The following is a 70,409-nucleotide window of genomic DNA, read 5'->3' as shown; positions in this document are numbered from 1 at the left end:
TCTTTTATGGTGTATTAGATACTTTTGCACATTGATGACAGTTCTATTATTACATGATTCTAACCATTGAATGAACTTAAACCGGATGAAGTTTTCTTATAATTTTATATTTTAGGAAACAAAAATTTCTACACTTAATATTAGATTTTGATTCTCTAGTTCTTGTTTTAAGGGTCAATTACATGCTATATTGATGTGGCCATGTTGGATGGGAAGGAGAAAGTCCTACTGAGATGAACATAGTGGGAAGAAGAGGGAGAAATTAAGGATTTTAAATATAGGAGAATGATATTCAGATCTGAAATAGAGAAGAAAGATTGCATCTTTTTAAGAATAGATGGATAGATAGATAGATAAAGAGATAGAGATAGGGATAGAGATAGATAGATAGAGAAAAGACAATAAAACACTCTTAACTTCAAACAAAATTTTCATTCAATTAATTGCACTCTTAAATTCCAATTATATAAACTAAATATGATAGCTCAAATCTCCATTTATAGATTCTAGTATTAACCATGAAACTGACCCAAAACAAATTCTAATTACTTCAAAACAAGACAAACCCATAAGTAACCCATATGGACCCTCATACACAATATTTTCAAAGGCGTTTGAGGCATATGCCTGGAGGTGTGGCACACTCAAAATGCCCTGAGGCATATATGCTGGAAGTGTGGATGCCTCTGAGACATGTGCCTCAAATTCCTTTTGAAAGGCATACACCTTTGGTATGCCTCATGTGCCTCATGTGTTTCATTCATGCCTCAAGAAAGAAAGAAGAAAAAAGAAGCAGAAGAGAAGAAAAAAAACACAGAAGAGGGGAACCCCTCCTCTTCTTCTTCCTCCTCCTTTTGAGAAGGCTTACACTTCCTTGTGCTCAGGATACTTATGCTTCTTGCATTCTGAGTTACACCTCATACTGTAGTGGAATGCCTCAATCATGCTCATTTTAAAGCTTTTCTCACTTAAGGACTCTAACTTCTAAAATAACACTAATGACACTTTCTAATCCAATACACCAGAAATTACTGAAGTACCAAAGCACCATTTTACTATATGTATTAATTACAGGAATTACTGTAAATGGTAAGTCTGGAATTGTGATAAATATTGTTTTTTCTTCTTTTTTACTTAGAATAGTAAATTTCTAGAAAACTAATACTTAACTATATTCCTAAGGCAGTAACAAACTAAAAATATCAAAATTCAAATAGCCCAAAATAATGAAATTGCGATTGGGTGAGAAATTAGGAGAACTCTGATTTCTTTCTCCATGGATTCTTTCCTTGCTTCAGTGTAATTATCACCTAAGCTTTATGCCCTTGTCCCAACTATATGGGATCAGCTACATGAATCCTGTTCCGTCATTCCATTCTATTTAGTGCTTTCCTTCCTTGCTTCCATGTCTGCATCATAAATGCTAATGATGGGTTTAGATTAGACTTGATTTTCACTTTGTGATCTTCTGAATTTTGTGTATTCAAGGACCAAAACCCTTATATCTTTTGGGAATTCTTTTCTTTCAGTTTGTAAGATGCAGTTTAGGGAGAATGTCTGTTGAAATATTATCTTTCTTATGGTTTTATTGAATTCTTGGAGAATATTTGAGGTTTTCTTATATGAATGTAGTGGAAATATTAATTATTTCACCATATGGTTCAGTATTATATTTGATAAGAGTTCTGATACTTGCACCTTCCATTCTATTTTTGATACTGAAACTGAAAGAAACAGGCCAAGTGGAAGGGGCTAGAAGAGCTAGGGGCAGACCAAAAAAGACATGGGTAGAAGTAGTAAGAAATGATTTAACAGTGGATATAGCTTTAAATAGAATGGACTGGTCAAACAGGATTCATTTAGCCAATCCCATATAATTGGGATAAGGCATAAATGATGATGACGATGATGAAACTGAAAGAAACAGGTCAGCAAAAGAAGGAATCAGAACATTTCTTGGAAGTTCCTATCCAAAACAAATGGGCCAACCCTGTCCACATCCATGGAATCAATGTCTTCTGTTACCAAGAACTTTTCTTGAAAGCCTTACACATTTTATCAGAACATTTAGGTCTGCTCCACACTTCCACTACGATAGGAGCAGTCCAAACTTCTATGGACTTTCCTTGTCAGATCCATGCTGGTTACATGGCACCGCATAATATCAAAGAAGATCTTTTCTTTTTTTACTTTTTTAGTCTTGTGTGGCTGGGGGTATTATTTTTCTTTTTTCATTTTGGTGGACTTGATTACAGGACTCTATGTCCCACTAGGTTCATCAATGTGGATTCTGGAGTTCTTCAGTGGATCATCTGTTGGAAGTTCTATGGACCAAGTTCATTGTCATTGAGTAATAGTTACTATCCAATCAATGGCTATTTCTCAAGTAAAATAAAAGAAGTTTGATGTTTGGGTATAACATCAATTCATGGGGAAGTTTCATGTATATTATTAGTCCTTTTTTTTGCTTTATCTCATCAAAGAAGTGGTTTAAGATTGTAGATGTCGGTGGTTCGTTGAGGGGTTTGAGTCCATGTGCACTATTCTTTCTGAAACCCGTCAGCCTCGTGAGCTCAAAGTTCAAAATATATTTTTCTATTGATATGCCAATCCTTGTACGTCTAATTCTTATCTGGAAGGTGATCTTTTCTATTATTATGCTTTTATTCTATGAACTTGTTCTTTGTTTACATGATACATATTACAGGGGGATTAGGGGATGGGGATAGAACCAGGTGCACGTGAGGCACACTGACCTTCAGAGAGCCTACAGTTACATGGGTTTGATCCTGTGTCTCCATTTTTAGAGGAACGCCGAGTGACCATCTCAGCTACTGGGTCATCAGTGTTCTTCGGTTGAGTACTTGTAGTCTTTTGACTAGGATTCAGTTTCAGTGTCTTTAAAGTTAACTACCTTCATTCAGTGTCTGGTATTGGGGGTATATGATGTGTATATGTTTGTATGTCTATCTAGTTTGGCCTCTAATATCGTTCCATTGTTAGTTTATTACTCATGCTTGAAAGTTGGGAAGTGTAAAATAGTGATTCCCTGAAATTCCTTTGGTGCACCTCATCATTATCATCCTAGCCTTATTCCAACTATATGGGGTGGACTACATGAATCCTGTTTCACCATTCTGCTCTGTTTAATGTCATATCCATTGTTAAATTATTAGCACTTAAATAATTTCTTAATACTTTGAGCCATGTCCTTTTTACCCCTACCCCTTTGACTTGCAACAGATCACTTCTTATGGGTGTTGTCAAGGGTATTCTATATACATAAGTAAACCATCTTAGTCTACTTTCTCTCAGCTTATTACCTACTAGTAAATGTGTACATGCATTGCACATGAAAATTTCAGATAAAAATAATAATTTTAGTATCTTTATTATATATATAATTTGAGATGTGTAAAATTTTCTCTTTTTTTGTATTTTCTATATTTTTTTTATTTCCATCTTTTTTTTTTGAGTTTTTATTATTGTAATTATGGCATCATTTGTTAACCATTTTCCTTAAAAGAAAAAAAAAACTTAATTTTTGGGTGGCTTTAAATTTTCATTTCATTTACATAATTTAATATAAAAATAATTCTTGTTATCATAATGATCTTTGTTTAATACGATAAATGTATAGTATTTCAGATATGTTAGAGCTTTCTATAAATTCTGTATATATTTATAACTTGTTTGTATTTCTATCTATTTTTTAATTTGTTGTTTTAATTGTGATATCATTGGTTGACCCATTTATCCAATTGGTTGGATCGTTGACCCACCACCTAGATGGAAAAATAGTTTTGTATTTGAGTTAGTTTTAATTTTCTATTACATTTCCATCATCAATAAAAATAGTTCTCATTTATCACACTTATTTTTGTTTAATATGATGAATACATAATATTGAAGATGTATCCAAATGCCTTCTACAAAGTCTATATTTTTTTTAATAATTTATATGTTTTTCTATCTTTTTAAAATTTTTATTATTTAATTATCACATCATGAATTGACCCATTTGACCTAAAAGACTGAACCATTGACACACCACCCGAATAGAAAAATCTTTCATTTCTAAGTTGGTTTTAAATTTTTTATTTCATTTCCATCATTACTAAAGTCACTTCTTATTTATCATACTAATTTTTGTTTAGTATGATGGATATTTAATATTAGATATGTGCCCAAAAATTTTCACAAAAATTTGTTTTTTTTTTTGTAAATTTTGTATTATACTTTTTTAAATTATTATTACTTAATTAATGACATCATGGGTTGACCTATTTGACCTAGATGGTTCCATTACTTACCTGCCACCTAGACGGAAGAACAATTTTGTTAAGTCAGTTTTGAACACAGGCTTTGTATTGTTAAAATTATTGGATAAATTTAATTAGTAGAATTTATTGCTAAGAAATAAAGAAAAAACTCAAATATAGGATTTAATGAGAAAGAATGGGAGATAACACTTTAAATATAGGACTTAATGAGAGGGAATTGAAGGAAGTGAAAAGTAGTAGTTTGAATTGTGTTTTCTTCCCTCACAATCAAAGGGACCAAATTCAAAAGTATGGACATTTTAGCAAAGAAAAAAGTTCAAAAAGATCATTTATTTAATATACCTTAAATATAGGATTTAATGAGAAAATAGCAGTTAATACCTAAAATATAAGGCTTAATAGGAGAGAATAGAATGAACTTAACAGTAGTGGTTTAAATTATGTGTTTTGCCCTCACAATAAATACAGATCAAATTAGAAAAAAGGGAGCATTTTAGTCACCTTAGATATAGGACTTAATGAGAGGGAATAGAACAAACTTAATAATAGTGGTTTAAATTACATTTTTTGCCCTCACAATAAATAGGGACCAAAAAACAGACCTCATTCCCACTTTTAATAGTAGTATAGATATAGATATAGATATATATTGGAGCTACTAGGTTCCTTCAAATGACTTCATTTTTTACCCTATTCCTTCTAGTTTTTCCACTCATCCATCTCTGTATACGCATTTCTGCTAGTCATTTTTTGGACATGTTGTTTCTTGACTGCACAATACTACTCCATACAGCATAACTAGCCTTACAACAGTTTCATAGAATTTTCCTTTTAATCTAGGTGGTATTCACCTATCAAATAAGATTGATACATCCCTCCATTTTGCCCATCCTGCTCTAATTCTATGGGGGATATCCTCCTCAATCTCTCCCTTGTTATGAATTATTGAACTGAGGTACCAGAAAAGGTCATATTGAACCATCTCAATCCTTTTGTGCACCTTTGCTTGTTAATGCTCAGATGGAATTTTCGACACAATACTCACCCAATTGAGCGTATTGTATCATATTGGTGGTTGTCCAATACTCAAAATACAAGAGCTTTGGTCTTTTGACCCATTTCAGGGGGTAGGCAGCCTAAGACCTACCCCTTGACCTATTTTTGAAAAAAAAAAAAAAGACTGGGTTAGGTACAAAGTATTGTTACACCCATTCCAGCATATTAGGGTATTGATACTTTGAATCTTGATTTGATTTAGATGCTTATGTCCTCATACTTGGCTGCCTATGCATTAAGAGACTTCAGCTTATTGACTTCAGCTTCTTTATGTCAACAGTTGGTTCAGTTTCTCTAGAGATTTCCTGGTTGCTTATGCTTAATTGTGTATTTTCCTTGCCTTCGGTTTTTCTTGATTCCAAATGTCAGTGGGAGGGGTGCAACATGACATTTTATCCAACTCACTCAGCAAAGCTCTATTCCAATTATTTGGGGTCTGCCTTATACATAAATAATGTTTACATCATCTCATTCTCGTCGAGGCTCATATCCTCAATTAAAGAATCATATTTTTGCACTTTCAATCTATGTCCTTTGTAGTCTTCGTGAAGTTCTTTTAGAACCCTTAACTTGCATCATACCACACCCTAGAAGGTTTGCCTTCCATGAACACTACCAATCTATTTTAACTATTTTCCCTCCATTAGGGGTGGGGGAGGGTTGCCATTCGTATATCTCAACATTTTTTTTTAGAAGTATCAATTAATTAAAAAGAAAGTACAACCAGAAGCTGTACAATTGAAGTACAAAGGTAGCGCTCAAACTACATAACCAATGGGAGATACAAACAGGCTTTTAAAGTCAAAAGAGAACCGTAAAAAGAACTGTCAACTTTTAGCTGAATCGAAGACCAGGAGAACAGCTTCCCCACAATCTTCTGCCACACTTCCTCTTCTTGACAGATTTTGTTTTGGAATAACACAGCACCTGGAATCAAATCCCATAGAACTTTCCCTTTCTTGCTCAGGCCTTGTACCCTCCAACTGTTGACCAAAACAGCCATTGATTCTAGGCAGCAACTTCTGATTGCAAAAATTCTGAGGATCCTCACCCATGTCTTGTAAGTGAAGCTGCAATGCAATAACAGATGGTCAACAGTCTCATCATCACTGTTGCACAAGGCACATCTTTTAGAATTAATCACCACACCACTCCTAACCAGATTGTCTCTAGTAGGAATCTTATTCAGGTAAGCAGCCCAAATAAAAAAAGAGATCTTCGATGGAATGTGCTTGCACCATATTATATACACAGGAAAATCCAGATCTACTTCCTCTTGGGCCAGTCTACCATAGAAAGATTTCACCAAAAACTGGCCTTTGCTATCTGCAACCCAAAACCTTTTATCTGCTGCGTTAGGGTCAATTTGAGTGCTGTACAACCTTTGAAGAAGCCTACTAAAAGGTTCGATCTCCCAATCATTCAAAGCCCTTCTAAACAGGAGATTCTAGACAACCTTTTATCTCAACATCCTCATATCTGCTACGCTCATTTCACTACAAATTTATTTAGTCATAAAATGGTTAACCGAGCTCCACTTTTCAGAGCTAGGTTTTCACCTCCAATGACTATATTACAGTAGCATACTACCAGTTAAATATGCACGAAAACCAAGCTGTCCCCAACCAAGCCCTTTTAAAAAAGCATAAAAAGTTAGTTTCTTGAATTAAAAATCTCCTCTTTTATGAGGAAGTACTAGCCCTTTTGGTGCTGATGGAAGGTCAGTGGTTCTTATGCTTATTACTTCAATGTATTCTGAAAGACCTGATCTAAATATAGTGAGACAACACCAGAAGATAGCATAGCCATCGATCTCTTCTCTCTTTGATGAATTATAAGTGATATAAACCAGGAATTTCCTCATAATCTCTGATTGAAATAGTTGCTCTACTTTCGATTGCAGGAAAAACCGAGAGAACCTGTGCTAACAGCATTCCTCAGATTGACCCAAAAACGTAAGATTTCAATGATATTTCCTCTCCTTCCGAAGTTGTTATTAGCTTGAAGAGAAGTGTTAAAACTTAAACTGAACTATATTTATTTCCAATATTTATTACCATTCTTGCTATAATATTCACCATCCCCTTATATGCAAACTAAGTATTTTTAACTCTCATTTATCAACATGTATCTGCTAGTGGCATGCAAATCACAGAAGCATTGAGACTACAACTTGAAGTCCAGAGGCGTCTTCATGAGCAGCTAGAGGTATAACTGTACTTTTATGTCTTTTTTCTAGAACTTATATCATCAAATAATACCTTCCTCCTTTTTCCTTCTTGAACCAGATTCAGCGAAACCTACAAATGCGGATTGAGGAACAGGGGAGACAACTGAAGAAGATGTTTGAGCAGCAACAGAAAGCAAAGAAGAACTGGTTAGATACCCAAAACTTGGACACCTTGTTCTCAGATGACCAATCGAACAGTGTTGAAGATGTTCAGGTTTCTAGTGTAGGAGAAGGATCGGAAGATACCAACTTCCCATCCAATGATTACCCAAGATACTTCCCATCAAAGATAAGTTGATTAGCTTTTGAAATCACATTATTTGATCTTTAATTGGAAGCAGGGTGTGCATTTGTGCAGTTAATGTATCATGGGTTGTTAGTTCTTACAAATTTTGTTCAACACAACAAATCAACATAGTCGCGTGTTCTTTTGGTGATTTTGCTACTTTACTTCTACTACGAGCAAATATTTTTGAGCAATGCCTTCATCCCCATAATGAGACAAAGGAAGATCAAGTGGCAAGAATCAACAAGCATTCTTTAAAAATAATGTAAAGAAAGCGCATATATCCCCTTCCCCTTACGCATAGTTTGAAAATCGTGCAAATACATGATATAAGAATATCATATACAAGGCTTTGCACTGAACATATTTGTATTTTCATTCTTCCAACTGAGCCTATAGTGTCTTAGAAATTTATTGCACTCATTGCATGCCATTTGGTCCAAATGTATTCTTTCACACTTTTGACATGCAAAAGAAGTGAAGTATCAGTGAAGGCTTTGAAAAGTATAGGACTGAAAATGAGTTGAAAGCAAATTTTGGTTTACTTTTATTTTAAGTTTTACTTTGTTACGCTTGGATGCATTGCAAATGAAGTAAAGAAAAGTCTGTAGCAAAGTAAACCTAAAGAAAAAACGAACCAAAGTTTTCACTCCCATGCATTTATACTAGTGCAAAATACAAACAAACAAATCCAAAAGGTTTTAAATACAAATGACCATTTCATGGAGAAACTCCGTTACCTTGTTTGGGTTTGAGGGTGTGAGTGTAGGTCGTGTCGCAACTCATTGTCACCTTGTACCTTCATTCTCTGACATTTATTAGTATAATATGGGCCTGGGCCTAACTTTTTTGTGTGTTAGCAGGGGCATTTTAGTTTCACATGGTTTGGTTACTCTTCCTCCGAGGTGAATGATTAACCCAATGGGGAGAAGGGTGAAACTTATCAAAAAAATAATAATAATACCAAAATTTTATCAGAGGAAAAGTTCATTATGTGTCGACTCTACACTTAGGCCCCGTTTGCTTTTTGGTAAGTTACTTATTTAGGTAAATACAATTACCTGGATAAGTTTTTCTTGAGAAACACTTGTCCATATAAGTGTATTTATCCATGTTCTTTTATTTCCCAAGTAAAAAAGGAAATGAGCATTTTAACTATAACAATTCATTATTAAAAGGGTCATTTTTGTCCCATTCAAGTATTAGAAACTTTCCCCTAAGTGATAAGGTTATTTACCCACATAGGATATAGGTATCATACCCAAGAAAATAAACTTTCCTTAGTCCCCACATTAAGAATGTGGGGTTCTTGGTCAATGGGAACCAAAATCCCATTGACCAACTTTTTCGCTCTCAAAATCTAAAAAGAGTGCCTCCTTATTGGTAAAATACACCTATACTACACATCACTTTTTTCTTCCTTGTATGATTCAAGCATTTGCTATTCTCCTATCAAGAAAAACTGTTTGAGCACGATTTCATGGCATTACCGAGGGAGGTGGGGTGCAATGGATAAGACTCAAGTCAGCGCCCAGGGTCTAGGATTTATGTATAATGTGGATCTCTTGTTGTATTTGATTATTCCAGACTTTTTATAGTTTTTGGATTATTCTTTAGTTCACCACTTCTCTTATTGTTATTATTATTTTTTTACGCTAAAGGGCAATTCTTCATTGATAATACTCAGATTACAAGAAAACAGACATAACAAAGAAACCGAAACTCAGACCTATAAATGCAACCAAAACAAACCAATTCTCATTAGACACCACCACAAAGATAGAAATAACAACCTAGAACAGCCAAGATTAGGGGCTGACCCAGCCCTATCACCAACAAAGTTAATTATGAGAATTATGAAATTTAGTTTTTGTGGGCCCATTATTGAACAAGATGCATGTCCACTTTATTAATGGAAACCATATCAACTGAAAGAGGAGTGCAAAAACAAATTGTACTGTACAAATACATATAAAATAATATAAAATACAAAGTTTTGCGCTCTATATATTTATATTAAAACATCCCATTGGAAATTCATTTGCAAACCACACAATGAAGTGTCTTCAATGATCAACCCTAGTCTACAGAGAAGAAGATCATAACAAACATCGGTAGATGCAATAGGGAATAAATTAGAGAATGTCTTTGATAAACGGGAAAGGTCTTTTCTCTTCCATATCTCCATTGTACTGGAAAAAAAGAATGTAAGGTTATACACATCCATTCCAACCAGGCAGATATAATACTATGAAAACTGAAAAGGAAGAAGAAAAAACTCATAGGCCAAGCTGTGAGGGAGAGACCTGCATATGAGAACATGGTTTTTAAAACCGACCCGGTGATTGAACCGGTCAGGGGTTTGGTTACTGGGTCGAACAGTCCGATCGTTCGAATCAAACGCCCGGCTCATTCTGAGAAAAAAATAAAAAAAAATGGTCAAAACCGTATGAACGGTTTGAACGATTAATGGCCCGGTTCAGCAGTTCCCTGACCAAAATCAATGGCTTTGGGGGAAAATTCGGTTTTTTGGGAAAACGAAACCGATCACCTAACTGGTTCCTGGTTTTCCAGTTTGACCATTCGGTCCAATCCGGTTTTGAAAACCATGTGTGAGAATGCAAGAGGGAAAACCATCCTGTGAAAGGACAGAGGAAAACGCATCTGATATATTGCAATTGAGAAGGTTACCACTTCCCTTATTTTGTTGTTTGTTTCATTTTTCACTGAAATATAGAATCCAATATGGACACTACTTTTCGCTTCAATCTTCAGTTCCACCCCATAATTAGGGTGTATGCTTACAGTGGCCTTTCTTTTTAATCGAACTGGTACCATTAGTTTTTAGAAAACCGGTAACTGAAACCGAACCAAAGTCAATCGGGTTAACTAGTTGACCGGTTCGGTTAATCATCGGTTTAGTTCGTCGATTTTTTGGTTTTTAATTTTTATACAAATATATATAATGCATATTTATTAATTTATAATATATAATTTATATAATATACATAAATATATATAAAATATATATAAATATATGTATACCGATTGATCCAGTTAACCGTTGGTTCTCCATATTGATTAACTGAACTGAACGATACCTTTGATTTTTTAAAAACGCCAAACTGAAACCAAACCGGTTGATTCGGTTTTTCAATTTTTTTGCTCACCCCTACCCATAATCCAAACACAACATAATATTTTGAATGAACTTTTTCTAGCCACTAAGTTTACTCTAAGTCGTGGGGTGGCCACCTAAAATTTTATTAATCAACCATTATCAAAAGTTAAGAAAAAGATAACAAGGGAAGACATAACTCGCCTTGCCCCAAAACCAAGATACAAAATCCACTTTCTCACCATCTCAACCTTGCCCAAGCAAAAAGTAAAACCAAAAATGCATCCAATTAATGAGAACAAAGAACAAAGTAGAATCATTATCCAGTACAAAGAAACATGGGGTCTTTGGTAGTCTTCTTGAAGAATCTCTTGCAAAAGTCAAGGAGACTCATGCAAAAAGCTAAATCAAGTGAATCCTCAATTGTTAATCCCTTTGCTAAAAAAAATCAGCATATTTGTTACCTTTAAGCGTATGGGGGTACTTGACATGCATGGTGGAGGCCATGGACTTTATATCTTGCAATATATAAATTAAAATACTTTCTGGTAGGTTGCATCTATTTCAAGCATAATGTCTACCAAATATTTGCTATCACTCTCTGATGTAAATGTTTCTGGTCATGTATCATTTTCTTTTATGTATCAATTTTTTTTGGCTAAGTGCCTTGTCATTTGACCTGCTCCTAGGAGAGGATGGTGGAGTTCCCTGGTGGTGAACTGCCTGGTGGTGAGCTACTTGGTGACGAACTCCCTGGTGGTGAGCTACCTGGTGACAAGCTCCCTGGTGGTGAGTTACCTGGTGACGAGCTACTTGGTGACGAGCTCCCTGGTGGTGAGCTGCCTAGTGATGAGCTCCCTGATGGCTAACTGCCTGGGGGAGAGCTTTGTCGAGCTGGGGAGAGCTATGTCGAGCTAGGGAGAGCTATGTCGAGCTAGGGAGAGCTATGTCGAGCTGCCCAAGCTATGCCGAGATGGGGAGAGCTATGTCGAGCTCCCTGATGGCGAACTGCCTGGGAGAGAGCTATGCTGAGCTCCCTGGTGGTGAGCTACCTTGGTGGACTTGTCATTTGACCTGCTCCTAGGTGGCCTATAACTCAGAGGATGGTGGAGCTCCTTGGTGTAGCGCAACCCAACTGCTCTCTACATGAGGTGATCTCCTCTCCTTTGTAGGCGGCGTGAGTTGAGGGACCTGCGAGAACTCCATCTTTTCCTCCTCTTTGTAGGCGGCGGGAGCTGAGGAACCTACGAGAACTGAACCAGGGGGCCCGAGGGTATTTACCCTGCAGGGACTCTCCGATGCCTAAGTTAGCACTTTGATTGTCGAGAACTTGAAGATGATATTAGAGGAATGAGAGAGCTACAGAGCAGGGATTACCTCCATTTTTTCCTTCTCTCCCCTTGCCTTTGGGGGTTGGAGTCCTTATATAGTGGTGTCCTGTCAAATCAGGCATGACCACCTCTGTCAAGTCAGGCATAACCGCCTTTGTCTCTCTGCCACAGTTATCGCTGTTAGAGCTGAGGCAGCATGTGTAGGCGACTGTTGTAGAGTACGGCTCTGCCAGGAAGGCGCTGCCTGGCGAGAGACGTGGGCGCAGGTTTTCAGATCTGTCAAGTAGGTTGTCAGGCAGGAGATCTTCCTACGATATGCCAAACTGCTCTTCTGTACCGAGCTACCCTACAAGTGGCGAGCTGCCCGGGGGAGCTATGCCAAGCTCCTTGGGCTATGCCGAGCTGCTTGTGGCGAGCTCTGCCAAGCTGCCTGGCTCCTTGGTGGTGAACTCCTTGGCGAGCTCCTTGGAGAGCTGCCTAGCTCCTTGGCGAGCTCTTTGGTGAGCTACCGAGCTCCTTGGCGAGCTACCGAGCTCGTGGGGTATGCATGCCGAGTTTATCGATGGGCGACTCATGGGTTTTCGGGTCGGCTAGGTCGACCAGGTCGGATCATGTGCCGGGCTGATCCAGGTCGATTAGGTCGGCCAGGTCGGATCATGTCGATCTAGGTCGGCCAGATCAAGTAGGTCGCGCGCAGGCCACACGCCAAGCAGTGCTCAGGTCGCGTGCCAGGCAGTGCGCAGGCCACGTGTAGGCCGGCCGTAGGCCGTGCCAAGCCGCACCAGGCCGATGCCCGGGTGGAACACCAACTTGGTAAGTTGTTGCTTGGGTGTCGCCTAATTGTCATGAGGTACCACGTGTCACAATTTCACTGGAGGGCCAAATCTGCCCTCATCACTTTCCACCTCAATTTCACAAATACCATTATCAAAATAAATTTTAAAGCCATCATATATACAAAGTATGGAATTCAACAAGGATTGAAGAAGAAATTATGAAAAGCCAAACAAAAAAATGCCAAGATGATCTCTCATCACAACACCTCCTCCACATCTATTGGGATATCCACAACAAGCTCCATCTACATTCAATTTGTAAGGGAAAATAGTAGGGAATTGCCAATAGATCCATCTTTTGCTCTCTTTATAGATTTCATAGGAATATTGGAAATACAAAAAAAAAAAAAAAGAGAGAGAGAGAATTAACATGTATAAATGGTTTTCCATGGTGCATACTAATCTTCCTTACCCACTTATTAATTTGTTTTATAAGGCTTAAGGTCAGTTGGCACTCCTTTTCCTTTATATATACGAGAGTTTCTTTCTTTTCTTTCTTTCCATATCACCCATCTTCGAATTCAATAATGGGAACTTTCAATTTCTTTGTCATGGCACCATTAGAGAAAAGGTGATTAAAACTTTCAATGCAATGATCCCCACAACGTCTCGATCGAGGCTGACCAACTAAACTCCCTTCTTCCCAATAACAATGTATAAAGGAAGTGCACCACTAATAAATTGCCACATAAACATCGAGATTTTAGTGGGTAACACCGACTTCCGATCAAACTTATACCAGCCAACCTTATTAACGTGGTTTGAAGAAAGTTCTCAAGCTGTAGAAATAGAGAATTCACTATAGTACTTCCTTTCCAAATTAATTTATCTTCCTCCTCACTCACGTAAAACCTCAAGTCACCAACCACCTCAAGAATCGTTTTAGGAATATTCCCAACAAGGTTAAAGTGCCAACTCCATCAACATGCAAACTTTGACATAAGGGAAATCATGAACACTCATGATGTAGGCGCATGAGGCAGAGGCAGGGCTTAAGATGATGCCATGTGGCATCGGCCGGATGCAATCTTGGCCGATCACTACTAACCAATTCTAGGCGAGCTCAAATATAAATATGTGCGTCACCATGAGGTAATCATTTTGGCTTCTACTGCTCTTAAGGTATTTACCTCGTAGGCCTCATCTAAATACTCTCTCCTTAGACCTCATCTTACTAATTTGATCATGGGAGTGTCTGCCCCTAGGATAATACCCAGGGTTTCTGACGTACTTCCTCCTTTACAGGTCGGATTTATAGGCCCTTGGCTCTATCAGCCTATGAACGCAATTAACCCTCGTTTACAGAAGCATAATTACATTATTACTCTCAGCCCACCCTTGATAGCAACAACTCACATTATGAATTTCATAAATAATAAGAGGACCTGAACCCATCCAGCTGTCCTACCAAAACGATATCTCACCTTTCCCTATTAACCATTGGTAGTGCAATAAAGCTGGATTTTTACATTTAACATTTTCTACCAAAATTTTGAACTATTTCTTGACATTGAAAGAAGAGCTAAGTTAAACAAGAGAGTTGATTTGACATACTTAGAACATAGGAACTCGGCCCAAATACTTGAATTAACCTATTTCCAAGCTTTAAGGATGAAAGCTTTAGAGATATCAAACAAAAAAAAATGCATACCAACCCTATCTTCTTGTAGAGGTTTGCAAATTTTGGACCAGCTTATCTAATAGGTACAATTGCCAAATTCCGAAGAACCCCAAATAAAACTAGTTAAAATACTATAAATCCTATTTAATGACAGCTTTAAGGGGATCACTACACTTAAAATGTGAATTGGCATGGACTGCAATGTCTAACAAGAATAACACAACCTCCTGAAGAAAAGAGCTTAATTAGCTTTCCAACCTTCAACTTTCCTTATGAAATTTTCAATCTTCTATAACTAATAATATGAGACTCAAGGTAGGTGAAAGACAACTGTTTTTTGTTGAACCCCATATCATGCTTTATCATATTAATAGTGGATGTTTAGGGTTCACTATAAAGCATGACTTCTCTTTGCCTGTTGACCTGAGGCTTGTTCATAGCTAGATAGTAAGAAAAGACATGAGATTCAACAAATCATGCTTCTCTCCTCTAACAAAACTCATAGTATCATCAGCAAATAGACCATGACTATGAGAGGTAGGAGTACAAGCTCTAGGAAGAGAAAAATAAAGGACATAACAATTATTTTAGATAGAAAAAAGTCCTCTACTAGGCACTTCTTCATCCAAAAAACTGGGAGATAGGGAGTTACCTTGTCTCAAACCTTGGCTGAATGAAAATAGCTTAAAGGGGAACCATTTATCATGACCAAAAACCAACAATTACTTGCACAAAGGTGAACCAAATCAATCCAAATTTCCTAAATAACATATACACCCACATTTTTCATAAAAACTCCCTTCAAAGCCATTAGGGCTAGGAACACTTTCAACATTCATAGAAAAAATCGTAGCTTTAATTTCATTTATTATTAGAACCCAGGTAAGGGAATTACTTTCCTTGCTAGAAACCAGACAATGGATGGTGTCAAATAAGTAATTATGCACTTTATAACCTTCCTCTATAACGATTTTTATTATAAAACTCCACAACTTTTTTCTCTTATAGTTGCCGAACAAGTAATTTCCATATCATTGTTCCAAATCTGATTAATCAAAAAGAATTTATCTTGAACATTAACTAAACCCAGCTCTTCTCTTAATCCATGTTCTTTTAAACTTTTCCATATATCTTTGTTTATCCATGAGTTAAACATCTTATATCCATTTGGATGTCATTTGTGCCAAACAACCACCTTCAACTGCTACTTGGTGAGAGGCATTCTTGAGCTATTAAAATACCAAATGATTAACTCATTGTTATGGACTTATGACATCCCTTCTGCCTAGGACATGACCTATGCCAAATTTCATAATTGTGTAGTCTTGTGACCATCTTGGAGTGGACATCGAATTTGCTCCTCATAAAGTGTTTTTCACTCCAACCTCACAGCACATTGCAACCATGCATTGGGAACATCTCCCATGAATGACTACATATAAGTATGGAAGATATTCTTAATGCACAGCTGAAAATGCTGAGGTTGGTGTTAGGAGCAAATCCAAATTCCTTAGTGATGTTAGGTCAATCCTGATAAGTGAAATCCATCATTATGGGACTGCTTCATTTGAGCCCAAATTTTCTAGTCACTTTTTCTACCCACTCTCTACCCAGAAAAGTGAGTAGGAAATCCCGAGTGGTTCCATTTCCTTCATCTAAACCATTCATTACATGCCTATGGGTGCAATTTGGGCGGGCTTCGGTTGAGTACTGGTTATAATTTGAATGGGCCTAATTCAAGGGTGCATACACACTACACTACAGTGTAAATTCTTTAAATTGGATACCCGACTTGCACCCCTAAACATGCCTTAGGTTAGCTACATAAAAATGAACTAATCCTCAAACACATTTAGAGCGATAGATCAAAAGTCCATTTTAGTTCAAAATAAGAAAATCGTTCAGAAAGCTGATGGGATTGTTCTACTTGCTTTCTTTATAAATAAAGAAATTATATAAAACCATAGAAAAAGATAGAAAGTTACCAACATTTGGTAGCTGGTTAGGAGAAGTATCAAAACAAAAGTGGGACGGGGGGATTTTAGCATAATTAACTACCCAATGCGCAGGATGGATAACAAAATGATTAATATGACAAAAAAAGAACATGATGGATCTTTGCAATTAAGGCTGAGTTTTGTTTTGGGTTTTACTTTATTCAGCTTCATATCTTAATTTACTTCATTTGTAATGCAATCAAACAAAATAAACAAAAATATATCAAAATTTACACTCAAATCATTTGCACTATCATAATTTTGCATCAGTGCAAATTTATTTGCATTGCAACTAAACACAGCTTAAGGAACAAATGGTGCTAAAAAGTTTTAACATCATCAATGAACCACAAACAGTTCATGGTAAAAAGTTTCACTGCTTTAAGAGATATTAGTTCCTCATTTGAAACATGACGTCCACTTATGATCACCATAGAAACTGTTAGGTCAGGTGAGCACTAAATACTAAGGGTGAACAAATGGGTAGGTTCTACCTAAAACTGAATGAAGCCAGGTGTGCTCGGGATGTGTCATCAAACACCCGGGACACTGGGTTAATAATTTGTATTTTTTCAATCCTCAAAACTAAATAAAGAACGTAGTTTAGTGGTGAGGAAGGGGTCAAATTCTCAGGGAAGCAAAGTTAAAAATTATTATTTTGTTCTGGATAAATAAAAAAAAAAAGAAATAGATTTGGGATTTGTAGAAAATAAGAAAATAAAATTTATTAAATCTGATATTAAATACTCATAATTGAAAAACACAAGAAATTAAATTCTGAAATTAAATAAAACTGAAATTAACAAGAAAATAAATAAAAATGTGCTGAAATTCGGATCCAATGGTGGTAGATTTTCGGGAAAACAAACTATAAGTCATTCTTCCTCCGTTCAACCCTCGAACCCCTCGAGACACCTTAACCTTGAACTGGGCAAATTTAGATCTACGAAAGACAAAGAAAAACATAAATTAAATCAAATCAAAATAAAAAATTATAGAAATTAAATTGTTAGAAAGTAAAGCAAAATAAAAAATGGTGGATTAGCTCCAATTGCGGCAGTTACAGGTTGGACGAACTGCTTGCAGGAACCCCTCCTGACAAGAACTGGGCGTCCTCCTTCCTGTAACCCTTAAACCCCTCAAAAAGCCTTGGCCTTGTGAACAGGGCTAACCAACCCCTCCTCCAGGGCCCTTGGGGCCCTTTTTATAGAGAAGGGTGGACAAAACTGGGATTAGAGAGAAAGAGAGGGGTAGCTAGTGGATTTATGTAGAAAATGGGTGGCCCTAAGGTTTAGGAATGGAGGGTTAGGATTAAACTAAAGGGATCCTACGGCTAGAGTGAAAAGGAGAAGGTGCCTATAAGTATGGAGGGTTGGGATTTAAGCTCCTAGGACTGGATGGTGGAGATTTGAGCGCCTAGGGCTAAAAGGTAGAGATTAAAAGAGTGGGTGGCGCCCTAGAATGGAGGGTGGAGATTGCAAGGTGAAGATCTAAGGGTATAAGAGGTTACTAAGGCTTAGATAGTTGAGATTAGATGTTGGGGAGAAGTGGAAGGTGAAGATTTAACAGTTAGGGGCGACTAAGGTTTGTTAGAGGTGAAAAGAATGAGTGGAGAGGCACCCTAGGATTTGTTAAGGAGAGGGGAGTATGCTAATATAGCTAGGGCTTCTTTCTAGGTTTAGCAGATAGGAGGCGCCCTCCCGTGCTTAGTTTTTCACAGAAACACCCCCTCTCTCAGCTAGAATTTTCATCAACTTCCCAAAATCTGCAAAAAAACCCTATAAATTTTTCAGTTTTTACCCATAATTTCTACAGGGACCCTTAGATGTCACAACATTTAATTTAACTGGAAAAAGGGTATAGATTAGTCAATCTAAGGTCTAAAATACCCCTAAAATGTTGCCCTTAAGGCATCAAAATACAGAATTATTAGAGCCGACCTTGAATTAACCTTGAACCGACCCTACCCAATCTATTATAGGGCAGGGCCTGGTTCCAAATTCTTGGAACCGACCCCCACCCAGTCCAGTTATAGGATTTAGGGGTTTATCCTACCTTGTTTGGCCTTGGTGGAACCTGCCTTGGAACCAAACTTAACTATATTTGAATGTGTAATTCACTTGACCATTGAGTTACTTAAGTTATTTCATCATTTGTTTTCATTTTAATATTTGAATGTGTACAATAAGTAATTAATGTAAAAGGTAATGTTTACAAAATTTAAATTATAAGTTTTTGAAGCATACAATGGTATTCAATTTAATCAATAAAGATGATATAAGTTTTAAACTATATATTATATTTATTGGAAATCAAATTTTTAAAAAATATGTTTCTTTTTTTTTTTTTTGAATGGGGGAGTAAAGAGAAAACAGGTTCCATGTGTAGACCTTGGAACCACCAAAGATAGAAACAACCCTAGAACCAACCTTCACAAGGTAGGTTTCGGTTTCAAAATCTTGGAATCGAGCCCTATAGGGTAGGTTCTAAGTTCTACGATGGAACCGAACTGACCCATGCTCACCCCTAATAAATTCAACCATAGGCTCAGTTTAGAAAAAATACAAATACAAATAGATACAAAATAATACAAAACATAAGGTTTTGCACTCTACATATTTGCATAATTTGTACTCCTAAACTGAGCCATAAATTTGAGAAGTTGACAAAGTTCCTCCATCAGAAAATTGAATATGAGTGATATTAGAAGCAATATTCAAACTTCGTGGCAAACTATCCTGACATAGAATATTGGCATGATGCATGTATGATCCGATCAACAAAGATGTCTTTGTTATTAAAACATTTTTCATTTCATGCAAACCAAATGCAATACACAGTAAACACACAATCCAAGATAAGATAGCCATAGTAGATTTATCAGGAAGATTGGAAATAAAAAGGTGGAAACAATCAAACCAAGGTTCCTAAACGATGATATGAGAGAAAAGCTACCACAGAAAAAAAAAAAAAAGGTAGAAACAAAATAACAAGATACAAATAAATGAGTAAGAGATTCAGTCTCAAATCCATCAAAGGAACATAATATGGTCAATATCTTATAAGGAGTGCAATTTAGTTTTAACTGGTAAAAAGTTATTTAGAACACGATACAAGAATAGTCTAAAATGAGAAGAAATGGGAAGTTTCCAAATCCATTTTATACCAAGATCTTTGAATAAGAATTTGTATCCCAATAGTAGAAAGAGCAAAAGACTTTCGATTGTACAGTTAATTTGCTTTTCAGATTATCTAAAACATAATTTTTGCTATCAATGATGGGGTCAAGGGCAACAAAGTAACTTCGCTTCCATTAGTCAAGGCCGACGTGTCCAATTTGAGAACAAGAAATCACGTTAGAGGCCCTGGGTGTTATCTCAATGGCAGAGACTTTGATGGTCAATTCAGCCAAATGCCTCAGAAGAATTGGACCAGGCTTGAGATGAGGGATTAGAGGAGGCCACTCAAGAACAAGAAAGCTAGAGAGTGACAAGATGGATTTACCTCAAACTGGGCACCCCATTTTATACTTGACGTTGTAATGGAGTGATTAAGGGTTGTTAGGAATGAATCGTCAGAATCAATAATTAAGAGAAACATGCTTACTTTGAGAACAATAAAGGGAAATACCTAGGTATTTTAGCCTTCTTATCCAAAATTCCAAATTGTTTATATGGGTTGTCCTAGTTGCCTTGCGTGGCATTGAAGTCAATTTTCTTAATTAGAAAGAAGAACAAAACAAATGGGTCAAAATCCTTGCAGAATTCTGAATTCCAGCCCCCCCTCCTCCCCTACTATCATCTAAAAGGCTGTTAGTGTTCGTACAAGATGATGGGATAATTTTTTTTTTTTTATTGGATTGCTGATGTGAGAGTTGTTTTTGTAAAGGAACAAAATAGTATAATAAAAATTTTGAAAATAATCATGAGAATAGACAAAAAGGACATAAAACAAAAGTAGTAATAAATGATTCGTGTGTTCATAATTTAACAATGAATATATCATTAAAAATAAATAAAATGAAAAAACAAAATTGATGGTCCATCATCATCATCGTCCTCTAGCCTTGTGCCAGCCAATCCATATGATTGGGATAACTCTAGATGATGATGTTTCACTAAGAAAATGAATCCTATTGTGCAATCACCAGGAATTCTTTTAGTTATGGTGGGACCACAGATATTAATATTTGAACCAACTCTTTATTATTACGGGTTTCTCAAACCTGTATTCGAATAGAATTCTGATAGTGTTAGGTGCAGGGTGCATTTGAAATTTTCAAATTAATTTGATAAATAAACAATTATAATGTAATGAGATTTATGTCTGTTCAATCAGGTTTGATCATGAATTTATCAAATGCCAGATTCTGATATGGAAACTGAGTCGACATATCATAGAAGTATAAAGTGGGTCAGGCTGTCTACGAACCTGGCATGCCCCAACACGACTCAGGTCGTGCTATGCCCAGCATGGCCACTGTAGCAAGTGGGCTATATATATATATATATATATATATATATATATATATATATATATATTTTTTTAATTTTATTATATTATTTTAGTTAATTTTTATTGTAATATTTTTTCAATTTTGTTTTATTATTTCATATATAAATAATTGTATACATTAAAATCCATATGAAATAAAATTTTATGATTTTTTTTTCAACTTTTTGTTTATCTTATTAATTTATTTTATTTTTCCAATTTTTCTGAAAATATCATATTGGCTAAGGGTGACAATGGACTGGTTTTGGATTGGACTCCATCAATACAAAATCAATTTGGATAGATTGGATGGACCAACATGACATTGGATTGGACCAATCTAGTCCAATATATTTATTAGATTAGATTGGACCTGGTCCATTCATAACAAATTTATATTGGATTGGGTCGGATTAAGCCAATATCTGATCCATTGATATAAGATAATAATGTGTCAATAGATGGGGTTCGTGTTGAAATCAATCTAAATCAAAATGAATTTGAATAGATTTGACGGTTCAGACCTTGAATTGGACCAATCCAAATTGATCCAAAACATTCAGTGGATTCAATTGGACCTAGTCCATTTATAATGGACTCACATTGGACTGGATCGGATTGGACCAAATCCAGTCCAATTGAGACCCCTAAATTTTTGCCCACTACCTAATCGGGCCAAATAGGCATGGTCTGCCCATGTCTGCGTTCTGGCACATGGTCTGCTACAATGCAGGTGGTATGCAAAAGTGAGGCTTGGCAAATTACACTTTTGGCATCTCATGCCAACAAAAATTCCTTCCAACAGGTTTCACCCAATAACAAAACGAGTTGAAATCTATTTATCAGAACACATTGCTGGTTATGTTCATCCAGACACATATTGAGAATATCAATGATCACAACACAACTGATGTTTCATATCTACCACTAGATGAACGTGGTCATCAATATGTTTTGATTGGCAGATCCGACTCATGGAAAGTTGGAAGATATGGAGGTCCCGATCCATTTAACATAATGCCACCTTACCCAATTATATCGGGTTTGGTTTTGACCCGACCCATTTATGTAAACACCCCTTTGTTTTTGGAGTGAATAATGAAAACGTAAACAGAATCCAGTGGACCTTTTGCTCTCACAGCATTACATGCTTGCCTCGACTTGGACAGAGCGAAGGGAGGAAAGGGTAACGATGGAGGATTTGAAGAAAAGGAAGCTCGATGAGATAGCAAACGTTCATTTTTCATCGATGTCGTCGGTAGAACATCTACGAGCGCTTCTTGACCCTCTCAGGAAAGACCAGCTGCTTGATCTCCTTGTCAAGCTGTAAGACTAGACCCAAAACTAAAAAAAATCCCATTTTTTGTCCTACTACAAAAAGAATTGATCAGTCTGGTCTTTTGCTTTGCTTTGTGTTTTCTTTAAGGTTTTTGGGGTTGTTTCATATTTTTTCTTTTAGACTTTCACAAGGAAATTTGAATTTTAAAGACTTTGATTTGTTACTTTTATAATGAAGTTGCAAGATGGAAGCATGAAAGTAGCATCTTTATCAGTTTTTTCGACGAACTCTTGGGTTCCAGTGCTTCAGGTTGTTTTTTTATCTGCTTAAATACTTTGCGATTGATCTAAATCATTGTTTTAACTTATAAGACCATGTAGGGTGTTAGTGCGCATGATACATTTATCTGGGTGTCGTGGCATCTTTCTTTTCGGATTTTGAAATTGTGGTGTTATGGGTTGTTTTGTTCTATAGTCCCTAGAGGTTTGTAGTCTAGACTTGTATACATTCTTAAGAGCGTGCAAATTCAGTTTGAACAATGAGTTCAATTTATTTTTTGACAGTAAAATAAAAAATTTATTAAAAAAAAGGAAGCTGATTACATCCACTTAAATGTGTTAAGGCGACACCCCAACTCAACACTATTCACTATTCAATGAAGCATCCAGATTCACATCTTTGAAACTCAAACAACTCAAAGAAAATTTCTCGAAACTTTGATATTGCCTTTGAGTATAATTCAAAAGAACCAACACCAAGACAACAGTCAACTTGCTGAATTCCACCACTTTTCTCTCCAACTTCCAAAGAGCTCGAACCTTGCATTCAAATAACCTTTTTGTTACTCTCTATACAAATACCTAACTTCTAAATTAGTCTTCTGGAAAAACATCACCTTCCACTTAAGATTTCTTATGAAATCTTCCTTCCTCAAACCCCTCAAGGTTCAATTTAAAATTTTCATACCCCTTCTTCTCACCCATTGACTCTAGACCCCCTTAACCTTCCACCAAAACCCAAGTTAATCCTCCCCCTCATAATCTTCTTCCTACCCTTCTTCCTCGTTCCACACCTCACCTGGTCACCCCCTTCCCCTAATATGTTTTTCTTAAGATTCTCTCCCTTCCTTCTCTTCTCAAACTCTCAAATGCTCTTATAGCAAAAGCCTCTTCGCCCAAGAAAAACAAACGCAATGACTTGCTTACCTCCACCTCCCTATCAACAATTTTATTTAGATCGACACTTCCCTACTTCATCTCCACCACATCTGAAATCAACTCGCTAGCTCTCCTCCTTACTTCGCTTCCACCTTTCCTTTCTCTTTCCTCAGATACTCCATTCCTCTCTACTTCCCCCTCAGATTGGACTGCCAAAAAATTCTTCTTCCTATTATAAACTTGGCAATCTTGACCTCCCCTAACAAACACAATAGTATTCTTCCTTTTTTGGCTTTATGCCTCCTTTTCTCCCCTCCTTATGCCCTATTTTCTTTTCCCCTATCTTCCTCTAGCACCACCCTAACACCCTTAACTGTATTCGAGTGAGGTTAATAAACCTCCGACTCTTCTGATCCTTTGTTGCCACCTCCGTTATTTACTCTACCCCCTTCTAGAGAGTATTCAGCATTGGCCCTTGTTTCTACTACTCCTTGCTCTACTGTCTTACTTCCAGCACCTTCAACTACCCCATGTTCTCTGCCCCTACTAACTTAAGAAGAAATAGAATGGGTTGGATAATCTCGGCTTTCAATCTCATCATCGTTCTTTTTTATCAATAATTTGAAATTTTCATTAAATAATGAAAGAAGTATAAAACGTAGAAGTACAAAACAAATACTCTGAGAATAGAACTTCTTATCTCTCCCCATCCCAACCCAACTCCCTTACATCTATGCCCAGAACAAAGAACCTCTCCCCACCCTCTGTTTAGATAAAGCATCAGCTATAGAATTAGCAGCTCTCTTAACCCATCCAATTCTTAGTTCCATATGTCTGATTAAACACTTGACTCTTTTCTTTTCATTGTTGAAGAGCCACATTTTCATCTCCTCCTTGTAGACAATTGATTACCAGCTTTGAGTCTCCCTCCACAAATACTTTAGTAATTCCCATTGTCCTTGCCTTTGTTATGCCTTCAAACATAGCCATCACCTCTACTCTCAAAGAGTCTCCCTCCCCAACCGGCCCAGAGTATAAACCAATGGATTTACCCTCATCACCTCTAAATACACCTCCTATCGGGTGTATTTTACAAACCTTCTATCCGGTGGAGACTATTGATGATTAACAACTATTTTATAAGCAGAAGAGTCTGCCACTACCTTCCAGTTCCTTAGTAGGTCAGTTGTTGGGATACTTGAAAAACCTTCCAAAGACTTCAGCCAATGCACCACTTTTATTTTAATTGTTTCAATGACATCTTCTTGACTTCTTTCTTTTTTTGAGGCTATCCTCTTTGGCCAACCAAAGGTATTTGTAGCCAATATACTTTGCACATCCACCAGAGAGTTCCACCTGCACCTAAACAAAGAAAAGCACCAACCCCAAATAGAAGTAATGAAAGAACAAGAAACAAAAAAGGTGAAAGCAACTCTTACCATCAGCCTTGCATAGCACACACCATTAAGAGGATAAAAACCGACTTGGCCTCTTTCTTTGAAGTAAGTCATGAGTGTTAATCTTTCCATGTGCAACTTTCCAACAAAAAGTAGTGACCTTTGGCTGATTAGGTTTCACCACACCTCTTTCATTGGGTAAGAGCGCAAGGAACTTGTGGAGGATAGGATTGTAACAAGGATTTGAAGAATGACGCACAAGAGAATGAGGCAGATGAAGTACAAGTCCAACTTCGGCTATTAGACCTAGAAGGTTCATGGAAAACTCCCTCCAACAATTGCAAAAGTTTAAGCACATTCTACACTTTTGAGTCTCTAATACCCCTCCGAAGACCCAAATCCCAACTGACCCCATTGTTTGAAGGAGATTGAACAATGAATTTGGAAATTGTCTCGCTGCTCAAGTTTCATAATGCAAAGAGCGAAGGGAATTGGTCCTTTAGATGGGAGGTCCCCAACCAAGTATGTTCCTAGAATTTTATTCTATTACCATTACAAAGATTATACTTGATGACAAAGAAAAACAAAGGTAAAGTTGCATTTATACCCTTCCAAGGAGTAGTTTTGTTTGCCCCCAGGAAATAAACCAACATGGAAACATCCAATCCATTGTCTAAGGGAGCACGAATGCTCAAAATCACCTTACTCCATAGCTGAGCCCTATCTTGGGGCAATCTCCAAAGCCACTTCCCTATCAATTCTATATTCCTTATTTGCAAATTTCCTAACCCCAACCCCCCTGCTTTTTCTATCACTACACACCACCTCCCAACTAATCCTATGATCTCTCTTTCCTCCCTTGGCTTCTATAGGAAATCCCTCATCATCATTTCTATCTTCTTAAAGACACTCACTAGAGTCTTGAAAGCTAACAGGTAACAGGTAAGTTAGCCATTTTGATCTGATCAAAGTGATCCTACCACCTAGGGACAAATACCCTTTCTTTTGGCTAACTAACTTTCAAGAGAATCTTTCTATTATCAGATTCCAAAAACTCGCATCCCATAGGTTTGCTCCCAGTGGTAAACCAAGATATGTCAATGGCCAAGACACAACACTGTAACATAAGATATTCGTGTACTTTGCCAAATCCCCTTTTTTTCGTATTGATTCTAGCTGAGCAGATTTTTTCAAAATTGACATTCTTTCGAAAAGTTGCACCGAACTTTAGATTTTGAATCCAATCTAAATCATCTCCTTCATCGAACAAGATTGTATCATCTGCGAACTACAAATTAGGGGTGCAACTTTTGCGTGTTAGGGTTGGGATTTCAAAGGGCCCAACTTGAAGCCCGAGCTGAAAATAGTGTAAATTGTTAACTTGGACCAACCTAACTTGCACTCCTATTGCAAATGTGTAATAAGAACACCTCTCCATACTCTCCGCCCTTGTACTAATCCTCTTGAATCTTCCCTCAAAACAATTCAACTAAACACATCTACTATAAATATGATAAGAAAGGGGGAAAGGGGATCTCCTTGTCTAATTCCATGTTTGGCTGGAAAGAAATCTACTACTATGCCATTAACTAAGATTGAATCATGACAAGTGTTTAGAAACCCCAAATCCATTTGCCTCATCTTCCTCCAAACCCACATTGTCACAAGACCTCAGTAAAAGTCCAATCAACGAAATCATAGGCTTTTTCCAAGTCCAATTTGTAGATTATACATTTCTTTGTAGTTCTCCTAAAGTCTTCGACACACTCATTAGCAATTAAGACTTGCACTCCTGACTTGCACTCCTATTGCAGATGTGTAATAAGAACACCTCTCCATACTCTCCGCCCTTGTACTAATCCTCTTGAATCTTCCCTCAAAACAATTCAACTAAACACATCTACTATAAATATGATAAGAAAGGGGGAAAGGGGATCTCCTTGTCTAATTCCATGTTTGGCTGGAAAGAAATCTACTACTATGCCATTAACTAAGATTGAATCATGACAAGTGTTTAGAAACCCCAAATCTATTTGCCTCATCTTCCTCCAAACCCACATTGTCACAAGACCTCAGTAAAAGTCCAATCAACGAAATCATAGGCTTTTTCCAAGTCCAATTTGTAGATTATACATTTCTTTGTAGTTCTCCTAAAGTCTTCGACACACTCATTAGCAATTAAGACCTGATGAGTGATTTGCCTATTATTAACAAAAGCCCATTTGATTCAAAGTCACCCAAGAAGGGACGATTTTCTGAATTCTTATGGATAAAACTTTAATTGAAATTTTATACAAACTGTTAACCAAGCTATCAGGTCTGAAATCTTTGGGATGGTCATCTCCACTCTTCTTAGGGATTAGAGGCTTAGATCAATGAATGTGGAATTCTATCTTGGATTAATTATACTCTTATGTTTAACACATCCCAACAATCTTTGATAAAAAACCATGGTGAAACCATCTGTCCCTAGAGCTTTGTCTCTGTCCATGGAAAACACTACTTTCATAACCTCCTCCTCCTTCTCTTCAAAAGGTCTTTCCACCCAATTCTTTTGATTTCCTATTAGACTATATCAATCCAAACCATCCACCCACAGAATTCCAACTAGAGGCTTTCTAAAGATTGATTTGAAATGCTCCACAAAGGCCTGTGCAATGTCTCCCGGTTGGGTGATGACTTTACCTTCTATCTTTTACTTGGAGATGAAATTCTTTTTTCTTCTAGCATTGGCCATAACATGAAAAAAATCTCGTGTTCTTATCACCTTCATGAATCCATTTTGCCCTTGATTTTTGCCTCCAACTATCTCTTCCTTTAGCATGTTTCTTTCAATTGTGCTTTCAAGGACTATCTTGGCTCTCTATCGCTCTTCTCCAGTAAGCCTTGAATCACTTTCATATCCACTTCCTCAATCTGATCCAACACCTCCTGTTTCCTCACTTTTAATCTCCCAAAATGTTCTAGATTCCAATCCTTAACCTTAACCTTCAGAGCCTTAAACTTTTGGTGAAAAAGCATTTCCTTCCAACTAACTCTAGGCCTCTCTTCTACCCACCAACCCTTCACTTTTTGAAGAAATTCCAGGTGGTTCAGCCACATATTTTCAAATATGAAGGGAACAAAACATTGACCCCTCAAATCCTCCTTTTATAAAGAGATTGGCCAATGATCTAAGGTTACCCTAGGTCAAGCCCTTGATGTTAACCCTTCACAATGTTCCTCCAAGTCTAGCAGAAAGAGAAACCTATCTAATCTGGAACATAAAGGGTTAATTTGAAGATCGGACTAGGTAAATTTATAATGGAGGAGAGGCAAGTCCTTAAGCTCATAAGAATTTATGAAATTGTTAAATATTCTTATGCTTGTAGTGATTCTTTGTCTCGGGCTGTTTGTTTGTTTTGTGAATCTAACTACATTGAAATCCCCTCCAATACACTAAGGCCCTTCCCACAATCTTCTGATATTACTAAGCTCTTCCCACAATTCATTCCTTTCTCTATACCCATTCAGTCTAGAGACATTGGTTAGCTCCTTCACACATCTATCCTCTAAAGAATAATTATACCCCCAAAGCCCCCCAACTCCAAGAGGGGGTCAAAGCCCAGCTATTCCTCTAGCCTTCCAAAGATTTTGGGTCCATCTATTATCAAATTCTACCAATTTGGATTCCAGCAAAAGAACTACGTGAAGACTTTCCTTCCTGCGCACTCCTTTTATGACTACACTTTTCCTCGTATTCCCCAAACTCTCACATTCCAATTCATTAAAGTTGATTTAACTTCCCTTTTACTTCCCTCATCTTCTCTCCCCTCTTCCACTAGATTCCTTCTCACCCTTCAATATCTAATCTCAGTCTCTTTGCCTCACTTACCCTTTCTTCCACCTTCAAGCTTCTTGATAGAATCTTTCACTCATTGAGATTTTTAATTTTACAACCTAATTTCTCCACAAAATCTGCTATTGTATCATCCACTTTGTCTTTTAGCATACAATTTTCCCTCTCACCCCTAGACTCCTCACACCTGCTTTCCACTATAACTCTCTTTTGTCTAGGACTCTCACCATCTATCATCTTTTGCTCTTTTTCCAACTCCTTTTTTAATTCCTCAAGAAAACTACTTATGAGTTCCCAAAATTTTTCCCCCCTTTCATTTTCCTCTTTTTGCTCTCTACCTTCTCTATTTTCTGATGCAAAAAACCTCCCCACTATCTCTCCTTCCAAAACATGGGTTCTTGGGTCAATGGCGTGGACAACTGCTATAGGATTTGTTTCAAGCACAACAGAAGGGTTAGTACCAAAAACTAAAACAACCACAATACCTGGATTTGGGTGATGACCATGGAGCTATTCAAAAACTTCTCCACGAATGAGATTCTAAGAAGTTGGACTGAAGTAGCACAAACAGATGTACCCAAAGAAGTTCCGATAGTGGAATGGAAGCCACCTACATGGAACAAACAAAAACTAAACTTTGATGGGAGTTCTTTTGGTAACCCAAGAAGGGCATGTATAGGGGGTGCGATTAGAAATCATCTAGGTGAAGTTATGGCACTCTTATCAGGACCAATAGGTATTGGTGACTCAATACAAGCTGAATCTCTAGCTCTACTTCAAGGTCTAAAGATGGCTGAGTAGATCGGAACAACAGATTTAGAAATAGAAGGAGACTCACTATTGGTCATTTCTTGGGCTAAAAACATCACACCAGCACCTTGGAAACTCAAATTTATTTTCGGAGAAATTGGCATACTTGCAAGGAGGCTCAACTCTCAGTTTGGTTGGGTCAAAAGGATTGCAATTGGGATGACGGTTGCCCTAGCAAAACAGGGGGAAAATCGATCTACCTTATACTGGGCTAACTGTAACTGTTTGTATGTGTTTGCAAAATGGGTTAACGCATTACTGTAACCTATTACTATTGTAACTGTTTGTTAACTTTTTATCTGTTATTATTAAAATTTTCTGCTGATAAAAAAAAAATCATGTTTTCACCTCCCATACCAGTTGTGCTACAGGTTGTTGTAACCCCAGGTGAAGCAGAATCATCATTTGCCATTGAGGGGGAGGGTCTGCACTACAGAAAACAGAACCACAAGTGCACCAAACCAATTCCCACACTACTATCTTTACAGTCACAATCAGAATGCTAAACCCCAAAAAACTTTACTTCTGAAATGAGAAAAGTACTGCTGAAATCAGTCCAGCAACAGTTCGGCCATTAAAACAGTCCAGTAATCTGCATTAAAACAGTCCAGTAATCAGTCCAACAACAGTCTGGCCATTAAAACTGTCCACTAACAGTTCGACCATTAATAAGGAGCCATACCAACTGACTACAACACATACCTGTGATAAAAAAGGAACCACATACCCCTGTCCAGCGCCTGTACGAAGGTGTAAACCCAGAAAAGAGGCCTTCGCAGCATTGACCACAGAGAAAAAGGGGACCACACACCCCTGTCCAGCACCTGTACGAAGGTGCAAACCCAAAAAAGAAGTCTTCACAGCATCGATCAAAGAGAAGAAAGGCCTTCATAGCATCGGCCCTCTTCTACTAGGGTTTCCTTGGTGCTACGACCAAGGAAGAACCCAAAAAAGGAAGTACCAAATGGCTGACCAGTTCAATTAGGTTTTTTTGTCTTCAACGTCCAAGGGATCAAGAGAAAAATTGGGAAGGGATTTGATTCAGATGAGAGAAAGGATCCCTATAGACCAGGATTGCGCTCCGATACCATGTTTTCTTTCTTGGAGAGAGAGAAGGGAAGGGAAGAGGGAGAGATCTGATTGAGAGTCAAAAAGTGTTGCTGGCGTCACCCAGCTTCTTATTTATATTAACTTAACATAAAAGAAGTAGGAGATTACAAATACGCCCCTGGCGGCACACCCTAATAAAAAAACTAATAAATGGAAGAAAGGAACAAGGTGACAGCATCCTAGGCTGACAGCACCCTAACAACAACTATAAAAAACAAATAAATAACCCTAACAACAAAGCAAAACCAAGTTATGGACATCCATCACTTCTCTGGTGGTCTCCTTCTCAAGCAGGGAGAGTTGAGTCATAGTGATAAGTGCAGATGCACATAACTCCAAATCAAGTGGTTGATTCCAGTTACTCTTCCAACTCTTTCTTGAGTCACTTTACTCCTCTCGGCCAACTGACAGATTCTTATGTCAATTTCCATTGGTCAATCCCATAACTTGTTTGTATATTTAAATGTTTACCATTTTAAAAAGCAAGAAGCAGGCATTTGGTGATTAATTGAGTTAGAAATATTTTCCTTATTTGGAAAATTCAAATAAATTGGTAAAAACTTAAATATTGTACATGCCTAATTTTGTTTTACTATTAATAGATTTTAGTATTCATGTTTGGATTTACAACATTGTAGTTATGGGACTGTAAAATTTAATATATAAAGAAAATATAGTATAACCTGATCACATTCGATGAACTTTAAAATTGTTAAATGATTTCTTGGCACCTGGAGTCCACACCATTCCCAGCCTTGCCAAACCGAATTCAAAATTTATCTGTGATTACAGACCTTCCTACTCATGTTTGTGATTCTTGCAACATTTGGTTTTTCTTTCTTCCCTTGGTTGCTTTTCTCCTTGTATGCATTCTTGTGTAAGTGTCTTGGTTGGATCTCCCTGAAACCTTGTGTTCATGCCAAGATAAGTGCATGTGAGTGTTGCTTATGTTTGAGTGTGTGTGAATTGACTTTATTCATGTGTGTCTTTGCATGTTGGGCTATGCAGAGGGTCCCAATTTCCTTCAGTTGCAGAAGAAATAAAAAGTGTTGCCAGTGCAGATCCAGCCCACCGAATGTTTTTTGTCCGTGGCTTGTCTTGGGTACTACTTCAGAAACCCTGTGTGCTGTGAGTGCATTGATGATTGCCAATTGTGTGCCTGGATTGTTTGTGGAATGCTTGCCTGTAAACAAGACTTGAACATCGTTATTCCTCATTTGAAGAAGCATTGTGCTTCATTGTTCATCTCATCTTGAAAATTCAATGTGGACATTTCCTTACCATTTCCTTACCATTTCTTCCCATCTTCTAACTAGAGTAGGTTATTCTGAGCTCTATTATTAACATATTATTGGTATCTGTCCAGGCATTTCAGGTGCATGGGGAAATTGAGGAAGGAGTTGTGATCATTGATAAAGCTACAGGAAAATCACGGGGGTATGGGTTCATTACATACAAACACATGGAGTCAACTCAAAGTGCTTTGAGAGAACCCAGCAAATTGATTGATGTAAGCAACAAATCAACATAATTTTGTTCATATGCAGTTGCTCTCTTTTGGAAATCTTCTTGTCTGAATTGGAATTTTCTCTATCACTTCAACATGGAATAAGAACATTTGACAGTGATACAAAAAGTTGTGACTAATGACTAATGGGATCAAATTGGTTGAAATTGTTATTTCATTTGACGACCCAATGAAGAAAAATACATTATAGTTTTCTTTGACTGTTATTTGTGAATACCTTGATAGAAAGCAAAATTGCACCAGACTCTGGGAAACTTTGTAGTCTCATTTGGAGTAAATTTTCTTTTATTTTCTTCCTTTTCTTCCTCCTTTTGCTTCTAATACATGGGCAGTTATCTTACACAGTATATTTCTTTAAAAGAAAAGCAAAGCAAATTGATAGTGGCTTCTAGGATTTTCATCTAAAGCTTAACAATATCATATTTGAAGTGATTTTCTTTGTTTCTTTAAATGTCAAAATTTTCCTACCCTCCTTTAAATGTGGAAATTCTCCAACCCATCTCATGTTATACAAGCTCCATGGTTGTTCATTATGAAAGTGAAATGCTCCATCTGGCACTTTTGGCCTTTCTCCATTTCCCATCTCTGACATTGTCATGGTAATGACCACGTGTATCTTGAATGCATCTTTGCATGATGATTTCAGGGTCGCATGGCTGTTTGTAACCTAGCTTGTGAGGGCTTAAGCAGTGCTAGTGTAACCGCTGACCAAGCCCTGAGAAAGCTCTACATTGGGGGCCTATCACCAGAAGTCACTAGTGAAATGCTGCTCAATTTTTTTTGGCAGGCATGGGGAGATAGAAGAAGGTTCCGTTGCTTATGACAAGGAGACAAACAAATCACGGTACAAACCATGGAGCCTCTGATCCATGCTGTAGAAAGAAGAGCATTCTCTTTTTGATTTAGTACATATAATAGGTGTCTCTTTTCTCGTGTAAATAATCTTTCTTTATGTCATTGCAGTGGTTTTGGCTATGTTACATACAAGACAGTGGAAGCTGCAAAGAAAGCCATAGGGGATCCAAACAAGATCCTTGGGGTAAGCAAAGCAAAATGACTCTGAAATATTGCTAAAGTCTCTTGCATAACAACAGGTCTATCTTTATGTTCTTAATTTTTGGTAACTTGTTTGTTGTCCTTGTATAACATCACCTAGTAGTCATGCCTTATGTTATGGTGCTTCATTTATCTCATATGTTTTTATAGGTTACATTGTGCAGTCATTATTTTGTTTTCTACTCTGAATCAATGTTCTTCATTAGACTTTTGGTTGATAATCGTGTTATTATTTGGAAGGCCCATTATTCATCAACGTAGTCCTTAAATTCTTCTTGTAACTAGTCCTTTTTTACTTGCTCCCAACTTGTAGGCATATTGTGGAATTGTTTTAGAAAGAAAGGGTAGAGTTGATGTTATGGTACTCGTTTGCAAAGTTTTGGTGTTTGCAGTTGCCTGATTTGATAACTCTGGCTATTTTTAACATTGCAGAAACTTTGTGTTTTTAAAGCTTTTCCATGTTCTACTGTCACAGGGGAGGAACCTTACTGTTAAGCTGGCTGACACTCAAAAGGGCAAAGTGTTGCAGGCACAGCTACCGGTAGCAATGCTTCCAATAGCCATACCCATGCCAACCAACTGGCTTTGCACAGCCGGGGAATGCACATATTGTCAATACAGCTCCTGTTGGCTTTTCTGGTTACCCTCAAGCTGTACAAACATACCCAAACACTGCTTACCCAAGTCCTGCTGCTGCTGCAGTTGCTTCTTACCCACCACAAACTCAGATTCCTTATTCACAGGTAGCTGTAAAGAAAGACCCTGTTGGACTCTCTTCTGCGCCACCTGCTGGAGTAGGTGGGTATCCATATTATATTGCCAAACAATAATATGAACCACAGTCAAAACATTGTAATATGGAAACATACCTGCAAGCCTTTCCCAGGTTAAGTAATATCTTAAACGATAATTCATGCTTTATTAGTTTTCATTTTTCTTATTTGTTTATTTACTCATCATTTTTTTTATTTATCCTTTGTTTATGCTGTGTTCCATGGCTGATAATTTATTCAACTGGGTGAAGGTAATGCCGGGGCCGTTCAGAAAAATTACATGAAGGGAACTCCTACTTGTTGAAGTGATAATATTCTCGGGAGAGTTTTGGTAGGCTAGGAAACAAAGATTTTGGTTTTTTGAGAGTTTGGTGAGTAGAGATCTGGAACTTGCTTCTAGATCTCTTGCCACTTGAGCGTCATATACAAATTCATTCTTACTATTAGCCTCTCAGGCATTAATCTGGGCCTATGCCTCTCAACATCAATCTGTTATATATTAATTCAATAAGGAATCTATTAGAAATGTTTAGCTGAAAATTGTCAATTTTTATCATTAAATGGCATACATTCAGGGGAGAATGACTGATCAGTCCAGGTCAGAATTTTTTAGCCCCACCGTACAGTGGCGATGAATCCTGATCATGATTTACGGGTAGGATGCCGTTTATAGGGGGGTTACTAATAGACTATTCGGGGCTGTCATTCAGAATTCTGCATTGGGTTGTGTATTTGACCCTACATTCAGTTTATATAAAGTTCAGAAAAGTACGGATAGACCTAATGCAGATTTCTGAATCACTGTAAATCTATAAATATTCAAAATGTCAAAATCCCACACTTTTATACACTGGCCTACGCCAAATGTACTTTGGGCCTAAAAATTCTGACCCTGGGCTGAACTCTCATTCTCCTTTAAAAGTTTCTGTTGTAGAAATGCATGAAAATCCATACCCAGTTATTAGTGGCTAGAGAAACGGACGTGACTGATGGATTTAACTGGAATCCACAAGGATCTCTCTTTCCTGGCCAGTTGCCACACCTCTCTGGTAGATATGTACTGCAAATGCGGGAAATGGAATCTATTCATTGGATGTTTAACATAAGGGTCCGACTATGATAGGAAAACCATATCATATCTAAAACCTCTATTACAACAGTTACCAAATTTATTTAAGTAACCGGTAATTATTTTTTTATATATTAATTAAAATTTAAAACACTCTTTAACCTATCTGTTAACTGAATCCTCGTTACCCATTCTTATCTCCTTCGAATTCCACAATTGGGTTATGGATTTGACCTAAGTAAAGGATTTGGATTTGGTGAATACACACCCCAGGATTTATGCGAGTCAAAATAATGTTCATCTCCTGTAACCTTATAAGTGGACGAGCAATTGGTTGATGGTTGTCAAACAAAGCTAGAACAATCTCAGGTTGAACTTTAATCACCTTTCCATTGCCAACAACCTAATCATCTTATGCATATTGTTTCAAAATATTCTTGTCATCCTTATAGCATTTAACCTCTGCTCAATGTGTTGGGGATCCACCTCTGTATTTATTTTCCGTTGTAAGGCACCAATTCAATCCTTAAATGATCGCATTGTGTTTACAATTACCATGCCAAGATATCTAAGATTTAGCATGACAAGACAAGAACTGTAAAGCCTTGGTGCAACATTAAAACCCCAAAAACATAAATATTGTTCATCATTCTTCCTAGATAACAGGGCTACCAAATGGAGTTCCTCCTCTCCTAGTGGCATAACTGTAGTTTGTAAACCAAAAATCAACAAACACAAGGCATAAATATTGTTCATCATTCTTCCTAGATAACATGGCTACCAAATGGAGTTCCTCCTCTCCTAGTGGCGTAACTGCAATCTGTAAACCAAAAATCAACAAACACAAGGCATAGTGAGTGAAAAAAATGCTCTGAGAAGTTGAAAATAAGCACATACAGGGAAATAGTAATTGAGTTGTATTTTCAGAGGAACTTATGAATGCTAACAAAGAAGCTAAAACACTTGATCAGTCGGTAAAAAGTAATTGAGTTATATTTTCTTCTGGGTTGGACATATTTTTGAATTTGTTACCAACTAGAGAGATTTTGATATTTTGTTTTGTTACGATTTGTTATATTAGAGTCAGAACTCTACCAAGAAAGACCATTATTACCAGTACGATGATATATTATACGAATTAGCAGTTATAGTAAAGTGAACAGAAACTGATCTTTCCCTCATGAACTCACTCGCCACATAAAAAAATACAGATTAATGAATCAAAAACTAACTCAATCTCCAGTGCTACAATTCAGTTACTTCACCACCTCGGTAGTTGCCCACGGATATGTGCATTGTGGAACTCTTCTTCGATGATAGAATCCTACAACAATCCCTCCTTGGTGACTACACAGGAAAAAAGAAATCTGATTAATAACCAAAATGCAGAAAAATACACCTCTCATCTCCTATAGACTACAGTCTATAGATGTGGTTGCAGGTGGTTAACAGAATAATAAGTACTTGAAGAGCTTAATTAATTAATTATTACCTTCTGCCAGCAAAGGTTGTCTGGTCTCTTGAAGACGACAATGGACTTGATTGCAGCTGGGGAAGCCATTTTCCATCGGCAATAAAGTTGTCTCTCTCTGCAGCGGCACTTGATTGTTTCTTGGCAATAAGGTTGGTATAACGCAGGGCATCGGGGTTGGAATTTGGAGATAAAGAGAGAAGGGGGAGGGTGACGTTTAACGGTGAAGACGTTAACGTCTTTCTATATCTTCAAATCATGTTTTTTCTTTTGAAATGTGATTCAAATAGTTGTTTTTGAAACTGGTTATCTGGGATAACCCATATTCACCGAAACAAAAAGTCGAATGTTGATTGATCCATCATCTCATCCGATATGATATGGAAAAGATCAAAGCTTTTCGGGTACCATGTCTTTTGGTATCATTGATTTTCCGTATGATAATATGCCCATGTTCCGTGTGGGGCTGATTACATTTTATTTTTGTTAAGTGAAGTGATTACGTTCAGTTTCCTAATAAAAAGGAAACTGAACTAGTCGTGGTAGTTGTCTTGAAAAAAGAATGCTTGTGATGAGGTTAAATGGTCTCATCTATGAGTTTTTTTTTTTTTTTCTAAAATTCAAAATATCACAACAAGTGCATTTTAAGTATATAGAATTGAAATTTTCTCCATCCATATGGGTACCTGGCTCCCCAACCCGATTGGGTTGAGGATGGAGACTGCTTTGGTGGGAATTGAGAGTGAAGTCCTCGCCCCGCCCTGATCCCAATTATTATACATTAATATTATTTATATTTTAATTTTTTTATTTTAAGTAAATCTTTTCCCAGAGTTAATTAAAAAATTGGGGATTTGGGTTGCTGATGACCCATCTTCGTCAGGATTGGGGATGGGGAGTATGAACCCCACCCTGTTGTCAGAGGTATGAGGTATCCTTGAAAGATATAATTGGTTTGGGTCTTAATTGGTTTTGAAGAACCAAAACCAACCCTGACCCAATTATGATTGCGACATGATATCAAAATCCTACAAAATGCATTTGAGGATTATATGAAAGAATATCAGTGTCCTTGAATGTTATGATATAGGGCTATGGCTTGATGCACAATCCAACTATTTGAGAGAATGCAGGAAGCAGACCTTGTACCAATCCAAGTCATCTATAAACCTTCTGTTCCGCTTGTAGTAGTGGAGGTTTAGTTAGAGAAGGTTGGAGATTTTCATGTCTATACATAGGGGTGTTCAAATTTGGTTGATAAACCAAAAATCAAACCTAACCAAACCGAATAAAGTTAATTCGGTTTGGTTCAGTTTTTATTTTTTAAAAAATCAGTTTTCGGTTTTGGTTCATTTTGACTGAAATTTTCAACCGAACCAAACCAAAAAACAAATTAATGCTGTTATTTAGTTAAATATATTAAACATTAATGTTTTATTTAATACTTTATGCTAATTAATTATTATATTTTTCAATGAACAAATTAATAATAATTAATTAAAACCTAGACTCATTATTAATTGTTTATTAGTCATTAGTTCATTAATCATTAATTACTTTTGAAAATGACCAATTGACCAATTCCCCATTGGCATAGGGCTATGGGCCTATTTTAGCTTTTAATTAATAATAGTTAATAATTAATTAATTAATTACAATTATTGGATTTTGGGGCCATTTTAACTTTTCATTAATAACACTTATTAAATACTTGTCATTCATGTGGAACCAGGGTTCAACCGTACCAAACCAAATCGAATTTGGTTAGGGTTGGTTTGATTAGAGGAATTGGTAAAACTGGATAGTTTAGGTTCTCAGTTTGAATCGAACTGAACCAACCAATTGTACACCCCTATCTATACAAGAGACTTATGGGGGCTGAGCCCAGCAAAGAGCACTGTGCTTAGTGAAGGACATTCAAGTGCATGTCATGGATTCTGTTGTTGGGCCTTCTTGATGTAGAATCCATGGAGGAAACAATTTGGCTAAAAAAAATGGAGATTCTTAGGATGGCTGCTTAGGCTATGTTTTGTTAGCCATTCCACATTGATCGCATTATGAAGGCAAACCAGGTTATTGGCTGGCTTAGCTTATTGATTCCACACTCTTCTCCAGTGGACTCGACTTCCGAGTAGGGGGAGTAGAGTCATGGTTGAGTCACACAGTGATAATTCAGTAAGTGGTTGACTTCCATGACTGTTCTTGCCTGTATTGGGAGCCAACTGACTAATTTCTCCAGGTCAATTTTCTTTGACCCAGACTGTTTGATAATGGTTGAATTGACTAAAATAAATGATTTATTGCATTGCCTGTCACAAGTAAGTTGCAAGGTTATAAATGGCTGAATGACATATTTTAGGACATAGAAGTTGTTTGTCGGGATTGTCTATGTTGTGTAGAGTTGTTGACTTGTTGCCTGTCAAAGAAAAATGCAAGCAGAAGTCCATCATTTTCCGGTGTATATTTGGTGAAACTGAGTTAGGGGTTGGTTTATAAACCACGTTAGTAAGATGAAAATGAAAGCATGGGGGCTGGGTATGGGTTCACTACATTCAAACACATGGAGTCAAAGTTGTGGCTAAGGGCAAATGAAAGCAAACCGGTTGCACTTGTTATTTCTTGGACGAAAAAATTTTCTAGCTTTCTTTGAATATTCATTAGTAAGTGCATGAAGATCATTATACAATTATACTTCATGGACAATTTGTCCAGGAAGCAAAATTGTCTAGCTTTTGGTATCATTGTCCTTTTCCCCCTTCTTTTTTTTTATAGAACCTTTCTTCTAATTCATAGGCAAAATTTTAGCAGATTCTGGAATTTCAATCTAAAACTTTTAGGATCCATTTGTTTCATAATAAGAACTGGAATTAAAATCCTTTGATTCAGACAGGAAGCAGAATTAGAATCAGTTGGAATGGGATTTCATACCCAAGGGAGGGAAGGGAATGGCCATTCCACCAAAAATAGGAATGGGACTCCAATTTCGTCCAACCAAAAACCCCTATTCCTGTGAACCAAATAGCCTCTTGGTATCATATTTGGAGTGATTTTCATTGTATGTTTTATTCCTTGTTCTTCCTCTACTTTTCTGACCTTCAAATATTTTTCTCACTTTTCTGTACATTCACCTATTCAGACCATATTAGCTGTTAGCCCTTTTTGTGGATGGATGGGATTAATGAATTTGATCAATCAACTTATTATAGACTGTTTAAAGATTATTCATTTTTGGCTGACAAAAAAAAGATTATTCATTTTTACTTGTAAGGATGAAAAGAAATGCAGAGGGTAGGTTCACATCCAAACACATTTGTTTGCACATAAAACAAGTTGATTTCCTTGAAAAACACTACTCAATAGAAAAATAAATCATCATCACCACCATCAACATTGTCATCATCCAACCCAACTATATGGGGTTAACCAAATGAATACTGTTTTGCCTGTCCATTCTGCTTAATGCCATATCCATCGTTAAATTATTGGCACTTAAATCATTTCTTACTACTTCTATCCATGTCCTTTTTGGTCTATCCTTGGCCGTTTAGGCCCTTCAATTCAATAGGAAAATAAATCATCTTCTTAATTTTTTTCTAGTGTTTGACATGAAAATTAAGCCAAGTGTTCGATAAATATATTGGCATTGCTAAATTTAAAACAAGAGGACCAACATTCCAGTTAGAGAATGACTTACAAAAATTACAAGGTAAGACATTATGTTACAACTACTACTCACCTTCTGGAAATCATTTGTCTTCAACAGCCACGATCTGTACAAGGTATACAAAATTCCAGTTAGAGAATGAGTTACAAAAATTACAAGGTAAGACATTTTCTTACAACTACTACTCACCTTCTGGAAATCATCTGTCTTCGATAGCCACGATCTGTACAAGGTATACACAAGCCCATAACAATTTAGAACCCTATTATCTCAACCCATACACTATCAATGGAGGCTCCAATTGTTCAATTAAAATCATTACGAAAGATACCTTTTAGATAATCAGAATCTCTTGCTACTGTCAACTTGAATATAATGATTGTTTGAGTTCAGCTTGATCTTGCACTCGAAGACCAAAGCCTAATCTAATGGTCTAAGAGTGGCACGAAGTGCTCATAAAAGAGTTTGACGTGAGGCTAGAGCCAAGCCTGAAGTATGAAAAAGTGCATTGGCATGACCTGATGAATTTACACCAATCACCAAAAGGAGCAAAATGCACAGTTCCACAGTTATGCCAGACCGTCATTCTTTGTTTCTTTGTTTCTTCAGCGATCAGTTGTCCTCAAGTATAAGAAATAAGGAATATTTTTTTTGGTGAAAAAATAAGGAATATATATATTGATCAAGAAAGTGGTAAGTACAGACTGTTAAAACAGTTTAAGTTCATGAGAGATAAAACACTCTTATCTCTCCCCACAAAACCCCCAAATCCCTTCCAATTGTGCCCAAAACAATGAATCCCTCATCACCCCTTGCTTAGCTAATGAATCAGCTATGGCATTTGCACTCCACTTGACCCACCCTGTCCTTACTTCCATGTCTCTAGTTAACCATCTGAATTTCTTCCTTTCATTATTGTACATCCACATTTTCACTCTCTCAGCCTGTAGCCAGTTGATCACCAATTTTGAGTCTCCCTCCACACTTAGTTTGTTGATGTGCAGAGTTTTCGCCCTTTGTATGCCTTCCATTACAGCCATGACTTCTGCCCTCAATGACACTCCTTCCCCTGCCAGCCCAGAATATAGTGCAATAATTCTGCCCCTTTCATCTCTAAATACACCTCCAATGCCAGAGAGACCTGGATTCCCTATGCTACTACCATCGAAATTTAATTTAATAAAGCCCCTGTCCGGTGGGCTCCAATGATGAATTGTGACAGCCTTAACAGTGGAAGAATCTGCCACTGCCCTCCAGTTCCTCAATATATATTATTCTTCAAGTATTCAAAGCACCAAAACAAAACTTTGTTAGATTACCTACTTTAGCTTGGAAATTAAACACAATTTTCTGGTTAAACCAGAACTTCATCCTCATGATGATAAACTTTGGTGTAAAGATCTCAGCAAGTAATTTTTCATCTGCAAAGCAAAGCACCTTGTCAGACAGAGAAGTCACTAAGACCAACAAATCAAAATGCTATGGACCTAATCCATTTATGCATGCCTTGCTGCGGTGATCTAACAACTAATGGAAGCCTGCAAACCTATCTCATTATGATGCATCGCCTGCCCTAACAATCTTCCTGCAAACCCATCCTCCAAAGTCTAACATGAAGTGATGAATACCTGGCATGCTACATTCTTCCCAAATACATTGATGTACATAGGTTGCAGGTTGACATACTGTTTCAAGGTAAGTAACTGATATGGATTGTCAATAGAACATCTCAGAGTTCCGATATTGTAATTATCAACCTATCATGAAGTGATGAATATCTGGCATGCTACATTCTTCGCAAATATGTTGATGTACATAGGTTGCAGGTTGACATACTGTTTCAAGGTAAGCAACTGATATGGATTGTCAATAGAACATTTCAAAGTTCCAATATTGCAATTACCAACCTATCATGAATCTAGTGTTATTTGACTGCGAGCAACAGAAAAAAATAATAAGATGGCAATTCATATCCACAACATTTTCAAGAATATCAAAATTAAGAATATAGGCTCATATAATCAGTTCATTAACAGTGGACATCTAATTTTAGATTGAAGATATAGATTTCTGTAACCTTTCCCATTCAGCTGAACCTTCTGGGTGGAGATTTACAAAATATCTTACAAATCGTGCATCTGAGCATGCAAGTATTGTACTCAAGGCCACTCTGCGCTTTGCTGCACCTTTCCTTCTAAGCCATAAATACATTGAAAACCTAAGATTTATCCTTTCTATATCATAACATAAATAAGATGGAAATGCCACTACAGATTTGAGAGGGTAGCCAAGATGATTTACTAGATAATCGATCTTCCTCTCAATTACATCCTTAGTTTGGTTTAGCACTGCTGGAGCTACTTTGACCATGTTAGAGACAACATGGTAGTCCAATCCGGCATTTAACAAGCAATCAAACCTCTCCTGCAGCTGATCCCCTTTACCACGGAACTTTTTCAGAGCCTTCATCATCTCATCTGAGTTCTCAACGTACCCCAATCTCAACAAGAATGATGTCTTCTCAAGCAGGATCTTTCTATCCTCAGCTGCTAATTTATGCAGTCTGTCCATGGAAGCTGCATGCTCATTGCTGCTTAGTTTTGATTTTGAAGCCAAACTACTCAACTTACGTGGATCATCCTTTATAATCTCACACAGCCTATCTTTACTCATGTCTAATTTCTTCAAAATGGTACTCGGTTTCTTGAGAGAACATGAACCCAGAAGTAGGGTCTGCATGGATACAATTTTTGCAATATCTTGAGTTTCCATCCCAATCTCTGCCATGAAATGCACAGCTCCCCACAGATTTTTAGCAAAATTTCCACCAAGAATTTGTGGATATTGTAGAAATAAAACAAGAACCTCACTCATCTTGAGACCTAGTTTGAGTAACAAAGCAACCAGCATATAAATCTTTTTCCCTGAATCTTCGAGCAAGAACCCAGGATGCATTTTGAACAATCTTCCCATGTCCTTTTCACAACAACCCATTTCTTCAAGAAAACATATCATGTTAAGCATTCTCTTCCAATTATATATGCTGTTGTCCAACAAGTAGCTTCTGATCCAATCTTGTTCAATGCCTAAATGCTTCAACTTTTCAAGAATTTGAGCAAATTCCTTATTGACATTACCGATCAAAAGTGATGGGCAACAGATGACCAACTTAATGACAGTTGCCTTACTAAGACCAAGTTCTTCATAAGCTTGGAGTTTTGAAGCCAAAATCCCATAGTCATATGCAAAAATTTCCCTTGCCTCCTTGTAAATCTTACCAATCTTAGTACGAGGAATACCATAATTACACAGAACATGATAATTCTCCAGCATGATATCATCATCACTAAGAAAAATCAGGTTACGTGGAAGAAGGGGGGGAAGCTCAGATGGCGATAAACCCAAGCTCTCAAAGAATGGTTCAAATTCATTAATGGGATTATAGCGAAGGAACCTGGATAGTGACCGAGAGACCTCCTGCTCACTCTCAACCTTGGAGAGCAGATTTTGAAGGAATGCCGGTGAATTCTTGCTAATGTGCTCTGCGTCAGTGAAGTGCAAGTTTCTAGTACAGTGTAGATAATCAAATAGCGCATCCTGAGCTTCAGTTCGTGCAACTCGAGAAATACGGTTTACAATTGTTGAACAGGACGGATCAGGAAAAGAGATTTTTCCGGCATTGACAGGCCTACTATTGCAGAAAAATCGAATTTTCTGCAAGTTTACCAAGTTTAGAGAATCAACAGAAGAAACCCAGGGGCAGTGAGTAGGTCTACTACCGCAAAGAAATCGAACTCTCCCAAAGTTCAATGAATTCTCAGAAACAACAGGAGAAACCCATGAGCAATGAAATTGCAAATTCATCCTGGAGATACAAGTAATACTTCTAAGGATTTGACGAACTATCATGACAAGTTGGAGAGAATCAATTAAAATCTATTTGGGTTGGTGGGTTTCTTTATTTTTGCACGAAGGAGGTAAATTGAGGACATCAAAAGTATATCTGACAGAGTGACAATCTATTTTTTGTTGGTTTTCTAACTCTGGAGTTTCTGATCTTTCACATCTCTACATAATAAAACGGATTTAAAACAAATAACGAAGACTTAGCAGTAACTTGCCTCAGCAGGGAACATGCTTAGATGCATAAATAGTTTCATTCCAACCCAAAATTATCAGAAAATTTGGGCAAAGCTTCAAACTGGGTAGGTTCTCTTACCTTTGATTTCTGGGTTTTTTATACTTTCGCTTCTTGCGACGGAAAGATTAACTTGATCGAGCACATTGTGTATCCGGCATTACGTTCTTCAGAGAGAAAGCCCCCACAGGAGCTTGGCTTTTAAAACCCTAAAGGGTTTTATTTGTCAGAGTATCTAATAAGTATCACTGATTTCCTTGGCTAACGCCGCGTGTCTCTGTTATGCGAATCAACGGTTCCTGTGGTGATTTATTGAAGACCAGAATTTACCAAATGACCGAAATATCCCCTGCAGAGCAAACCTTCAATCGTTTAATCTAAAACCCTTACCAAGCTCCTCGAATGGCTGCCAGTGAAGTAGCAGCAGCAGTAGCAGAGTAGCGGAGGAGATGGAACGATCGTTTCTCGTGCTTTTCTGATTGGAAGTAAGGGCATCGAATGCGTTCCTTGAAGGTAAGAAAATCGACCCAAGAAGATCGTATCTGCTACCAGTTATAGAGTTGATTTCGCCTTTTCTCTGTGAAAATTTAATCAAAATCCCCATGACCCACTTATGGAAACTCAAAATACCATCTCTTCTCAAATGCGTTTCTTTGAACGTCTTAGCAAACCAGGGCAGATTATGGAATACCCCATTAGTTTACAGTAGTATACACGATGTAGAAACCCCAATTTTTTGCATTAGTAGAGCTGCTCATGCTGATAGTTCTCAGATTTGGGATCAGAACTCAACGCCCAACACTGAAACTGTAGCACGAGTGTCTCGTAATGCACGAGCTGAAGCCCAAGCTGCTCTGTTGGATTACCTCCATTGCACCCGATGCTTGCAGTTCACTGATGCAGAGCACATGAGCAAGAACTCCCCGATTTTTCTCGAGAAGCTTTTAAAGAAGGTCGAGAATGAGCAAGAGGTTGGGCGGTCGCTTACCAGGTTCTTTCGCTACCACCCGATTAATGAATTTGAACCCTTCTTTGAGAGCATAGGCCTTCAACATTCTGAGTTCTCAAAACTACTTCCTCGGGATATGATGTTCCTGAGTGATGATGATCTGTTGCTGGAGAATTATCATATCTTGTGTAACTATGGCATTCCTCGCGATAAGATAGGAAGGATTTACAAGGAAGCTTTGGAGGTTTTCCGGTATGACGATGGAGTTCTGCTTTCCAAACTCCGGGCTTATGAAGAACTGGGTATAAATCGATATAGTCTTAGTAGGTTTGTGGCTACGAGTCCTTCTCTTTTGGTGGGCGGTGTTCGTGCTGCATTTGTTAAGGTTTTAGAGGAATTGAAGGGTCTAGGGATGGAAAGTGATCGGATTCTTATCTCTTTGTGTCAAAAGAATTCTTATAACTGGAGCCGAATATATGATATTCTCTGCTTCTTTAGTAAGATGAGCTGCAATAAGGAACAGTTGGGGGAATTAGTCAGAAGTAATCCAGGGCTTCTATTTGAAGGTTCTGGGGACAAGACATTTTCTCTGATTGGGTTGCTATTGAAACTGGGATCCCCAACAGATGAGATATTGTCCATGTTTCTGCAGTTCCCACAAGTCCAAGTTGGGACCTTTGTGAAGAACTTTAGGCAGGGTTTACTATTTCTGATTGAGATTGAAATGGAGGCTGAAGAGATTTTGAGGATTGCACGTGGCCACGTCCTAATGTTGGGTTCATGTTCATTGAAGAGACCAAACAGTGTGCTTAGTTGCTTGAACATTGGAAAGAAGCGATTGTGTAGAATTATACAGGAGAGCCCTCAAGTATTGAAGAAATGGATGCTGGGCTCAAAGCTTGATGCATTGCCCAATTCAGGAGAGGAAAGGAGGTCCCTGGAACAGAAGACTGAGTTCTTGCTAAAACTAGGCTTCACCAAGAACTCAGAGGAAATGAAAAGAGCACTCAAGGTGTTCCGTGGCAAAGGAGGAGAACTTCAGGAAAGATTTGAGTGTTTTGTGACAGCTGGTCTGGATAGGAATGACGTTGTAAAGATGATCAAGATCTCTCCTCAGATTCTCAACCAATCAAGAGATGTAATCAAGATGAAGATTGATTTTCTTGTGATCAATTTGGGTTATCCAATATCATCTCTAGTGACATTCCCATCATATATTGCATATACAATTGAGAGGGTCAAGCTTAGGTTTTTGATGTACAATTGGCTCAAGGATCAAGGCATAGTAGAACAGAATTTGGCATTGAGCACCATTGTTGCATGCTCCGACAAGATATTTATAAAGCAGTATGTAAAACACCATCCCAAAGGCCCTGAAGTTTGGGAGAAAATGAAGACAGGATTATCTTTTATGTAGTTTGGACTTGTATTGGTTTTGCAGTGCTAATTATGCCCTGGTTGGTGCTGACACTCCTGTTACTGTAAATAGACAACCGAGTTCCACCACATTCATCATACAGTTAGAATTGATAAACCATGCATAGTAAATTGAAGCCAATTTTTTCTTCATTTATTTGCACAGATTAGCAAATATCTGGAACCAAGCTGAGTCAAGATAACTGTATTAATTTCTTTCTTTCACTACTCTACACTGGCTGTTATAAAATGACCCCTTTTTTATCCCATTAGGTTGTATTGATGTCATTTTCGGGTTAGGCATATTCAATCCATTGCTGTGGTACGTTGCCCAAGAAATGTTGTCTTCAACTATACCCACATTGTAACGAATTATACACTTTGTGCCTCAACTGAGATTTCCTCTTATATTAAGTGATTCAAGTCTCCGTTCTTCAAGTAACTGCTTGGAAGTTGTGGCATTAAAAAAATATCTATTTCTTTTCTTTTTTATCTTTAACCATATTTTATCAAGAAACTGTGACATCAGAGGAATAACATGATGATGTTAAAGCATGACAGAGAATGAGAGAACACAGTAGCCTTTTTGAGAAAAACAGAATTCATTGATAAAATGAGGGGTACATGATGTGATGTACATAGGAGAGCACAGCAGCATGCATTATGTGTCTTATTCTTACAATCACAAGCTTGTGCATGGTTCCAGTTGAAATTATCCATGTCATATTATGCCACCAATATATGAACTTTTCCTATAGCTATTGCAAGTTATGCCATTGTGCACATCAGAATCAACATTTATGATCTGCTTAACCAGAAAGAACTTATTTGAGAACAGGAATCTGTAATCTTGGCATTCAAACCAGATATTTCCTTTCTCAATCATGCCACAAAAAACAATGGATTCAGAAATTTCATGGGTTTATCCTGATTGAGATCTGAGTCATGACACATATGGTTATTGACTAGCTTTTCGTTGCCATTATAGGCCCTGTTCCATGCCTACAACTGGACCAGACGGCCTAAAGAAAGGCCATTGTTGTTTTGGCTTTTAGGCAATGTTTCAAAAGTGAGAAGCACAGGAAAAGCAAAAGGAATTCCTCAAGCCTGGGGCATATGTAGGGGTGCAAGTCAGGTACCCAATTTGATGATTTACACTGCATCGGGCTTGGTTTTCAGGCTGAACCCATTCAAATTTTAACAAATTCCTAACCCAAGCTTGCCCGATTACAACTCTAGGCATATGGTGCAAGGTGTGGAAAGATATGAAACAACAAACAAAGCTTAATATTGGTAAATTACCTATTCAAACCTAACGACAAATCAAGGTAAATCCAAGCATCAAAACATAAAAACATGCCAAGTAACCTATTAGCCTATGGCTATTAAAATCTGAAATCTTCATTTTTCAAAAAAAAAAATCTGAAATCTTTTTTATTTTTCGTAATGCAAATCTGAAATTTATAACTAACCAACAAACAAATACACAAAAGTTAACCATAAATCAAGTAATTAACTAACAATTAACCATTACTTATATTTGTAACAAAGAGAAGAAGGAGAGAGAGAGAGAGAGAGAGAGAGTAAAAAGCTGTGGGAAGAGAAAAAAAATGAAGCAGTCAAAGTATCAAAACATTCATCTTACTTTTTGTAAATATAAATAATTGCAAATTATTAGCAGAAAATAATTATGGTTGCATTGCTGCAAGGAGGGGGAAGAAGGGGAATAGAGCAGGGGATTGCAATTCCCCAACCTAGAAATGAGAAGAGAACAAAGAAAGAGAGAGAGAGAGAGAGAGAGAGAGAGAGAGAGAGAGCAGTAACTAGTTTTCCAAAATGCCAAACATCTTTTTCTTATAATATAACAAAGCATATTCATTTATTATATTTATTTTTATTTAGTATGATGAATATATAATATTAGAGACACCCAACTTTTCTGCATATTTTCTGAAATTGCCTATATTTTTCTGTAATTTTATATATTTTTATGTTTTATTACTTAATTTATGAATCACGTGTTCATCTGTTTGATCTGGATGGTTGAACCGCGCCCCTGCCACCTCAGTGGAAAAATGATTCCATTTTCCTGTTGTTTTTTTGAAATGTAAGGCATTCTTAATAACTGATCCACATTTACAAAACTTGTAACCTAATAAGAAGATACAACACAAGCAGATCCGAGTAATCTTGACTGTATCACCCACTCTCTTTTGAATAACCCAATGAAATGATGCTATGGTTAGTGACTTAGTGGGTCCACTCTATATTAATCGCAACATATCAGTGTATATTGAACGTTAGAACCCTTCCTAATATGCTTATCATTGAATCCTTTAACTGAAAAAATAGCGGCCTTTTGAATCATGCTTACATAATTTTTGCACATCCAAAATGTCAATACTTTGAACAATGCTCTGCTCTGCACCAAGTATGAGATTCCTTGTTCTTAAAGGCCGTGTTTGGTTTGAAGGAAAATGTAAGAAAAGAAAAGAAAAGGTAGGAAAATCTTTACATATCTTATATAGATTTTTTTTACTCTCCCTTTCTTTCCCTTGCATTTTACTTCAAACCAAACATAGCCAAAAGGAATTTAACCTGTACACTGATCGTTGCTTTACATACATTGTAGCCAGACAAAATTCGAACATAATGAAACGACAAAATGGGATTCATGTAGACATGCAGCCAAACCCATATAGTTGGGGCAATCATGGCGGAAAAATTCCATGTGGCACACATGGCTATGTCACGTGACATAAATGACTTCCATGTGACACATGTGGCTATGCCACATGGCACCATATGTTTATTGCCACATGGCATCTCTAGAAATAATACTACGTTGTGCTTTTACAGCACTGTGCAAATAGCACAATTGACTTTCAATGTAGGCTCAAACCAAAGCCAAAAAGCAGAAAGCAAAAGCTTATCCAAAAGCAATCTAAACTATTAATGCCACTTTATCATATAAGTATATATATATATATATAGGAATATGCATTTGATATCTAATAATTTAAAAAATATCAGTGATAAATTGCTTTTAGATAATTTTATCAGTTACAAACTTGGAACCAACATGGTTCCACAAAAGTTTGTTAGATTATAGGAGTTACAATATTAATTACAAGGGGGTCTACTGGACCTGGTACATGCTTTTTGGATTTCACATATTTAAACATTGATAATAAGGATCTGTTTCGTTTGCAGGAATAAGGTTTTGTAATCAGAATTTTATTTTCATTCTTGGTGGAATGGCAACCCTACATTCGAGGGAATGGCCATTCTTTCCCCCTCTCTTGGGAATGAGAATTGGTGCCAATTGATTCGAATTCTAATTTGGACTCCCATCTGAATCAGACTATGGGAATAGACCCTTCCGATTCTAATTTCAAAAGATTTTGATTCTGATTCCGATTATAAATCAAACGACGCTAATTTTAGTATTTCTTAACAACCCATGGCTATTGATGGACTAAAAATTCCATATGTAAGAATAAAATGAATAAAACTGTTAATGTATTAGACTTGATTGGATGTCATATGAAGCAAGAGAAGAATTAGTACTTTGGCAGCGAGTTAGATTGTGAACTATGAGGATCTGCAAATTATTACAAAGCTATGGTGGATGATCTTGTGGAATTCTATAGGTATTAATATAAAGATAAAATCTCGTCCTCATTATGCTCTCCATTATATCTTCGTTTTGAATGTTGAGGACTAATAAGAATGGAGCCCATGGAGCTCTCTTTACAACAAGAATCATGTAAAGGAGAATGGAGATCGGCACAATGGAGGTCTAATCCAAGGTATTCATTCAATTCATTCTCCTATTGAATATCATTTTCGAAGAAAATCACTTGTTCTCCTTCGTTTTATTAACAACCTTAACAGCCTTAAAGTAGGTTGCTGGTCAGATTGTTTTGCAAGGGATGAATGACAAAGAAACCTTTCATGTGAAAATTTGGATTAAGGCCCAAAAATGGCCCCATGTATTCTTTCTGGCTGCACAAGTTTAGTATTAAAATACTAAGGCCCAGGTTAAGTGTTTTTTTGGAAAGACTTACTCGGGTAAGTGCATTTACCATTTTTTGTATTTCCAATGTAAATAAGACAATGACCATTTTAGCCATAAAAATCCATTATTAAAAGGGGCATTTTTGTCCCATTCAAGTGTTGGCAATTTTCCCCTCCCAAGTAGGAAAGTCATTTACCCATCTAGGATACCTAGGAAAATAAACTTTCTCTGAACCCCACATAAATCTGAAAACAAAGAACATGAAATTCTTGGTCAATAGGAATCAAAATCCCATTGACCAACTTCCCCCCTCTCAAAATCTAGAAAAAGAACGCCCCCTAAAATTCTTAATAACCAATGTACTTGTGGAATAACAGCTGAGGTACAAAGCTGAAGTAAGAGGATTGAACAATTGGCCAATCGGAAAGATCACCTACTAGATGATAGCTTTGTAGAGAAGGTTCTAACTTGACCTGGTTTGGGGAACTTTTTTTCCTACTACTATCACTATAGTAGAAGTGTCTAATGTACCGAAAGGTTTTATTAAGTACCTAACAAGTTGATAAACAATCACTTAACATATTTTCACTGAGTCCGGATCACCTGCCAACAAAATCTGTTCCAACACCATCTGACACTGTACATCTCATATATGATAAGCTCCACCTTTATGGTGGCCCCAATTTCATAATGAGATGTGTGGTGTCAGATCAAGTTGACAGGGTATTGGAATGCAATTTGTTGGCAGTAGATCCCAATTCATTTTCATTCAGATGAGATCTTGATTGTTTTAGAGTTGCACCGGTATACCTTCATGGCACCATAAAATTGCCTTAATTAAAATACCAGTTAATGATTTATGAGGGAAGTCAAATATAAAACCATGATCAGATAAATGGATCAAATAGTCCTTGAGACTTTAGAGATCAGCGCAGCCTCAGGCCTCTTTTTGATTGAAGAATTTTGAAGGGAAAAGAAATTTCTAATCCTCACACCAAGTCCTGTGTGTTTGGCAAGGGGATGAAGAATACATTAACAAATTAATGTTGATTTTCCCTTTTTGTAATTACATCTCTTATTCGTTTCAATGCTGAATGGGATTTAACTTCGCATTTTGCTCAAAATGGAAACATGTTTATTTTTTATAAGTTTAATTTATTTAACTTGAGTGATGTTGAAAATCTGCAACTACTTTGCAGAGACAATTCATTCATGATCTTTTTATGCCGTGGTTCTTGTTTATAACTTGGACAGTCGAATAGGTGAAGCTCCAAACAACCCAATACATGGAACTGCAATTGTTGGTCTGAAGATGGTCTTTACATTTAGGGGGCGTTCTTTTTTTTTTTTTGGATTTTGAGAAGGGGAAAGTTGGTCAATGGGATTTTGGTTTCCATTAACCAAGAATTACATGTTCTTTTTTCAGATTTATGTGGGGACCAGGGAAATTTTGTTTCCCTAGATACCCATCTCCTTGGTAGATAAATAACTTTCCCACCTAGGGGGGAAGTTGCCAACACTTGAATGGGACAAAAATACCCCTTTTGGTAATGAATTTTTATGGTTAAAATGGCCATTGCCTTATTTACATGAGAAATAAAAGAATATGGGTAAATGCACTTACCCGAATAAGTATTTCCTAAGAAAAACTTTACCTAGGTAACTCATTTACCCAGGTAAATAATTTACCGAAAAACAAACAGGACATTAAATTTTGCAGATGATAATCAGAAATGGGTGGTTAACCAAAAAGGTGGAGCCTAAAGAAAAGGACAAAATATGACACACTGTTAATTGAGAGTAAATTCAGTTATATATCAAAGAAATGAATTGTGTATTGGACGCCCATGCAAGTATATATTTTTAATCTTAGTTCAATGAAAAAAAGGCAACAAGCAGGGATGAATTCACTATTTGCCTCACATTTTCTGCCAAAATGGGGTCTCCCATTCTTATTATACATCGCTTGTCCATAAAATGCTAACAGAAAAGCTTGATTTCAATCTATGGCTAATCATCATGAAATTCCACCATCTTCCTTCCAAAACTCGAAACCATGAAAATGAAAGAAAATTACATGACCTTGTAAGAGTACACTATTACAGAAAAGGGTAAGAAAACAGTACATGCATACGAAAATCAATAAGAACAATTTCATAGGAAAACACTTGGCTCCTACCCGTTGATGAACATGCATCCTACCAAAGGCATTTTATACAACAAATTTATTAATATTTAGGTTAGAGTTTAAGGGTTTTGGCATTTTGGCTTTAGGGTTTAAGGGTTTAGAATTTAACTTGTAGGGTTAGGGTTTAAGGGTTTAAAAATTAGATTATAGGGCTTAAAGTTTAGAGTAGGGTTTTTAGGTTAAAGGTTCTAGAGTTTAGATTTTAGGGTTTAAATCTGAAAATCAAGTGGTGTAGGGCCGTACTAGGGTCCATGTCCTCCAACAGACTACAAGAAAAATGACTTTTAGCAGCAGTTCTGACTGTCGCTAATACTGAATCGGCTGCCGCTGTAAGTTTGGTGCATGTTTTTTAGCGGCAGCCGTGGACTTCTTTAGCGGCGACTGCCACTAAAAGTATACTTTTTTTCAAATAACCTACTTGTTTTAATTTTTCCTAATTTTCTTCAAATAACTTGTTTTCTCTATATTCATTTAAATCAAAATGAAATACAAAAATAAGAAACATCAATTATAAATAAAATCTAAAAACCCATTCTCCATTCAAACATTCAAATCACAAATACATCTTAATTTCAATTTGGTAATTTCTTGGTTTGTACAAGAAATATTTTCTTCACAATGCATTCAGTTCTAGAGTCAGACTTCTCACTGCCTGGTAGAATTAGTCCTTTGTTCTCTTGAGTCTCCTCTATTTGTGGCTTCAAATTGATCTCTCTAAACGTTTACAGTTCATCTCCAATTGATGGGCATCCCTCAGTGTTCAAACTGTAGTGTTTCAGGTCTTCTTTCTCACAGAGAGATTCCGATTTTGAGATGACGAAATCCATGCAGGGCAATATATTCATGTTGAGTAGTTGCAAGGAAACCAAGCACAATAAGATACCAGATGCCCTTGTTCTGAAATTTCTTCAAGATATGATCATCATCAACCTTGCTGAACCCCAAAAATAGAACTACTATTAGAGGATGTTATAGAAAATTCTGCTCTTTCTATAAATGACTGGGGCATATTATTGTCCTTGGCCATGACAGGGAAAAAGTGTCATAGCTTACAAGATGAGAAGATGCAAATAGCTCAAGCTCAAAGAACTAAGATTCCAAAACTGACCTGTTAGCATCATATGTATCCCCAGCATAAAAGTGAAGAATGGCCCCTGGAGGATCACCAGTATCAATGGTTATATATCGCCTAACCTTACCAGCAACACATCCATTGACCTCAGGCTCCATATCATTCTCACTTGCAACAGAACTGTTCCCCTTAGATCTAGCTGCTTGATAATGTACCCAGTTAACATTACAAGCAGTAAATATGAACAACGCACAATAAATATGTGGAGAGAAGGGGCAGAAATTAGTCATAAATCAAACCTGTTCCAGGTCTTGGGGATGAAAGAACAGCAACATCACCTTCCTTAAATGTCCATTTGGTTTCATGCATAGGAAGAACTATTACATCATACCATCCTAAAACCCACAAATGATTCTATAGTTTAAAGAAACTAAGATAATATTAACAATCAAGAAAAAGAAGAAATGACCTTCAAAAGTATAAAGCATTATCTGTTCAATAGAATTAGTTATGCAAACAACCAAATACATCTATGAAGCGAGGTGCCAACAAAGTGTCTTCAGAATGCAATACACTGAAGGAAACACTACCAGGCACCAATCTCTTATCTTATTCATTTACTAATATAACACTCCATAGGAAAGCAAATGATGCTGACAACATGGACAAGATATTTCTCCCAGAGAAAGACATGCTGTCACCAACATGACAAACACAGTTGTATTATATTCTGTGCTATATTATAACACATTGAAGTTTCTTCTACAGATTCAAAACGTCCCAGAACACATTGAAGTTCTGTCTCCTCTGATAAACAAACACAGTTGTATTACATTCTGAAACAGAAAAAACCCTGGACCATAACATGCTACATTGCTACCAGAAATGAAAAGAACCAATAAGCCAACAAACTTAGTATATATGAGTTAGAAATACAATCCTCAGATGAAGACTTAAGAGTGTGATGTGGAAGCTTCATTCTCCACATTTAGGCTATGTTTGGTTTGAAGGAAAAGGTAGGGAAAGGAAGGAAAAGGTAAGGAAACCTTTACAAACCAAACCTTGTATAGGTTTCCCTGTCTTTCCCTTCCTTTCCCTACCTTTTCCTTCAAACCAAACATAGCCTTAATGGTTTAATCTGTTACCAGTGTTTCATTGCACTTCAGTGGAAAGCTTATACATATATCATCCATGAAACTCCACAGGAACTTTTTTCTTCTAATTTGGCATTTCCTCTCGTATTGTGAAAACTTGATAATTTAGGATTTACAAAGAACTATTATTTTGAGTTATCTTTTTATTTCTCACTTGAGAAGTCCTAAAAAGTCCTCTGATTAGGATTCAATTACAATCCCTTGAATTTAACATTCAACATGGCCACTCTAAAAGTTGGATGCCTACCAACTGAAGCTACATGGGATCCTTCTACCATGAATGGACCCAAAGTTCTTCAATCCACACTTTCGCAAATTTAAAATCCAATATAAAACTAAATTCCTGGCATTCCCTCTATTAGCACTTGGCAGTACATTATGGCACAGGGTAGATTTTTTTCTTTGTAAAATCCTGTTATCTTTCTTGTATAGATAGCATATAAATGTACAAGCTTAGAAGGAGGCACCCCCTCCATTTAATAGAATATTTCACAATTACTTATCAAAAAATTAAAAAAAAAAAACATAATGGCACATGCAGTAAAGGCACAAAATATTTGGTTGCATTCCAATATTCTCTATTCATCTTAGTCATTTCACCATGACAATCAGACTACACTAGAAGCAATATGGTCAAAATGATACAAATACTTTTCCAATAATACACCATTTCAGTAACTCTCTGAAACTTTTCCATCAAGTAGCAAGAGTCAAGAGACTATTATCTCTATACCCAATGGATAGTTTAGAATAACTTGATCTTTTTCAAGTGATCAATATTTTTATACCAAAACTACGCTGTTGCAATCCAGTCTGGTCCACAGGCACACATTTGTCTTTCCAACCTTTACAACATTAGTTGCCACGATTTTATATGGAGAAGACAATTCAGATTTTGTTTCACATTGCCTGGTAAATAAGGCTTAGTTTGGGAGTACAAATACAAATATGTAGAGTGCAAAACCTTATATTTTGTATGTATTTGTACTGCACATATTTGTATTTGCACTCTTTCCAAACTAAGCCTAAGGAGAAAATCAGAATTGGGGTTGCAATTGAAACTTCGAGAAACATACAAAACACAAAAAGAATAAAGTTGGGATACAATGGGCAGTGAAACTCTAAATAGAAGGCCTAAAAAATGCATATAAGATAATCAAGTGAACCAAAAAGCGTAGAAACAAAAACCAGGATATAGTAATTGAAATAGTCAATAGGTAATGGTTTGAAATACAAAAATGTAATTAATTTCAAGAGGAATTATTAAAAGAACCTCGATCCAATCCACCACTAAAACACAGACAGGTCAGTAATGAAAATAAATTCAAAGAGCGTCACAAATAAGTTCAACCAATGGGCTAGGCCTTCTGATTTTGGGCTTGATGCAGTCGAATAGTAGAGAGGGCATTTGAATTTGGGCTGGGCTGAGACCAGAGGCTTGAGATGCATTCAAGTTTGACTTAACGGGTTGGGCCTGAGTTGATTTCAATCCGGAATAGATAAAAAATTAGAAGTGTATTCAATGGACGCTAGCAGAATAGGAAAAGTCTTCCTACTGGTCGCTCAAAGTAAAGAAAAAAGACCTTTGAAGTGAAAATAATAATTTCTTTTACTAATTGGAAAAAAAACACCTATAATTGTCCATTTGACTAATGTGCACCAAGTTGATATGTGGCCTCTTCCACCCTTGAATATACCAGGGCTTTTTCTGCAGAATAGGTCCCAAAAAGTTGGCTTTTCTTACCAAGCCAGGAAGCCACCACCTACAGAGATTATTGAATTCATTCATGATCAGATAGTTTAATTAAATTATGATGAAAAATTTTTATTTGCACTCTACCTGTTGCAGTAGTTTTTCTTTAGGCTCAGTTTGGAAGCAGTACAAATGCAAATATGTACAGCGTAAATACATACAAAATAATACAAAATATAAGGTTTTGCACTCTACATATTTGCATTTGTACTCCTTCCAAATTCAGCCTTAGGAACAATTTCTCCAATACAAAGCACAACATCCTCTTGTTCATTTAAAGAAAGATGGGAGACCATCCATGGCAGAAAATCCTCCAGAAACACTATAGGAACGCTGCATATGAACTACCAAACAAGTGATGCCTGCTCTTTGGAAGAGAATCATTGCATAAGCAAAGGGAAAACCTGCATTTAAATGTATGTTATAGTAAGATGCACCACTGCATCATTTCAATATACAGTCAACAGAAAAACAGGATGAATGGTGTTAATCACAAAAGGAAATGAAGCATGGCAAGTGAAGCAATCTACTTCGAAAAGGCATGAATTGTGCTAGGTTGTCCATATTGGGTGGTATTTGGTCATTCAGATCATTGGAAACCTAGAAGGCTAGGACTATTTTACATCATAGTTTAAGATCAGTATAGCATTCAAGTAGCATAACAAGTCAACTGACATGGTAATCCACTAACTATGAATAATAGAATCCCTGGTGCAGCTTTACTATTAACTAAAACATAGTTGGCAAGGCGACTAGGCGAGGCTAGGCGACCATGGAGCGCCCAGGCGCCTAGGCGATGGAATCTATAAATATAGAACCTATAGATTTCAGCCAAATAATCATATTAATATATATATATATATATATATATATATATATATATATATATATATATATAATGATAGGTTTGGCTGTTAAAAACTGAAGTGAGAAGTGTTCCCTCAAATTCAAATTCTGGGTTTGGTGGAACTTGGGATTGAGAAGAGCCCTCAGGAACACAGAACTGAATTGTACCTCTAATCTCCTGTCCATTCTTGATGGGGTCTTCTTTGAACCAACAAAAACAGATAGTAGCATCTGGGCCTCGTCTCCTTCTGGATCCTTCACTTGTGCCTCCTTCTTTAAAGCCCTATTGCATCTGGAAAATCCTATCGGCTTGTCATTCCCTGTCAAGGATGTGTGGTGTCGACCTATACCACCGAGGGTTGGGAGTTTCTGTTGGGAAGCTTTTCTGGAAAAAAAATAACACAGGTGAGTTACTTCAAAGAAAACAACCCAATAGTTGTTTATCTCGACACTGGTGTATTCTCTGTAGAGCTGCTGGTGAGTCCGGTTACCACTTACTAATATCCTGTGTTTTCGTAAAAAATATTTGGGAATGGTTTGCTTCTTTGTTTGGGTGCATGTGGACTCCCCCAACGAATGTGCAAAGCTTGTTTACCTCTTCCTCTCTTAACTGCCCAACAAAAACATAAGGATCATGTGGAGGTGTGTGAGAGCTGTTGTTTGCTAGACAATATGGGAAGAAAGGAATTCAAGGATTTTCTCAGAAAAGGAGAGAGGGTTGGAAAATATGTTGGAAGTGATCCATATAAGGGAAATACACTGGTTGAAGACAATGGATGAGTTGGATTTATCAAATTGAATTTTGAAGGTAGTAGCATGGGGATTCCAAGGCCTTCGGGTATTGGGGGGGTTTTACGAGATGAGAATGGTAATATAACGGCTATGTTCTTAGCTCAATTGGAGTGGCGGATTCGTTGAGGGCTGAGGTGTTAGCAGCCTTGGAAGGGGTACAAAGGGCTAAAGAACTAAAGTCAAGAAGCTGATTGCAGAGGGAGATTCTGTGGTGGTAGTGAACTGGTTGAAAGAAGACAATTCTAAGCTTTGGAGTTGAGAAGAGGAAATTTAAATGGTTGTCCAAGAATATGGAAGTTCAGTGTAATTGGGTTAAGAGAAGTGCAAACTCGTTTGCTGATGGTCTGGCTAGGCAAGGAGTGAATAGGACTTCTGGCTAGGCAAAGATGATGATGAGTGGATAAAGGGTGGACTGAGGAGTATAGGGGCAGTATAGGGGCGGAGCCCCTATTTTTTTGACAAAAAAATGAAAAGAAAAAATGTCTGAGCTGAGAAGAGAGAACTCAGGACTGATTCAACTGAAATCTGGAAAAGAGAAGAAGAAGAAGAAGAAGAAGAGTGCAGAAAGGGAGGACTCGTAGAGCCCCTGTTTTTTCAAAAAAAGAAAAAAGGAAAAAATGTCTAAAATCTGGAAAAGAAGAAATAAGAAGAAGAAGAAGAAGAAGAAGAAGAAGAAGATTAGAAGATTAGAAGAACTTACCTGCTGGAGCTGAAGAGCAATGGAGTTGGGCTGGGGCTTGAAGCCTTTGGTTTCTTCCTCTCCAATCGAACCAAAAAAAAAAAAAAACCCTTATGACATAAAGAAAAAACAGGCTGTATACTTGGTCTTAATACTAAAATGATATCATGTAATCAGATTTATTTAAAAAGAATAAAACATCTAATAAAATATCAAAACAATAAATTAAAAAAAAAAGTTTTTTAGATGAATGTAGGTGCCCGCTTAAGTCTCTGGGCGGGCGCCCAATATGCAAAAGGCATTTGGGCGTTTGCATATTGAGCGAGGCGACCATGAAAAACCACCTAGTCGCCTAGGTAACAACTATGAACTAAACATTATAATCTAAAATTTCTGAAGTAGCCAACTCCAGGATACTTGAAACTATAGATTATTTTATTAGAAATGGACCAAAAATTCCAAAATACAGTGGAAAAACAATAGCATCTTAATGCAGCATGTTCTCATTGAAATAACCAAATAGAAAACCAAAGACTAATTTTAAAAGAAACTTTCTTCAATCATACAATAAACTAGTGTGAACTACCTAACTTTTTTTATTTGAGAAAAGATAACGTCTATTATAAACATAAAAGAGCAAGGGTGTACATGAGAGGATACTTGCAAGAAGAAAAAAGAACAAGAATCCACAACCATCACATAAAATAAATGAAAATCTGATACCTACTCTTCTTCTTTCAGCATATGGTAGCAAATTGATGTCCTAATAGTGCCACTGCAAAACAAAAGCTCTTGAAATGAACTGGAAGGAGTTCCATCACCCTCCAACAAAGTATTCAAGCAGTGGAAACACAGAGTCAAAAAGGTTATCTAAGTTTCTATGTTCAAGAGAATATGTATTGGCCACATTTCTGACATGTAGGTCCAGTGCTCGAAAGATAACCTGCCAACTGAAAGTCTTATCAATTGGGTGGATGTATGGAACTATCAATGTTTATAGTATGAAACAATTGAAATTCTTATCACCTTCTAAAGAATGATGAAAAGTTAAATAGCAAACCATTTCACACATGAAAGCACTAGAAACTAGTTTATACAATATGCATACAAATGAACATCAAAATTTCAACAAACAAACATAATAAGTTTGTCCAATTAGTGATAAATGGCTAATTGGGTATCTTTAACACCCCTACATGCATATATTAAGTGACTATTTCCACTTTTTTCCTTATTTCTCTTTTAAACTAATATACTTTTTTACAAATGCATCCTAGTACTTTTTAATTCTCTGCTGAGACTGAGAATCAACTTAAAGTCTACAAACATTACTTGCACATTTTCTACTTTTCCTAGTGTTTAACTTTCAAATTTTTCACGTAAGTACAAGTCACCATCAAATTTCATTACTTAAGAAATTTCACTTATAACTGACGTGGATGTAGAATGCTCCAATCTTTGGCACTATTAGTACTTCTTGAGGTGAGTATATCAAAATCAGACATACCAGGGCATATTTGTAAGACGATCAGACTCCATATTATGGTTGTCAGCCAAAAGGTCTCCATTGCAATTCCTTTTATCCAAGGAAATAACAATTTACAACAAGATTTCACACTTAATAAATCAGTAATGGTAAAAAATTTAAATAATCAAACATAGATCAGATAATATGATCTCAGACTATCACAAGCAAAAAATTATGCACAAAAAGCATCTATCAATGAATTTAAATTGTGAGCAAAGGAAGGATGCTGACTCTTTTTTTCATCCATAAAAGAATTAACAAACTCTTTTTTTCCTAGTGCATAAAGAATATTAAAGTTGATTTTTAGAAAATAATCCAATTTCTCTTCTGCAGATGGAAGGCCTAAAATGCATTACCTGTACAAGGATGCTGACTCATGTTATGATGCTTTACATGGACATGCTATGATGCTCCGCGTGGTGCATTTGATTGATCGGGAACCTAACAATGATAGCAAACAAAAAAGCATATCAGTAAATACATTTAGTATGTCAATATTGGATTTGTACTTTGAGACATGTATTACCTCTGCGCCTCTTGAAGGTAAATCCTGATCATCGTTTAGCATGCCTTGAAGATTTTGAGGAAGTATGGATATTATCCTTCCCACTTGGCGTTGTACATCACTACATGCCCTGGTCACCTTTTCAAGGCTATCTTCTATCCGCCTAAACCATTCACCGCTATCCTCATGTCCACAACTTCCCCTTGTTGATGTAGACTCTAATGCTCTATTTCTAGAACTCATGCTTAGAGTGGAAGGAGTAACACCCAATCCATATGTTCACATGTACCCATGTCGTTCTGCTCCAAATATTTAATCAAAGTTATCATCATTAGGGATTGAGGACCCACCAAAAGTCGTGGCCCGTTGTGATGTCAGGTCCTCTAATTGTTCCTACAAAAGACAACATAGTTGTTGTGAGGCTAATATGAGGTTTTTATACTAAATCGTATAATTAACATTATATATGTGTGTGTGTTCACTATTTAAATAAACCACCATTGCCCTTCTCGATTCTGCATCTACAGGCACCCCATCTTTCCTTGTATGTGTTCTGACCCACACAACTCCCTTACTTGGTTGTGCCCCATCACCGGTTTTCTGTATCTATATCCACACTAAGCATTAGACATCATCATCATTTCACTACAAAAAAATGACTTTTAGCGGCAGTTCTGACTGCCACTATAGACTTTACCGGTAGCCGGCTAACTGCCGCTAAAAGAACTGTCACTAGACATTCTAGTGGTAGTTTTCTTGGCTGCCGGTATAAATTTTAAACTGCCGCTAATACTGGATCGGCAGCCGCTAAAAGTCCTTTTAGCGGCAGTCAGGAACATCTTTAGTGGCAGTCGGGACTGCCGCTATAGCCATATTTTTTTTCATATAACCTTTTTTTTAATTTTTTTCTAATTTGCTTTGAATAACCTGTTTTTCCTATATTCATTTTAATTGAAATGAAATACAAAAAATTAAAAAAAAAAAAAAACAGAATTACAAATAAAATTTTAAAACCCATTCTCAATTCAAAACATTTAAGTCACAAATACATCTTAATTTCAATTTGATAAACTCTTGGTTTGTACAAGAAATGTTCTCTTCACAACTCCTGATTGAATTAACCCTTATTCTCCTTGATTCTTTTGTTTCAAATGGTGGGTACAACCTTCAAGCCCATGCCAACAATATGGGCTACAGTGGAGGAAGCATTCAGTGATTGGATAATATTGTTGGCATACAGAATTTCCTCTGAAATACTAATATACTATGATTAAGGCGCTGATTCATGTGAGTTGTGCTTCTTGTTGGTGAGTCCCCATGCTCAGGAGAAGGTGGAAAGACAATACATTCATCACCAGTGTCTTCACCTGTATCTGGGAAAGAAGTTTGGACCTCAAGACTGTTCACCCATTCATCAACTCTTGTCAAGGAGGATGATTCTGTAAAGAATGCAACCCATTGGTTCTGCAGCGATGAACTAGAAACGCCCTCATGAAATGTACCCCGCTTCTTGTTGTTGCTAGCAGTGTTGTTGGTGCTGCCATTATTCTTGGATTGTTTGGTGAGTGATTCTGGAGATTCTGTCTTGCCTGACTCTGCGATAACTCGGTTGATTTCCAGAGTATCTGAAGAATATTCACCTTTCTAGTTCATAATATGGTCAATGGAGGGCAGTTTCAGTTTTACATTGGATGGTTTGTGAAGGTTTCTGTGGCTCCAGAGGAACAACTTCCACCATAGCCTCCTACTCCTTGAAGACAGAACTTGACTTGAAGAATGTTTCTTCAACATCACTCTGTTGGCACTGCAAGGAGTGATAACTGATATTAGATGTCCTATCTGACAGAGACTGGAACTGAGAAAACAAAAAAAAAAAAAAAAGGTACAGAAAACATTCTTCAGAAAATAAATAAATAAACAAATCAGTTGGTAATATCAAAAAATATGATATATGGGTATCAAAAGGACTGTACCAGTAGTAAAGGGCCTGAAAAATCGGCCGATATGTATCGTATCGAGGGCTTTCCGATACAGCTTTAAAAAAGATTATAATGTTTACAGCTTTAAAAATCAAAAATTAATTGAATTCTTAAACTTCAAGGTTACTAGACAGCTCTTAATTCACAAGAAAACTTCAATTGATGTTAAAACCCAAAACATTTGAAACATACATACAAATTTGAAGTAGAAAGGCCTTCAACTTGCCATCCTTCCTTCACTTAATTTTTTAAGCACCGGGAAGTTTCTTCACTGCCTTCTTTTCCATCTCACTACTCAACTTCATGTGCTTGGAATTTGTCTCTAGTATCATATGGTACACAACTACATAGAAATTTTTGTCAAAGTTAATTCAGACACAGGTTTTCAATATATTGAAAGAATGACACTCTCCTATACCATAAATTTGCTTTGTTGGTGTTGAGAGGAGATGTGAGAAGAGCAGAGCATATTAGATTAACCTAAACAAACTCTTCCTAAGCAGTTTATTTCTGTAGCTTTTACAGAATTCTCATAATGTATAATCCCTCAATGCAATAATTCAAATACTATGCATGGAAATTGAAAAATGAAAAATATCTAACCAGTGCAAGTTAATACCACCAATACCACTAGCTAAATTATCTGCTGATGACAGCATAAGAAACTTTATGCTGGTTGATGGGTGGTGGTTTAAACAAAAATGGATCTTAAGGTCTAGGATGATGCACAGAAGTAGATAGTCTGATTGAAGGACTGGCTGATGATAATCTTAGGTGATAAAATCTGGATTAGCAATGATATATAACTTATTCACCTGAAAGAAGGAAGAATTCAGATTTGCATTCCAATTCTACTCTTGCTACTTCCATCCTTCAACCAATATCTATTTTTCCCTTCACTTTAATGAATCGGTAGATCTAGGAAACCACCTGAACAAGGTATCCGGGTGTGCAACTGTTGCTCTAGCCTCCACTATTTGAGATCGAACTAAAAATGCCTTGTCAACAATATGGGGTTGTTGGCTACATGAATCCTATATTTCACTGTTCCGGATACGAACTGAATTATACTAATCAAAAAAAAATTGCTGACTAAAGTATACAAAAGAAAGTTCCAGGTAGAAGAGTTTTTTGCAAGTTACAACCCAGGAGGACAGATTGAGACTAAAAAGGCTTGCTTTGTCCAGGAGAATCAGGCCTTAAAAATCAAAAACATACTCTGCCCTAGCATCACCTCCCATGTTAGTAGATTTATCTGCAACCTTATTGTTTACTCTGTTACATTGGCATCTGGACCTGAAGACAGTAATGCAAATTCATCCACTGGGAAGTTATTAATAGGAGCCTAATTATTACTGTGTATGATGCCTCCTGCTGAATTTCATTGTCTCAGATGATTAGAGTCAGATGATAGGAGTCAACTTTGCCTAGGGAATCTTCATCAGGAGTGGATCTAAGCCGTTAGCCATGTAATATTTATGTTCCATGTGAATGGTTTGCGAAAGTACGCTGCCTATGTTACCCACATACACAGCAAGGACATAGCACTGGATACATAGTTTACCTTAAAAATTGGAATATCTGAAATAATAGAGCACCAATGTACAGGCATCTAGTATCATAGGAGGAGGCTAAATTACCATAAAAAAAAATGCAACTAAATTTTGTCCTCCATCCCTGATGCAACTATTTGTTGTTTATTTAATCATTTTATAATTTTATATTCATTATGTTTTGAGATGTGTAGATTGATTTACTAGTATTTTTTTCACAGAATGCACTCCAAATAACATATTTCCTTTGGATATGGGTAAGAAACTGTTCTACTTATCATCTCTTGCACTTTTTCCTAGACTCTTGCATCTTGGAAGCGGAGACTTAGATGCTGGTTTTGTAACAGAGAAAGATCTGCAGCCTGCTGAATTCCCCAGTCATTAAAGCTTCTCCTAGAGGAAGGATTCCAGCATAGGCTGTGCCCAAATTTCCTATGAATTTTCTGTGTTTTTATATTTTTATTATTGAATTATAGTGCAACAGGTCAACTTGTTCGGCCTATTGACAGAAATGTGCAGAGTTAAGCATGCGGAGGTGCAGGGGGACTTTCAGCTGGTAGTTGGTTGGTCTAAATATGGTAGTGATGGCCCTTGGAGATTTAAACACTTTTTAGACAGAAGCTACAGATTGATTAATTGTATATCTTGCATGTCCTCTCTGTATTGTTGCTTTTCATTATCAAATGAATTGTATATGTTGAGGCTTGTAGTCTTCTAAAGATTTGATCCACCAACTTCTTATTCTTCTTTCTAACTAACATGATACATATGTTACTTATCCTTTCAGATTACATGTGTATTCAGCCTCTACATCTGGTGTGCAACAGCAGATCCTGCAAATCCAGGAGTGTTCAAGTCCAATAAAAAGTATGTTAATACTTCAACTGATGAAAAGTATCCTCAGCCCAAGGGATCTAAACTAAGATGCGGATCAAGTTCCTCAAATCAAGATGCAAATACATCACCGGTTGGAGATAAGCCCATAGATTCAGCAATGGGTGCAGCACCTGGGGAGGATCCTTCATGTGAAATTGAAAAGAACTCATCTTCTCACAGTCCATCTTTTTGTATGTATTTGTAGGGGTGGAAGAGTAAATGGGAGTGAAATGATAAAACAGTATTTTACTAATGAGAAGACAAGGAGGTGAAATAGTACTTTTATAGCTAACGAGAAAAATTGGGTAAGGCTAAGGCTTTTGTTGGGCATAAATTAGAGTTCTTAATGGTTTAACTATTCCATTTTTACAAGTTGTAATTAAATTGAATTGCCCAAAGAACTAAGAGAGAAGTCCGACAGAACATATAACCAAACATCAAAATTTTGCTTGAATTTGAATTTTGTTATCTTCAAATTTATATATGTTCTCATATGTATCCTTTCTCTGCATTTAACTATAAGAAAACCAATTTATGTATTATTTCCCCTTAATTATCATAAGCAAACTAAAATTTTATTCTTATCATCTAAAACAGGAAATAGATACTTCAAGTCATTGTAAATTAACCTACTACTCAAGGCCAACAATGAATGAAGATATCTCTTAAGGGAAAAAAGCACCTCTCACATGTCATTATGGCAAGGAATGATACCTGATAGCAGCAGTAGTAGTTCCTGAAAAAGACCATACACCTACAGCTTGGTATAATCATCACCAAAATTAATTAGAAAACAGATGATTAATCATGTGCCAGATAATGTTTAACAAGAACACAATCCATGAAAGAGTTCAAGAGGCTTTCAAATAAATAATAGATACTATGAAAATGATCATGTATTCTCTAGTCAGCGAGTTTGGTTAAACGGTGAATGGTACTTCTTGCAATCCTGTTACCAGGGTCTTTCTTAAGAACTGTCCTCAATTCTTCAGCCCTGAGTTTGTATTTTTCAGTGCTCTCATACAGGAGTGCACGTTGTATTAGAACAGAAACATTTTTGCTATCATGTTCTAGCACCTGTAAAACAAAAATGTAGTCAGTATGATTTCCCCACCTCAGCAAAAACATTTTTGCTATCATTTCTTAAAGTAGTTTCATGGTCATACAACCACTTTGTTCACTAATGGAAATAGTAGATAGATGAAATTAAGTTGTTTAAAAGTTTCAAAGGCAGCCTATCAGTTAGAGAGTAAGGAACCCTCAAGATTGTCTGATTTCATCTAATTAACTTGATTATTGGCTATCTAAGAATTATACCCCAAACAGAGATAGTTCTTACATGTGGAAAATGAGACAGTGTCCATACCTTTGAGCAATCAACGACTGCTTTCTTGTACTCCCCAACTTCTTTGTAGCATGAAGCTCTGCATGACAAAACCTCCATTGTGGCAGCACTGTCCCCAGCCTTCTCTAGAAGAGCTACTGCCCAAGACAACCACTTAATGGCATCAGGAAACTGCCCCTGCTTATAATTATCCAATCCCTTCTGCTTTACAGCCAAAGCAGTAACTCCAGCAGGTGGGGGTGGGAGACCTTCAAGCTCTATTGCACTACCCACATTACCTCCTCCAAACTCTGAACCCAAGCCCCAGTGAATAACCTTCATGCAGTTCAGCTTACCTGCTCCCAAGTCTAGTCAGATTCAACATTTGTTGACTCCAAAAGTGCTTTGAAAGCAGTTTTTGCTTAGGCATACAATCACATAAAATCAACAAAATACTCACTAGTTTAAAATCAGTAGCAGGTGATTTAAAATGGGAATAATAATAATCTACTTTAAAATCAGCAGCAGGTTAGTGTGTAAGGGAAATGGGAATAATAAAGAAGCCTTCTGATCTTGTTGCTGATGAAAGAAAATGTTAAGCCTTACTAGAATAATTCAACAAATGACACCTTGTAAAATGCTCAGTGTGTCAACAAGGTATTTCCTCCAAACAATTACACTATTGTGAAGCCTGAGGCTGTTTACATTCTTAATCTCCTTGAGATTTAAGGTTGATGTGAGACCATAATATTTATGGTTGAGGGAGCTACAGTACGTAGTTTTCTGTCAGATGGTAGCCATCCTGATGAAAACAGCCACATCATCCCTGAACCTTGCACATGAACCATTATGATGAAAACATGTTGTGTCTGAATGAATAAATTAACTAGGCCTATCGTCATTTTCCCAACTTGGGGGGAGACCATCAGATTTATACAAATTTGTATAAGGATTACTCAAAAATTTTCCCAATTATTTTAGAAAGCATATGTTGGTTTTCATTTTCCAGTCATCCACTTGGACCTGTACAGCACCAGTGTCGGTGATCCTTTCAGTTGTGCATTGGTGGTACTTGGGCAGGTGGAATTTTATTGTATGATAATTGTAGTAGTTACATGATTAGAAACATTTTTGTAGTGGCTCAAATCTGGTAGATACTGTAATCATTAGTACAGGAGAAAAGCAAATATAGCTTTGGTGTATTGGTAATGTAGTTCCAAGTCTGTAGGTGTGGAATTGGATAGTATTAGTAGGTGCTTCATATTGGTTGTTACTGTGCAAACTCACCTCTTGAAACCATAATTGGATGATCATGGACTGTTGCTTGTTTCACTTCCAACTGTTGGTAAAATATTGATGGGTATTGGTAAGATCACTTGGTGAAACTTTCTTGTTCAAAGGCCTAATGTATTGAAACAACTGGGGTGCAGGGAGTTGATTTCAAAGAGTCAGGTCGAGATTGCATTTTATAGTATACACATACATATAAACATACACTATTGATACACATGTATGGATACTTAAATGGAAAAACAATAACAGGTGGGGGGAATAGGAATAGGGGAGGAAATGAGTATAGTTTTACTACCTGAACCCAGATGTTGGATTGGAGTGTCACCAACTATGGCTGCGGCAAAAGTCTTGATAATCCATTTGGGATCTGATCTGATCTGATCTGATTAAGGTTTGACTTTGACTAAATTTTATACGATCGCACACACATACATGGATAGTATATGATTGTATAAAGTTAATAGTTAATAAATTCAGTGTTTTATATTTATATAAATTTATAAATTTGTTATAAAAGGTGATTAATTTTTTTATCTTTTAGTCTTTTTGGATAAAACAAACTTGGATCTAATCTGAATCTAATCCAAGACCCTAGATCTGATCAAATTTTGGATCAATCCAGATTTAAGTTTTAGATAATCAAATTGGAGTTGGATGTGGCTCGATCAAAATCTAACCTAATTACAACCTAATCAGAATATCAGTTATCTCCAACCCAATGGGAGCTGAAGATAAAACTCCAGCACTGAAGGAGAAGAACCTTGTTGAGGAGTAAAGTATGTTGTAGAGTGAAATTCCAAATATTTCTTGTCAATCTGGGAGAGAAGAGTCCATAACTAATTTCAGGGAACATAGAGTTCTCTTTGTGGAAGAATTCCACAACGAGCTTGAAAAAACATCTTCAGGTGAAAACATGATAAAAAAAAAAAGAAATACGACCTTGGAGTTTTCTGTGGTTCCCAATTAGTTCACCTACTTCATTGCTGGGGCAAGGGCCAAGTGGTCGTTGCACCAGCATGTGTTGCATTGCACTGAAACAATGGGTTTGTTGGCTGAGAGGGATCATTGTATATAAAATTCAGACAGATCTACAATTTTCTAAGCAAAATAAAATAGAAATTGAAAACAATTGAAAGCTGACCTTGCAAAGATCCGAAGGATATGCGAACGAATAGCTTCAAGGGATCAAAGACGTAGAGGTTCTCCCAAATCCTCCCCTGTGAAATGCTTTTTAGTATGGAATTGAAGAAACAAATAAATAAAAATGTGTGGCTCAACGTGATGATTATAAATAAAATCCTAGCCTCCTAGAATCTAAAGTTCACTGGATGAAGTCGGAATCCACGACATCCGTTGGAGATCAAATCAGAGAGAGAGAGAGAGAGTTTACCTACTAGATGTCATTGCTGATCGCTGGTTGGATGCCGTTCGGTGGTGTGGGCAGACCGAGAGAGAAGTGAGAAAAGAGTGGGCACAGGTCTGATGGTAAGAAGAGAGAGAGAAAGAGGGGGAGAGGAGGAAGACAAATAAATCAGAGGAGAGAGGAGCGGGATGCGGCAGGAAATCTAATTTTTAGCGGCAGTTTTAAATAACTGTCGTTAAATACTAATATTTCTAACTCTTGATCCCCCAAAGTGTGTGCTTTTGTTGAAACCGATTTCTTCTAACTATAGCATTCCATTTCTACAGCTTTATAAAATTACAAGTGTAAGGCCATGTATATTGTAACACTCAAACAATATTTATAAAATTGCCCTCATCAGAGTTCCAAAAAGTGACAAGAATCTGCCATTAATAACTAGGAATCCCTTTAAGGCAATTCCACATTGCCTCATCAGGGGGTAATTAGATCATAATACGTGGTTTTCAAATCTAAATTGTATTCTTTCCATTTTTCCCAATGGAGGATAATACCCACTTTTTACCTTTGTTGTCTATC

The 70,409-nt window shown here is 36.8% G+C and overlaps 6 protein-coding genes and 1 long non-coding RNA gene across 22 annotated transcripts in view; 3 read left to right on the top strand and 4 right to left on the bottom strand.

Annotated features, from left to right (window-relative positions):
- Positions 1–8,014, top strand: part of LOC148872686 (uncharacterized) — a 10,462-nt gene extending 2,448 nt beyond the window's left edge. Inside the window, exons 5-7 of the mRNA XM_088973521.1 lie at positions 7,243–7,294; positions 7,478–7,547; positions 7,628–8,014. Coding sequence (XP_088829647.1) covers positions 7,243–7,294; positions 7,478–7,547; positions 7,628–7,867 — 362 coding nt within the window. The 3' untranslated portion in view covers positions 7,868–8,014. The remainder of the gene's footprint in view (positions 1–7,242; positions 7,295–7,477; positions 7,548–7,627) is intronic.
- A 14,356-nt stretch (positions 8,015–22,370) lies between these two features.
- On the top strand, positions 22,371–34,740 carry LOC148872685 (UBP1-associated protein 2C-like). 6 transcript variants are annotated; one of them, XM_088971876.1, is made up of 7 exons: positions 22,371–22,578; positions 31,852–31,945; positions 32,210–32,353; positions 33,018–33,215; positions 33,335–33,410; positions 33,903–34,313; positions 34,452–34,740. In XM_088971876.1, the coding sequence occupies exons 1-4, from the start codon at positions 22,400–22,402 to the stop codon at positions 33,192–33,194; spliced, it is 594 nt and encodes a 197-aa protein (XP_088828002.1). In that variant the 5' UTR covers positions 22,371–22,399; the 3' UTR covers positions 33,195–33,215; positions 33,335–33,410; positions 33,903–34,313; positions 34,452–34,740. The 6 variants fall into 6 exon arrangements, with proteins under 6 accessions (XP_088828002.1, XP_088828004.1, XP_088828003.1 ...); XM_088971878.1 differs by having other exon boundaries at positions 22,372–22,578; positions 33,903–34,225; XM_088971880.1 differs by having other exon boundaries at positions 22,375–22,578; positions 33,159–33,215; positions 33,903–34,225; positions 34,452–34,668.
- A 1,003-nt stretch (positions 34,741–35,743) lies between these two features.
- LOC148872684 (uncharacterized) lies at positions 35,744–36,998 on the bottom strand. Of its 2 annotated transcripts, none has more exons than XR_016106509.1 (3): positions 36,762–36,998; positions 36,538–36,616; positions 35,744–36,089 (listed from the first exon to the last, which is right to left on the bottom strand). It is a non-coding gene; the product is annotated as an uncharacterized LOC148872684 (long non-coding RNA). The 2 variants fall into 2 exon arrangements; XR_016106510.1 differs by having other exon boundaries at positions 36,502–36,616; positions 36,762–36,900.
- A 3,299-nt stretch (positions 36,999–40,297) lies between these two features.
- LOC148872683 (transcription termination factor MTEF18, mitochondrial-like) lies at positions 40,298–45,069 on the bottom strand. 2 transcript variants are annotated; one of them, XR_016108285.1, is made up of 4 exons: positions 42,482–44,938; positions 40,736–41,825; positions 40,594–40,627; positions 40,298–40,510 (listed from the first exon to the last, which is right to left on the bottom strand). XR_016108285.1 is itself a non-coding variant. In XM_088973957.1 (2 exons), the coding sequence occupies exon 2, from the start codon at positions 44,311–44,313 to the stop codon at positions 42,454–42,456; it is 1,860 nt and encodes a 619-aa protein (XP_088830083.1). In that variant the 5' UTR covers positions 44,314–44,841; positions 44,933–45,069; the 3' UTR covers positions 42,452–42,453. The 2 variants fall into 2 exon arrangements, 1 of the variants encoding a protein (XP_088830083.1); XM_088973957.1 differs by lacking the exons at positions 40,298–40,510; positions 40,594–40,627; positions 40,736–41,825 and having other exon boundaries at positions 42,452–44,841; positions 44,933–45,069.
- Positions 44,922–47,174, top strand: LOC148872682 (transcription termination factor MTEF18, mitochondrial-like). Of its 4 annotated transcripts, none has more exons than XM_088973960.1 (2): positions 44,922–45,055; positions 45,328–47,174. In XM_088973960.1, the coding sequence occupies exons 1-2, from the start codon at positions 45,041–45,043 to the stop codon at positions 46,906–46,908; spliced, it is 1,596 nt and encodes a 531-aa protein (XP_088830086.1). In that variant the 5' UTR covers positions 44,922–45,040; the 3' UTR covers positions 46,909–47,174. The 4 variants fall into 4 exon arrangements, with proteins under 4 accessions (XP_088830086.1, XP_088830087.1, XP_088830085.1 ...); XM_088973961.1 differs by having other exon boundaries at positions 44,928–45,055; positions 45,433–47,174; XM_088973959.1 differs by having other exon boundaries at positions 44,932–45,055; positions 45,316–47,174.
- A 6,437-nt stretch (positions 47,175–53,611) lies between these two features.
- On the bottom strand, positions 53,612–62,949 carry LOC148872681 (uncharacterized). 2 transcript variants are annotated; one of them, XM_088967866.1, is made up of 7 exons: positions 62,813–62,949; positions 61,467–61,838; positions 61,297–61,381; positions 60,920–60,988; positions 54,488–54,583; positions 54,225–54,387; positions 53,612–54,050 (listed from the first exon to the last, which is right to left on the bottom strand). In XM_088967866.1, exons 3-7 carry the CDS (start codon positions 61,316–61,318, stop codon positions 53,906–53,908), a joined length of 495 nt encoding a protein of 164 aa, XP_088823992.1. In that variant the 5' UTR covers positions 61,319–61,381; positions 61,467–61,838; positions 62,813–62,949; the 3' UTR covers positions 53,612–53,905. The 2 variants fall into 2 exon arrangements, with proteins under 2 accessions (XP_088823992.1, XP_088823993.1); XM_088967867.1 differs by lacking the exon at positions 60,920–60,988.
- On the bottom strand, positions 62,439–70,172 carry LOC148872680 (uncharacterized). 5 transcript variants are annotated; one of them, XR_016106688.1, is made up of 8 exons: positions 69,861–70,106; positions 69,612–69,687; positions 69,410–69,522; positions 67,220–67,533; positions 66,810–66,930; positions 66,568–66,607; positions 63,617–63,767; positions 62,439–63,249 (listed from the first exon to the last, which is right to left on the bottom strand). XR_016106688.1 is itself a non-coding variant. In XM_088967864.1 (7 exons), the coding sequence occupies exons 3-7, from the start codon at positions 69,495–69,497 to the stop codon at positions 65,753–65,755; spliced, it is 621 nt and encodes a 206-aa protein (XP_088823990.1). In that variant the 5' UTR covers positions 69,498–69,522; positions 69,612–69,687; positions 69,861–70,106; the 3' UTR covers positions 63,780–65,752. The 5 variants fall into 5 exon arrangements, 2 of the variants coding, with proteins under 2 accessions (XP_088823989.1, XP_088823990.1); XR_016106689.1 differs by having other exon boundaries at positions 63,621–63,767; XR_016106690.1 differs by lacking the exon at positions 69,410–69,522 and having other exon boundaries at positions 69,861–70,172.
- Between the last annotated feature and the right edge of the window lie 237 nt (positions 70,173–70,409).

The sequence above is a fragment of the Nelumbo lutea genome, chromosome 2 (genome assembly GCF_056320005.1).
Source record: "Nelumbo lutea isolate HS-2025 chromosome 2, American lotus-T2T, whole genome shotgun sequence".
NCBI classification, from domain to species: Eukaryota; Viridiplantae; Streptophyta; class Magnoliopsida; order Proteales; family Nelumbonaceae; genus Nelumbo; species Nelumbo lutea.
This window is presented reverse-complemented; position numbering and strand designations above follow the sequence as displayed.

What these genes read in the sequence shown, in the direction of transcription:
- LOC148872680 (XM_088967863.1), bottom strand. Translation starts at nt 67,519, where the DNA reads ATGAAGGTTATTCACTGGGGCTTGGGTTCAGAGTTTGGAGGAGGTAAT. An exon ending in CAGTCGTTGATTGCTCAAAG is followed by an intron (nt 66,931 to 67,219) that starts GTATGGACACTG and finishes TTTGTTTTACAG; the next exon opens with GTGCTAGAACATGATAGCAA. An exon ending in AGTTCTTAAGAAAGACCCTG is followed by an intron (nt 66,608 to 66,809) that starts GTAACAGGATTG and finishes ACCAAGCTGTAG; the next exon opens with GTGTATGGTCTTTTTCAGGA.
- LOC148872682 (XM_088973958.1), top strand. Translation starts at nt 45,145, where the DNA reads ATGACCCACTTATGGAAACTCAAAATACCATCTCTTCTCAAATGCGTT.
- LOC148872683 (XM_088973957.1), bottom strand. Translation starts at nt 44,313, where the DNA reads ATGATAGTTCGTCAAATCCTTAGAAGTATTACTTGTATCTCCAGGATG.
- LOC148872685 (XM_088971876.1), top strand. Translation starts at nt 22,400, where the DNA reads ATGCTTGCCTCGACTTGGACAGAGCGAAGGGAGGAAAGGGTAACGATG. An exon ending in TTGTCCGTGGCTTGTCTTGG is followed by an intron (nt 31,946 to 32,209) that starts GTACTACTTCAG and finishes GTATCTGTCCAG; the next exon opens with GCATTTCAGGTGCATGGGGA. An exon ending in AACCCAGCAAATTGATTGAT is followed by an intron (nt 32,354 to 33,017) that starts GTAAGCAACAAA and finishes TGATGATTTCAG; the next exon opens with GGTCGCATGGCTGTTTGTAA.
- LOC148872681 (XM_088967866.1), bottom strand. Translation starts at nt 61,318, where the DNA reads ATGAGTCAGCATCCTTGTACAG. An exon ending in GAGTCAGCATCCTTGTACAG is followed by an intron (nt 60,989 to 61,296) that starts GTAATGCATTTT and finishes CTTGGATAAAAG; the next exon opens with GAATTGCAATGGAGACCTTT. An exon ending in CGTCTTACAAATATGCCCTG is followed by an intron (nt 54,584 to 60,919) that starts GTATGTCTGATT and finishes TGTGGGTTTTAG; the next exon opens with GATGGTATGATGTAATAGTT.